At 41.7% G+C, this 72,089-nt stretch overlaps 3 protein-coding genes across 6 annotated transcripts in view; all 3 read right to left on the bottom strand.

The window, feature by feature from the left end:
- The window catches only part of baiap2b (BAR/IMD domain containing adaptor protein 2b), a 179,448-nt gene extending 174,648 nt beyond the window's left edge, over nucleotides 1–4,800 (bottom strand). For all 4 annotated transcript variants that reach the window (XM_024008222.2, XM_070448729.1, XM_070448728.1 and 1 more), the window contains exon 1: nucleotides 4,523–4,800. In XM_024008222.2, the coding sequence (XP_023863990.1) occupies nucleotides 4,523–4,597 (75 nt within the window). In that variant the 5' untranslated portion in view covers nucleotides 4,598–4,800. The remainder of the gene's footprint in view (nucleotides 1–4,522) is intronic.
- Nucleotides 4,801–12,100: 7,300 nt separating this feature from the next.
- Nucleotides 12,101–23,448, bottom strand: chmp6b (charged multivesicular body protein 6b). The gene is made up of 8 exons (XM_024008355.2): nucleotides 23,177–23,448; nucleotides 21,705–21,814; nucleotides 17,284–17,371; nucleotides 16,934–17,020; nucleotides 16,137–16,202; nucleotides 15,958–16,038; nucleotides 13,834–13,918; nucleotides 12,101–13,662 (listed from the first exon to the last, which is right to left on the bottom strand). The coding sequence occupies exons 1-8, from the start codon at nucleotides 23,237–23,239 to the stop codon at nucleotides 13,619–13,621; spliced, it is 624 nt and encodes a 207-aa protein (XP_023864123.1). The 5' UTR covers nucleotides 23,240–23,448; the 3' UTR covers nucleotides 12,101–13,618.
- Nucleotides 23,449–26,266: 2,818 nt separating this feature from the next.
- Nucleotides 26,267–51,275, bottom strand: LOC111977637 (ectonucleotide pyrophosphatase/phosphodiesterase family member 7). The gene is made up of 6 exons (XM_024007179.2): nucleotides 50,752–51,275; nucleotides 35,355–35,500; nucleotides 34,548–35,180; nucleotides 34,088–34,331; nucleotides 29,138–29,255; nucleotides 26,267–28,992 (listed from the first exon to the last, which is right to left on the bottom strand). Exons 1-6 carry the CDS (start codon nucleotides 51,023–51,025, stop codon nucleotides 28,932–28,934), a joined length of 1,476 nt encoding a protein of 491 aa, XP_023862947.1. The 5' UTR covers nucleotides 51,026–51,275; the 3' UTR covers nucleotides 26,267–28,931.
- Nucleotides 51,276–72,089: the final 20,814 nt, after the last annotated feature.

Here is a 72,089-nt window from a genome sequence, read left to right as displayed (position 1 = left end):
AATACTGAATAAATAAATAAATGCTTAAACATTTATCATCTCCTTCACATTCACCCTCAGTAACAGACCTGGTTGTATGGTATGTAATAGAAGCTGTCACTCATCTGGTCAGGTGTTTAATGAACAAATCAAGGCCTCTAAGTGTTTCTTTAGAGAGGCCCTTAGAGAGATTAACCCATGCTGAAACACACACCACTCTACCAGCCCAAGAGTTGTATGCATGCATGCACACACACACTTACAGCCCCCGTCAGGTAGCATCCGTCTCCCAAAAATAGGCCCCCAGCCGTGGGTCAAATTACCAGTGCAGCTACTAATCTCCTATCCTCTGCGTTTCTCCACCACTCCATCTCTCCCTCTCCTGCTGGGCTCTTTAATGATGCAGCCTGCTGATCAGGAAAATATCCCCCCACTGACTGATTAACTGACTGACTGACTGACTGTCCCTCTCATTCCAAAACACAGGATGTTGTTAGACTTCAGTGCAGCTTTTGACATTATTGATCACAGTCTGCTGCTCAAAAGAATGATGTGTTATGGCTTTACACCCCCTGCTATAATGTAGATAAAGAGTTACTTGTCTAACAGAACACAGAGGGTTCTTTAATGGAAGCCTATCAAATATAATCCAGTTAGAATCAGGAATTCCCCAGGGTAGCTGTTTAGGCCCCTTGCTTTTTAACATTTTTACTAACGACATGCCACTGACTTTGAGTAAAGCCAGAGTTTCTATATATGCGGATGACTCAACAGTATACACGTCAGCTACTACAGCGACTGAAATGACTGCAACCCTCAACAAAGAGCTGCAGTTAGTTTCAGAGTGGGTGGCAAGGAATAAGTTAGCCCTAAATATTTCTAAAACTAAAAGCATTGTATTTGGAACAAAACACTCACTAAACCCTAAACCTTAACTAAATCTTGTAATGAATAATGTGGAAATTGAGCAAGTTGAGATGACTAAACTGCTTGGAGTAACACTGGATTGCAAACTGTCATGGTCAAAACATATTGATGCAGTAGTAGCTAAGATGGGGAGAAGTCTGTCCATAATAAAGCAATGCTCTGCCTTGTTAACAGCACTATCAACAAGGCAGAACAGCACTATCAACAAGGCAGGTCCTACAGGCCCTAGTTTTGTCGCACCTTAACTACTGTTCAGTCGTGTGGTCAGGTGCCACAAAAAAGGACTTAGGAAAATTGCAATTGGTTTAGAACACGGCAGGACGGCTGGCCCTTGGATGTACCCAGAGAGCTAATATTAATAATATGCATGTCAATCTCTCTCGGCTTATTTAGCCATCTGTCTAAACTACTGGCACACAGCTTGGACACCCATGCATACCCCACAAGACATGCCACAAGAGGTCTCTTCACAGCCCCCAAGTTCAGAACAGACAATGGGAGGCACACAGTACAACATAGAGCCATGACTACATGGAACTCTATTCCACATCAAGTAACTGACGCAAGCAGTAAAATAAAAAAAAAACAGATAAAACAAACACCTTATGGAACAGCGGAGACTGTGAAGCAACACAAACATTGGCACAGACACATGAATACACACACACACACAATAACATACGCACTATACATACACATGGATTTAGTACTGTACATATGTGGTGGAGTAGGGGCCTGAGGGTACACAGTGTGTTGTGAAATCTGTGAATGTATTGTAATGTTTTAAAATTGTATAAACTGCCTCAATTTTGCTCGACCCCAGGAAGAGTAGCTAATGGGGATCCATAACAAATACAAATACAGGATCGCCTTATGGCCTTGCCATCTTCTCCATCATCAAGGCCATCTCTCTCATTAGACTACTCCATCATCAAGGCTTTCTCTCTCATTAGACTACTCCATCATCAAGGCACTCTTTCTCATTAGACTACTCCATCATCAAGGCACTCTCTCTCATTAGACTACTCCATCATCAAGGCACTCTCTCTCATTAGACTACTCCATCATCAAGGNCTCTCTCTCATTAGACTACTCCATCATCAAGGCACTCTCTCTCATTAGACTACTCCATCATCAAGGCACTCTCTCTCATTAGACTACTCCATCATAAAGGCTCTCTCTCTCATTAGACTACCACCTCTCCTCGTATTCCTCTCCATGGCCCCACCCTGGCCATTCATTAACAACCCCAACACATCTCCTACTGGTCTCAGCATCAGGCTGCTGCTCCACCACCACCGATCATTAAAGTCTACCTACAGGGGTATGTGGAGGGTCAGGTCTAGGTGTTAGAAATTAAACTCAAAAGGAGAGTACGTATATGAGTGTACAGCTCAGTGCTGTCTGTGTTGCATGGTAGCGGCTGGCCATGACAGATCAACTAGAGAGAACTTACATCCTAGCAGCCACTAGGCTCTGGTTACCATCTGACTATGTCATAAGAGGGAGAACTGAGAACAGTGACCAGTTTTCACAGGTTGTGCAACCTCTTGTCCCTTTGCACTTCTCCCTCGCTCTCTTCCCTTCCTGAAATCTAGCCTGCTTGGACAAAACACGTGACTCCCAAATGGCATCTTTCTCCCAATGGGTCCTGGTCCAAAGGGAATAGGGTGCCATTTGGAATGCAAGAACATCTTACAGTGCAGTGAGTCTCAAAAGTAGCACCTCCACCCTTGGCTCTGCTAAAGGAGAGCTTTGTTGTGGAAATGGCAGGAGGGGAGTTTTAGACTACAGGGGAGTCTCAACAAGCGTGGGACGGTCCTTTATTCCCTCTATCAACTCCTCTAGCTTGGTGAAAAGGGTGATGAAAATATGTAGAGAAAAAAACATCAAATACTGCCATAGTTCAGAATCTCTAACAAGCAGTGCTTGACTTGAATTAAAATAGGTGCCGATACTAATTTGGAGTGTCGCTACTGTTTATATTTAGGTGCAGTAACTTTTGAGCTAATATTCTAGAAGAGGTGCAGGAACTCAAACAGTAGAAAATATGAGTTGCCGGTACTCAGTTCAGTTGAGCTCCTGCCCAAGTCAAGCACTGCTAATAAGCCACCTTGCTAAGATAACAGAGGGAGAACATGAGTAACATGACACTACTATTCTGAATTGTATTATATTTGCTCACATGTTTATTTTGCCAAGTTCTTCTCCTCTGAGACACAGAACAACACCCTCACATGGTAATTACAGAAAGAGTGCCACCCATCCCTCCTCACTGATCGCTGCAACACACTCATCCCTCCTCAACACAGGAGACTCCTATAACTCCCCTAACAGATGTCTCCCAGCAGCTAGGCTTTATTGGGTGAACCCCACCTACTGTGAGAGCTGGTCGTTTTTTATTTTAATATAAACTTTACCTGATTTTTAAATACTACCCAGCCTAGAAACATTTTAGTCATTTAGCAGACGCTCTGATACAGAAACAATTAGGGTTAAGTGCCTTGCTCAAGTGCACATTTTATTTAACTAGGCAAGTCAGTTAACCTCTTCCTGTGGGCTGACAGAACTGCTGGTACGCAATATCTCATACCATGCAATTTGAGCTGTCCCTATCTGCCCAGCCTGGTTTCATAGACTAGACGTAACATAGTAAATGTAAATCTGGAACACTGAAATTAGTATGATATGTTAAGTTTTGTATGGTTACATAAGACAGATGGTTACTTAACCCTTTTAGCAAACCCTTCCCTAATGGCCTAACCCTTTAACCTAACTCCTAAACGTAATCCTAACCTTAACCCTAACCCCATAGCCTAGTTAACTTTAGCCAGCCAGCTAGCTTATGTTAGGTGCCTAGCCACCTCGCTAGTATTTGTAACATTTCATAAGTTTTGCTCATTTTGTAACATATTGTACATTTAGCCAATTCTTAACATATTTTCATTGCAAATTCGTACCATACACAAATTGTAATTCAAAACATATCACACGAAATGAGTGCACAAATTAACACATGCCATACAAAACGAACCATATTATAGTAAATGGAGTGTGTCGGATTTCCGTACAGAATAATACGAAATGCTCTGAGACCAGGTTGGTCTGCCTCGAGGCAAACTGTCACTTTGTTACACATCCTTAAGTAAAATGATGTATTCAAATTAAACTTGGACTGGGGAACTTGTTTTTTTGTCCCCTGTGAGCCTATGGCTGTTGGCGTCACTGCGAGCAATGTGTCACTCACTGCTGAGAAAAAGAGCATCATTTTGGAGTCGTGATAAGACCATCTATGGACGGATGGGGTGAAATTGGACATTTCCCCGGGACACCATAAATGCCAAAGTCGTTATCATTATTAATGGTTTCGACTATTGTAATATATATATAACATAAATAGGAAGTTTGATTTGTTATATTCGAATATAGAGGGTAACCTATACTTATCTTGACCTGTGCCTAAAACAAAGTTCAAAACGTATCCAACAGCAACCACAATCTTATCAGGTTTCATCAGCTGACGAGACTCTACTCATCAACCCACTTTAGGAAAACAATAATCGAGGGAGGAATTATTGAAGCGGGAATGAATGGACAGCTGCATGTGTGTTCTTACCTTATAGACATTCTCCGTTATACGGTGCACCTCGTCAGTCCGAGACATCGTGGGATCTTCTTCAGCCAAAACCATAGAACAGATTTCTTTAGTGACGGTAGCTTTCCTAAGAAATACTACTGAAGAAAAACACGAAGTAGGTGGAAGGAGTCGTAGTAATACAAACAACTACAGAGGGAGGCGGACGCGCGTAATATGAGACTCCGGGAATCAGGGTTTTTATACGAAACTCGTCTACTGCACCCACACTAGCCCACGCAGTCTGGAGGCTATACCACGCGTGGAGCGCAGAGGGAAACATGTCATAGGGATAGCGCTGCTTGCCATTTTAAAGGGCTCTGCCTCCTCTCTCTCTCGAACACTGCCCACACCACTGCCTCCGCGTGGCCTCTTCTGCATAAAGATAATTCATAACATCTGCATGCCTGAATGACTTCAGTACACACTACAAGCACATACACACATCTCTATACACAACAATAATGATTTCAACAGATTGTGCTCTTGCGGTCAAGGTAAATTGACAAATTCTACGTTATACGTAGAATTATATTATACGGCATAACATATACCGTATAATGGCGTAGAACCAAGTGTAATTATCGAACATTGTACAAAATACAACTGAATAGCTCTGTTTATTTATTTTTATTTAACTGTTACAGTTGTGCCTATAGCTATTCATGTAGGAATAGGCTTAGTGAGTGGGATGTATAGTGGGTGTGTGTGTAGGACGGAGTCACTTTTCTCGTATTGGCTACAGTATGTAGGGGAATACTCCACACCTTATTCAGAAAGTCACGATCTGCACTACAAGAGCCTGTTGTAAAATATCTCTAAATGTCAAGGCCTATTCTACAAGCGGGCCTTGGATAGAATACCAAACCTATTTTCAGTCACCTTTCATTGAGTAGGCTCGTGATGGGGCAATTTACATTCTGGTGGGGGTGAAAAATAAAGTTTTTCTATTCTATTTTATTTTGTAATGGAGGGAAAACAGTGCTGCTGCTGTCCGTCTCCAATATTCCAGAAACATATCATTATAAACATGCAGATGGGGAAAAAGTACAGTACCTTATACACTGTTGAGATATACAGGGCACTCAACCCCTGGGTTTAGGTACCTCTTTTGACAACCCTCCGAACACATAACCCAACAGTAAAAATCCTGAATTAAGTTTTGTTGAAAAGCATTTTTTTATTTTTCCATTGCTTGTGTGATGAACAATCAATACTGAACAAAAATATAAACACAACATGTAAAGAGTTGGTCCCATGTTTCATGAGATGAAATAAAATATCACAGAAATGTTCCATATGCACAAAAAGTTTCTTTCTCTCAAATTGTGTGCAGAAATGTGTTTTTACATCCATGTTAGTGAGCATTTCTCCTTTGCCAAGATAATCCTGACAGGTGTGGCATATCAATCATCTGATGAAACAGCATGGTCATTACACAAGTGCACCTTTTCTGGGGATAATAAAATGCAACTCTAAAATGTGCAGTTTTGTCACACAATACCTCAAGTTGAGAGAGCGTGCAATTTATTGAACTAGGCAAGTCAATTAAGAAAAAATTCTTATTTACAATGACGGCCTACCAAAAGGCAAAATGCCTTGGACAAAACACACATCACGACAAGAGAGACAACACAACACTACATAGAGACCTAAGACAACAACATGCATGGCAGCAACACATGACAACACAGCATGGTAGCAACACAACATGACAACAACATGGTAGCAACACAACATGACAACATGGCAGCAGCACAAAACAGGGTACAAACACTATTGGGCACAGACAACAGCACAAAGGGCAAGAAGGTAGTGACAACAATACATCCCGCAAAGCAGCCACAACTATCAGTAAGTGTCCATGATTGAGTCTTTGAATGAAGAGATTGAGATAAAACTGTCCAGTTTGAGTGTTTGTTGGAGCTCGTTCCAGTCTCTAGCTTCAGCGAACTGAAAAGAGGAGCAACCCAGGTATGTGTGTGCTTTGGGGACCTTTAACAGAATGTGACTGGCAGAACGTGCGTTGTATGTGGAGGATGAGGGCTGCAGTAGATATCATTCCTGACTGCAGGAATGTCCACCAGAGCTGTTTCCAGACAATTGAATGTTAATTTCTCTACCATAAGACACCTCAAACATAATTTTAGAGAATTTGGCAGTACGTCCAAACAGCCTCACAACCGCAGACCACGTGTAACCAAGCCAGCACAGGACCTCCACATCCGGCTTCTTCACCTGCAGGATCGTCTACGATCAGCCACCCGGACAGCTGAGGAAACTGTGGATTTACACAACCAAATAAATTCTGCACAAACTGTCAGAAACCATTTCAGAGAAGCTCATCTGTGTGCTCGTTCTCCTCACCAGGATCTTGACCTGACTGCAGTTCAGCGTTGTAACAGACTTCAATGGGCAAATGCTCATCTTCGATGTCCACTGGCACACTGGAGAAGTGTGCTCTTCACGGATGAATCCCGGTTTCAATTGTACCGGGCAGTTCACAGACAGTATGTATGTCGTTGTGTCGACGAGCGGTTTGCTAATGTCAACATTGTGATCAGAGTGCCCCATGGTGGAGGTGGAGTTATGGTATGGGCAAGCATAAGCTAAGGACAACGAAAACAATATCATTTTATCAATGACAATTTGAACGCACATAAATACCATAACTTGATCCTGAGGCCCATTGTTGTGCCATTCATCTGCCGCCATTACCTCATGTTTCAGCATGATAATGCATGGCCCCACGTTGCAAGGATCTGTACACAATTCCTGGAAGCAGAAAATGTCCCAGTTCTTCCATGGCCTGCATACTCACCAGACATGCCACCTATTGAGCATGTTTGGGATGCTCTGGATCAACAGCGCGTTCCAGTTCCCGCCAATATCCAGCAACTTCGCACAGCCATTGAAGAGGAGTGGGACAATATTCCACAGCCCACACAGCCTGATCCACTCTATGTGAAGGAGATGTGTCGCGCAGCAAGGGGCAAATGTTCGTCACACCAGACACGGACTGGTTTTCTGACCCACGCCTCTATCTTTTTTTTAAAGGTATCTGTATTCTCAGTCATGTGAAATTCATAGATTGGTGTCTAGTAATTGTATTTCAATTGACATTTCTTTATATGAACTGTAACTCAGTAAATTCTTTGAAATTCCTGCATGTTTCGTTTATATTTTTGTTCAGTGTAGTTGGCCCACAAGTGGTTTCCAAAATTAAATAAGATCACATGTTATTTGTCACATGCTTCTTAAACAACAAGTGTAGACTAACAATGCAGAGTTAAAGATAACGTTAAATAAAAAATAAAAAATAGTGACATGAGGAATAAATACAGTGAATAACAACATGGCTATACACAGGGAGTAGGCAAATAAATGGCTATACACAGGGAGTAGGAAATAACATGGCTATACACAGGGAGTAGGAAATAACATGGCTATACACAGGGAGTAGGAAATAACATGGCTATATACAAGGAGTAGGAAATAACATGGCTATATACAAGGAGTACCGAGTCGATGTGCAAGGGTACGAGGTAATTGAGGTAGCTATGAACAGTACATACATAGGGATAAAGTTACTAGGCAACAGGATGATAATAGACAGTAGCAGCAGCGTTTTGTGGTGAGTGTGAAAATGGGTCAGTATGCATGTTATGTGTGTCAGTGTACTGTAAGAATATGTGAGTGTGTAGGTACAGTCCAGTGTGTGAGAGCATAGTGTCAGTGCAAGAGAGCTAGTACAAAAAAGGGGCAGTGCAGGTAGTAGTCCGGTTAGCCATTTAGTGATCTGTTTTGCAGTCTTATGCCTTGGAGCTAGAAGCTGTTCAGGGTCCTGTTGGTTCTAGACTTGGTGCACTGGTCCCACTTGCCATGTTGCGGCAGAGAGAACAGTCTGTGACTTGGGTAACTGGAGTCTTAATTTTTGTGGGGCCTTCTCTGACACCTCGTATAGAGGTCCTGGATGGCAAGGAGCTCTACCCCAGTGATGTACTGGGCCGTACTCACCCTCTGTAGCGGATTGTGGTTGGGTGCCTTGCGGTTGCCATACCAAGCAGTGATGCAGCTAGTGAAGATGCTCCCAATTGTGCAGCTATAGCACTTTCTAAGGATCTGAGGGCCCATGTCAAATCTTTTCAGCCTCCTGAGGGGGAAGAGGCCGTGTTGTGCCCTCTTCACAACAGTGTGGGTGTGTGGACCATGTTCATTCCTTAGTGATGTGGACGCCAAGGAACTTGAAGCTCCCAACCCGCTCCACTACAGCCCCGTCGATGTGGATGGGAGAGTGCTCGCCCCTCCTTTTCCTGTAGTCCACAATCAGCTCCTTCGTCTTGCTGACGTTGAGGGAGAGGTTGTTGTCCTGGCACCACACTGCCAGGCCTCTAACCTACTCCCTATATGCTGTCTCATCGTGGCCGGTGATCAGTCCTACCACAGTTGTCAGCAGCAAACCTGATGGTATTGGATTTGAGGCCACAGTCATGGGTGAACAGAGAGTACAGGAGGGGACCAAGCACACACCCCAGAGGGGCCCCTGTGTTGATGGCCAGTGTGGCGGATCTAGTTGCAGAGGAAGGTGTTCAGTCCCAGGGTGCTGAGCTTGGTGATGAGCTTTTATTTAACTAGGCAAGTCAGTTAACAAATTCTTATTTAGAATGACAGCCTACCCCGGCCAAACCCTCCCCTAACCTGGACAACCCTGGGCCAAATGTATGCCGCTTTTGGAACTCCCGATCACGGCCGGTTGTGATACAACCCGGGTCTGTAGTGACGCCTCTAGCACTGTGATGCCCTGAATGGGACTATGGTGTTGAATGCTGAGCTATAGTAAACAAACAGCATTCTTACCAGTGGAGGCTGCTTAGGGGAGGACATCACATAATAATGGGTGGAACGGAGCAAATGGAATGGCATCAAACCATGTTTGATGTATTTGATACCGTTCCAGTGATTCCACTCCAGCCATTAGCATGAGCCCGTTATCCCCAATTAAGGTGCCACCAACCTTCTGTGATTCTTACATAGGTATTCCTTTTGTCCAGGTGGACAGAATTAAACATCTCAACAATGAGACAGCTTCCTATTCAATTGAGACAGCAGGTGAGAATAAATATCAATCAACATTGGTCCCTAATGACATGCAACATAGCAGGAACTGTAGGTAACTACAACCAATTGAACACAGGGTGGGGGGTGGTGTGTGGCATTCTGCCTGATGGATTGGTAGCAAGGGGACAGACACACACTCCCTGCCTCCCATATCCCCCAGATCATTACGTCGCCTTCCTCTGCAGACCTGGCTTTTTCAGGAGAACTTGAAAACAGCCTCCTCAACTCCTACACACCCCACTCACTCAATTTTCCCTGCCTGTAATCGTCTCGCAGGTTCAAATCTCCCTTTTGTGAATCATAGAGAACAGCTATTTGCTGTTATTCAGGTTCCCTTACTGCCGGTTGGAACATTATTGAAGATTTATGTTAAAAACATTCTAAAGATTGATTCAATACATCGTTTGACATGTTTCTACTGACTGTTACAGAACTTTTTGACATTGTCTGCTTTTAGTGAACGCGCTTCTTGGATTTGTTTACCAAACACGCTAACAAAAATAGCTATTTGGACATAAATGATGGACATTACCAAACAAAACAAACATTTCTTTTAAAGCTTTTTGAAATCTGACACAGCGGTTGTATTAAGAACAAGTGTATCTTTAATTCTATATAAAACATATATCCTTCATCAAAGTTTATGATGAGTATTTATGTTATTTGACATGGCTCTCTGCAATTTCTCCGGATATTTTGGAAGCATTTCTGAACATGGCGCCAATGTAAACTGTGGTTTTTGGATACATTAACTTTATCGAACAAAACATATGTATTATGTAACGTGAAGTCCTATGAGTGTCATCTGATGAAGATCATCAAAGGTTAGTGATTCATTTTATCTCTATTTCTGCTTTTTGTGACTCCTGTCTTTGGCTGGAAAAATGGCTGTGTTTTTCTGTGATTTTGCAGTGACCTAACATAATCGTTTGTGGTGCTTTCGCTGTAAACCCGACTTGAAATCGGACACTTGTGGGATTAACAACAAGATTACCTTTAAAATGGTATAAGATACATGTATGTTTGAGGAATTTTAATTATGAGATTTCTGTTTTTTGAATTTGGCGCCCTGCACTTTCACTGGCTGTTGTCATATCATCCCATTAACGGGATTGCAGCCATAAGAAGTTAATGAACATGCACCTGTGGAACGGTCATTAAGACACTAACAGCTTCCAGACGGTAGGCAATTAACGTCACAGTTATGGAAGCTAAGGACACTAAAAAGAGGCATTTCTACTGACTGAGAAATACCAAAAGAAAGATGCCCAGTGTCCCTGCTCATCTGCGTGAACGTGCCTTAGGCATGCTGCAAGGAGGCATGAGGACTGCAGATGTGGCCAAGGCAATAAATTGCAATGTCCGTACTGTGAGACGCCTAAGACAGCGCTAGAGGGAGACAGGACGGACAGCCGATCGTCCTCGCAGTGGCAGACCACGTGTAACAACATCTGCACAGGATCGGAACATCCGAACATCACACCTGCGGGACAGGTACAGGATGGCAACAACAACTGCCCGAGTTACACCAGGAATGCACAATCCCTCCATCAATGCTCAGACTGTCTGCAATAGGCTGAGAGAGGCTGGACTGAGGACTTGTAGGTCTGTCGTAAGGCAGGTCCTCTCCAGACATCACCGGCAACAACGTCGCCTATGGGCACAAACCCACCATCGCTGGACCAGACAGGACTGGCAAAAAGTGGTCTTCACTGATGAGTCGCGGTTGTCTCACCAGGGGTGATGGTCAGATTCGCATTTATCGTCCAAGGAATGCGCGTTACACTGAGGCCTGTACTCTGGAGCGGGATGGATTTGGAGGTGGAGCTTCCATCATGGTCTGGGGCGGTGTGTCACAGCATCATCGGACTGAGCTTGTCATTGCAGGCAATCTCAACGCTGTGCGTTACATGGAAGACATCCTCCTCCCTCATGTGGTACCCTTCCTGCAGGCTCATCCTGACATGACCCTCCAGCATGACGATGCCAGCAGCCGTACTGCTTGTTCTGTTCATGATTTCCTGCAAAACAGTAATGTCAGTGTTCTGCCATGGCCAGCGAAGAGCCCAGATCTCAATCCCATTGAGTACGTCTGGGACCTGTTGGATCGGAGGGTGAGGGCTAGGGCCATTCCCCACAGAAATGTCCAGGAACTTGCAGGTGCCTTGGTGGAAGAGTGGGGCAACATCTCACAGCAAGAACTGGCAAATCTGGTGCAGTCCATGAGGAGGAGATGCACTGCAGTACTTAATGCAGCTGGTGGCCACACCAGATACTGACTGTTACGTTTGACCCCCCTTTGTTCAGGGACACATTATTCCATTTCTGTTAGTAACATGTCTGTGTAACTTGTTCAGTTTCTTTCAGTTGTTGAATCTGATGTTCATACAAATATTTACACATGTTAAGTTTGCTGAAAATAAACTCAGTTCACAGTGAGAGGACATTTCTTTTTTGCTGAGTTTAGTTACTGTCCCATATACATGCACAGCACACATAATAAAAACATGAGACAGCACCCCATTCCACACAATACATTCACTAACCAAGGTACCGCTTATGAACAAGAAAAATACTGCTATTTGCTGCCCTCTAGTGGTTGTTTATATAACATACCGAGTAAAACCAGACTGGCCAAACACTACCTTTAAAAATGCTTGTATTGTTACAGAATAAGAGATTTCGTATAGACACGCCACAGGTTTGTCAATATGATATAACTGCCAAATGGTCTCCAGTTATTATCAAGAGTGTCTCAGAGAGACACTACAGATTAGAGAACAGTAATATATTTTATACAATACATATCTGGTCTGATAGTCCACATACATATTACATCAAATATGTTGGTAATGCTTATCTTTTATATGTAGGCCCTCCATTTCAGATAAAGAAATAATTAGCTCTAAGATAATCATTATATGATATGCCAGTAAAATATTACAGACCCAGGCAGTTAGCAACCCAATATCACACTTCATTGTAAGACAGACCTAATATCATAATACTCACTGGATAGATAGCTAGGATGTCAGGCTCTGCGAGGATGTCTTTGACTGAAATCATAGTCAAATCTAGGCATCCAATAATAACACCAGTGTTGTCTGGTGTTGTCTGTGGGGTACAGAGGTAAGTAAGCCCACTGACAATATACGATTAGCCCTTCCTTTCACCAATGACACTAAACTCATTCCCAAGCCAAAAGGAACTGTAGCTTTAGATTAGTTAAACAGTTTGACAGCGAGGAAGAACGATAATAAACATGAAATGGCTGCTTTAGCAAATAGGTCAGTGCTGTTATAAGGATTCTGTCCCCAAATCAACAAGTTGAAATCAAAGCCAAAGTCAAATGCATTCCTGACAGTTTGGCAGGAATCAAGGCATTTTTAACTAAGATTTCGCATCTAAACAGGTCAGGTTTCTGAAAATAGTCCCAATAGTTATGACTTTGAAAGATGAATGTAGGCTATTCCTCCCAAAGATAATATGTTCTGTGGTCAGATAATAAGCCTAAGTCACAAAAGGTTGAAGGGAAATAAATAAAGTGACATGCATTCATTTGTCCGTTAATCACAATTTTGTTCACAGAAGATAAAAAACACACCTGTCAAGGGACTTAAGCAATAGGCACAATCAAAATAGGCCCTAAACATAAAAAAGAATAGGAAAGAACCTGCAAGCAATGATCTGAAAAATAAGGTCCATGTCCATGGTTGGAGTGATAGGGCTCCTCTGGACTCAACAACCCTATAGAGCCATAGTGGGACTCACAAGGCCAAGGATTATCAGGGCACCAGGAGCATCAGTCTTGACGGTGAGGGACCGGAAGAGATGCTTCTGCTTCCAGTGAGTGAAGATAATCTTTCTGTGGCTGTGTGTTTCTGGTGGCTGGGGCATGAGACCCCTACTAGGGGGATATAGTGGCCGGCGTACCAAGTCCCCTGGCAAACAAACATGTTTCTAGACAGCCAACATCTCCCGTTCTTGCTTCTTCCTCGGTCTCTCTGAAATAAAGACAACCAGACAGACTCAAAATGACTCTTAGTTATCACGTAGTCTATTACAACTGGTGGAGTATTCAACCTAAATCTGAATCCAAATCTGCTGAACACATTTTCAACGTGAAATTAACCCTCATTGTAATTCAGCATGTTGACATATCTGAGGAGTCTAACCTTGACCCGGCTCTGGTTCTTCCTCAGCTGCCTCTGGGACTTCAGGCAGGGACTCATCAGGTACCTCTGGTAGGTCAAGGTCTCCCTAAACATACAAAAACAAATCAAGGTTTTAGAGAAAGGAATAATAAGAGCAAGATGGAGAAATGTGGGAGGGACTTTAGAATGTATATTTCTCTGCTCGTCTACAAAATAGAACCTTCCATTTGTATTAGAGGTCGACCGATTAATCGGAATGACCGATTAATTAGGGCCGATTTCAAGTTCATATAACAATCGGAAATCGGTAATTTTGGACGCCGATTTTGCCGATAAAAAAAAAAAAATATATATATATATATATATATTCTTTTACACCTTTATTTAACTAGGCAAGTCAGTTAAGAACACATTCTTATTTTCAATGACGGCTTAGGAACGGTGGGTTAACTGCCTTTTTCAGGGGCAGAACGACAGATTTTTACCTTGTCAGCTCAGGGATTTAATCTTGCAACCTTACGGTTAACTAGTCCAACGCTCTAACCACCTGCCTCACGAGGAGCCCGCCTGTTACGCGAATGCAGTAAGAAGCCAAGGTAAGTTGCTAGCTAGCATTAAACTTATCTTATAAAAAACAATCAATCATAATCACTAGTTATAACTACACATGGTTGATGATATTACTAGTTTATCTAGCGTGTCCTGTGTTGCATATAATCGATGCAGTGCGCATTTGCGAAAAAGGACTGTCGTTGCACCAACGTGTACCTAACCATAAACATCAATGCCTTTCTTAAAACCAATACACAGAAGTATACATTTTTAAACATGCATATTTAGCTAAAAGAAATCCAGGTTAGCAGGCAATATTAACTAGGGAAATTGTGTCACTTCTCTTGCGTTCATTGCACGCAGAGTCAGGGTATATGCAACAGTTTGGGCCGCCTGGCTCATTGCGAACTAATTTGCCAGAATTTTACGTAAATATGACATAACATTGAAGGTTGTGCAATGTAACAGGAATATTTAGACTTATGGATGCCACCCGTTAGATAAAATACGGAACGGTTTCGTATTTCACTGAAAGAATAAACGTTTTGTTTTCGAGATGATAGTTTCCGGATTCGACCATATTAATAACCTAGGGCTCGTATTTCTGTGTGTTATTATGTTATAATTAAGTCTATGATTTGATAGAGCAGTCTGACTGAGCGATGGTAGGCACCAGCAGGCTCGTAAGCATTCATTCAAACAGCACTTTCGTGCGTTCTGCCAGCAGCTCTTCGCAATGCTTGAAGCATTGCGCTGTTTATGACTTCAAGCCTATCAACTCCCGAGATGAGGCTGGTGTAACCGATGTAAAATGGCTAGCTAGTTAGCGGGGTGCACGCTAATAGCGTTTCAAATGTCACTCGCTCTGAGACTTGGAGTAGTTGTTCCCCTTGCTCTGCATGGGTAACGCTGCTTCGAGGGTGGCTGTTGTCGATGTGTTCCTGGTTCGAGCCCAGGTAGCGGCGAGGAGAGGGATGGAAGCTATACTGTTACACTGGCAATACTAAAGTGCCTATAAGAACATCCAATAGTCAAAGGTATATGAAATACAAATCGTATAGAGAAAAAGTCCTATAATTCCTATAATAACTACAACCTAAAACTTCTTACCTGGGAATATTGAAGACTCATGTTAAAAGGAACCACCAGCTTTCATATGTTTCATGTTCTGAGCAAGGAACTTAAACGTTAGCTTTCTTACATGGCACATATTGCACTTTTACTTTCTTCTCCAACACTTAGTTTTTTGGCATTATTTAAACCAAATTGAACATGTTTCATTATTTATTTGAGGCTAAATTGATTTTATTGATGTATTATATTAAGTTAAAATAAGTGTTCATTCAGTATTGTTGTAATTGTCATTATTACCAAAAATAATAATAATTTAAAAAAAATAACCGGCCGATTAATCGGTATCGGCTTTTTTGGTCCTCCAATAAATCGGTGTTGAAAAATCATAATCGGTCGACCTCTAATTTGTATGAAATAGAACATTCTATTGATAGAGAGATACTGTCCAGGTTGACAGTCTCACGATGAGATGGTTTCTGCCTTGCCAGCCAGTGTTGTTGTTGAGTAATTCAGACTGACCTGAGTGATGGCCTCCAGTTCAGCCAGTATAGCATCTTCATCCTCCTGTGTCAGGGAACCTGCCAGCATCTCATCTATTTCCTGAAGATAGATCAAAAGGTACAAATAAATATCAACAAAATACAGTAATTTCAGTAAGATAGTAACGCCTCTGTAAAAAGAAACAGTGGGGACCTTACCCTCTGGTATTCAATGGCTTCTTGGGTCTCATCCATAATTCTCTCCACATCCTCGATGGACATCACCTAATACGAAAGAACAAAACAGTAAGTACAGGGAAGCCAATGTTTTATCCATGGATTATTCAGGTGGAATGCTATTTGGACTGCAGATGCAATGAAGGTAACTAAGGGCGCTTTCACATATCCCCTGTATGATGCGGATTCTGGAGCATTTAGTAGCCTGATCCATACTTTACTGCTAACAAACCCTGGCTGAAACTAACCCTGGCTGAAACTAACCCTGGCTGAAACTAACCCTGGCTGAAACTAACCCTGGCTGAAACTAACCCTGGCTGAAACTAACCCTGGCTGAAACTAACCCTGGCTGAAACTAACCCTGGCTGAAACTAACCCTGGCTGAAACTAACCCTGGCTGAAACTAACAATGCACGAGTAGCAGGTCCAACATCCAGGACAGGAGTACCAGGTATTAAGAGTCGGTAGCGCAATTCAAGTGAAACTTTGTGCCCGTTACAAGCAAGCTAGCTCGCTAACATCATGTAGAAGGTGTGTCTGACAAGTCGCATCCTGAAACGGTTATTTTCAGGTGTTGTGAAAGCTAAACTTATTCTGTAGAACTCACACAAACGCTCCAAGAAACCGAACGGGGGTACCGAAATCTATATGTGAAACTCCCTAAGCAACCTATTTTTCTTACTGATGGCTTATGGAAAAACACATACAGTATGCTACCCATCTATGTCATAGGGAAGTTGCATAGAGAACATACTGAGATCTCCGAAACCTTCACATACCTCATGCAATGACTTCAGGCAATCGTTTCCAACTTTAAGGCCTTCAATGACTTTCATCTCAATCTGGGCAAACTCAATGTCTTGACACTAAAGAAAACAAGATTAGAAAGCATTAGTTGAGTACAGGTGGGTATACACTAGGAACCAAATGGAAGCAAACAGAACGAAACAGAGGGACGTATCTAAAAAAACGTTTGGTTTTGTTGCAAAGCGGTTTCTGTTGCAAAACGTTTTTTTTTTTTGTTGCTACGATGCAATACATCCCGTATTACAGTAATGAATAAATTACCATGTTATACTATTCCTGGTGGTGTGAGAGTGAATGTTTGAAAAATGTTTAAACTATTTACCATGCGCTCCAGGTTGCTAATCTGGTTTTCCGTCTTGTCTAGGAGCTGGTCCTGGTATCTCTTCTTTTTGAGCAAGAGGAGGGCCTTCCTGTTTGAAAACAAAATACAGAAAGGTTAGAAAATGCAATACAATATCCTAAATTGTAAATAACATACATACACAGTACACCAGTCAAAAGTTGACACGCTTCTCATTCAAGGGTTTTTCTTTATTTTTACTATTTTCTAAATTGTAGAATAATAGCGAAGATATCAAAACTATGAAATAACACATATGGAATCACGTAGTAACCAACAAAAAAAAAGTGTTTAATGAAAATATATTGTATATTTGAGATTCTTCAAAGTAGCCACCCTTTACCTTGACAGCTTTGCACAAAACATTAGTCTCAACATCAACAGTAAAGAGGTGACTCCGGGATGCTGGCCTTCTAGGCAGTTGCAAAGAAAAAGTTGCAAAGAAAAAGCCATATCTCAGACTGGCCAATAAAAAGAAAAGATTAAGATGGGCAAAAGAACACAGATACTGGACAGAGGAACTCTGCCTAGAAGGCCAGCATACCCGAGTCCCCTCTTCACTGTTGACGTTGAAACTAGAGGTCGACTGATTAATCGGCCGATTTCAAGTTTTCATAAACCTGATTATTGCATTCCACAAGGAAACTGTGAGGCATGCTGACCACCTGTTACACTAGTGCAGCAAGGAGCCAAGGTAAGTGGCTATCTAGCATTAAACTTATCTTATAAAAAAATATTTTAAAAAATATTCAAATATTCACTAGTTAACTACACATGGTTGATGATATTACTAGGTTAACTACCTTGTTCAACTTTGCATATAATCAATGCGGTGCCTGTTAATTTATCATCGAATCACAGCCTACTTCGCCAAACGGGGGAAGATTTAACGAAAGCGCATTCGCAAAAAATTATAATATTTTTTGCATTTTTGCACGAATGTACCTAACCATTAACATCAATGCCCTTCTTAAAATCAATACACAGAAGTATATATTTTTTAAACCTGCATATTAAGTTCAAATAAATATGTCAGCAGGCAATATTAACTAGGGAAATTGTGTCACTTCTCTTGCATTCATTGCACGCAGAGTCAGGGTATATGCAACAGTTTGGGCCACCTGGCTCTTTGCAAACTAATTTGCCAGAATTGTACATAATTATGACATAACATTGAAGGTTGTGCAATGTAACAGCAATATTTAGACTTAGGGTTGCCACCCGTTCGATAAAATATGGAACGGTTCCGTATTTCACTGAAAGAATAAACGTTTTCTTTCCATAATGATCGTTTCCGGATTTGACCATATTAATAACCTAGGGCTCGTATTTCTGTGTGTTATTATGTTATAATTAAGTCTATAATTTGATAGAGCAGTCTGACTGAGCGATGGTAGGCAGCAGCAGGCTCGTAAGCATTCATTCAAACGTTACTGCGTTTGCCAGCAGCTCTTAGCAATGCTTAGCATAGCGCTGTTTATGACTTCAAGCCTATCAACTCCCGAGATTAGGCTGGCAATACTAAAGTACCTATTACATCATCCAATAGTCAAAGGTATATGAAATACAAATGGTATAGAGAAATAGTCGACGCGTCATAATTCCTATATTAACTACAACCTAAAACGTCATAACTGGGAATATTGAAAAACTGGGAATATTGAACCACCAACTTTCAAATGTTAGCTTTTTTATTTTTTTTATTTTTTTTACATGGCACACATTGCACTTTTACTTTCTTCTCCAACACTGTTTTTGCATTATTTAAACCAAATTGAGCATGTTTCAATACTTATGAGACTAAATAGATTTTATGTATTATATTAAGTTAAAATAAGTGTTCATTGTTCATTCAGTATTGTTGTAATTTATTACAAATATATATTAAAAGAAAAAAAAAGAAAAAAGAAAGTCGCCGATTAATCGGTATCGGCTTTTTTTGGGTCCTCCAATAATAATCGGTATCGGCGTTGAAAAATCATAGTCGGTCAACCTCTAGTTAAGACTGGTGTTTTACGGGTACTAGTTACGGGTACAAGCTGCCAGTTGAGGACTTGTGAGGCGTCTGTTTCTCAAACTAGACACTAATGTACTTGTCCTCTTGCTCAGTTGTGCACTGGGGCCTCCCACTCTTTCATATCTGGTTAGACACAGTTTGCGCTGTTCTATGAAGGGAGTATTACAGTGTTGTACGTTAATTTCCGTTTCTTGGCAATTCCTCGCATGGAAAAGCCTTCATTTCTCAGAACAAGAATAGACTGACGAGTTTTGAGCCTGTAATCGAACCCACAAATTCTGATGTTCCAGATACTCAACTAGTCTAAAGAAGGCCAGGTTTATTGCTTCTTTAAATCAGTACAACAATTTCCAGCTGTGCTAAAATAATTGCAAAAGGGTTTTCTAATGATCAATAATTCATTTAAAATGATACACTTGGATTAGCTAACACAACATGCCATTGGAACACAGGAGTGATGGTTGCTAATAATGGGCCTCTGTACGCCTATGTAGATATGTTCCCAGCTACAATAGTCATTTAAAACATTAACAATGTCTACACTGTATTTCTGATCAATTTGATGTTAATGGACTTTTTTGCTTTTCTTTCAAAAAACAAGGACATTTCCAAGTGACCCCAAACTTTTGAATGGTTATGTAGGTACAGTTGAAGTCGGAAGTTTACATACACTTAGGTTGGAGTCATTAAAACTCGTTTTTCAACCACTTCACAAATTTCTTGTTAAGAAACTATAGTTTTGGCAAGTCGGTTAGGACATCTACTTTGTGCATGGCACAAGTACTTTTTCCCAAAATTGTTTACAGACAAATTATTTCACTATCACAATTCCAGTGTGTCAGAAGTTCACATACCCTAAGTTGACTGTGCTTTTAAACAGCATGGAACATTTCAGAAATTATGTCATGGCTTTAGAAGCTTCTGATAGGCTAATTGACATTATTTGAGTCAATTGGAGGTGTACCTGTAGATGTATTTCAAGGCCTACCTTCAAACTCAGTGCCTCTTTGCTTGACATTATGGGAAAATCAAAAGAAATCAGCCATGACCCCAGGAAAAAAATTGTAGACCTCCACAAGTCTGGTTCATCCTTGGGAGCAATTTCCAAATGCCTGAAGGTACCACGTTCATCTGTACAAACAATAGTACGCAAGTATAAACACCATGGGTCCACGCAGCCGTCATACCGCTCAGGAAGGAGACGCGTTCTGTCTCCTAGAGATGAACGTACTTAGGTGCGAAAAGTGAACATCAATCCCAGAACAGCAAAGGATCTTGTGAAGATGCTGGAGGAAACAGGTACAAAAGTATCTATATCCACAGTAAAACGAGTCCTATATCGACATAACCTGAAAGGTTGCTCAGCAAGGAAGAAGCCACTGCTCCAAACCGGCCATAAAAAAAGCCAGACTACAGTTTGCAACTGCACATGGGGACAACGATCGTAATTTTGGGAGAAATGTCCTCTGGTCTGATGAAACAAAAATAGAACTGTTTGGTCATAATGACCATCGTTATGTTCAAAGCAAAAAGGGGAGGCTTGCAAGCCGAAGAAAACCATCCCAACTGTGAAGCACGGGGGTGGCAGCATCATGTTGTGGGGTGCTTTGCTGCAGGAGGGACTGGTGCACTTCACAAAATAGATGGCTTCATGAGGGAGGAAAATTCTGTGGATATATTGAAGCAATATCTCAAGACATCAGTCAGAAAGTTAAAGCTTGGTCGCAAATGGGTCTTCCAAATGGACAATGACCCCAAGCATACTTCCAAAGTTGTGGCAAAATGGCTCAAGGATAACAAAGTTAAGGTATTGGAGTGGCCACCACAAAGCCCTGACCTCAATCCTATAGAAAAGTTATGGGCAAAAGTGAAAAAGCGTGTGCCAGCTGGTCTACAAACCTGACTCAGTTACACCAGCTGTCAGGAGGAATGGGCCAATATTCACCCAACTTATTGTGGGAAGCTTGTGGAAGGCTACCCGAAACGTTTGACCCAAGTTATTAAACAATTTAAGGGCAATGCTACCAAATACTAATTGAGGGTATGTAAACTTCTGACCCACTGCAAATGTGATGAAAGAAATAAAAGCTGAAATAAATCATTCACTCTACTATTATTGTGACATTTCACATTCTTAAAATAAAGTGGTGATCCTAACTGACCTAAGACAGGGAATTTTTACTAGGATTACAAGTCAGGAATTGTGAGGAATTTAAACTGAGTTTAAATGTATTTGGCTAAGGTGTATGTAAACTTCCGACTTCAACTGTATGCATGTATGTATCTATGTATGCATGTATGATCATGACAGCTTTCAATCTCAAGCGTTTTAAAGTGACATTTACTTTAGGCATATGTCTTATTTATGGTGAGAGAAGGTCCTTACTCTTTCTTGCCATCTTTCAGCAGCTGCTTGGCCAGATTCCTCTCTTTTTCCAGCTGCAGAGTGATTCTCTTTTGGTACTGCTTCAACTTATCTCTCTGCTGTTTCAGTTGCTGGAATGGAGAAGACAGAAATTTTAATGTGATTGAAATGAGTGGTATTCCAACAACGCTAAATCGCTTCAGTTTGCTGTCTAGCTTGCCAGTATTCAATTGAATTGTGTTAGCCCTGGTTAGTATGAGTTGTCAGACTGCCCCTAACCTACCAGTGTGTCTTAAACAACAGTGTGAGTAACAATAGTGTTATCAGTGGTTTACCTTCAAAATAAGTCACATTGAATATGATGCAAATGCATACAATTAGTGAAATGCTATATCTGGATGAAATACCACTGAAGGTTGGGATGTTTTAAAAATTCAACAAAAGACAAAGTTAAATTCACATTTTTTACATCAGTTGAAATTGCACTGTGGATGTATTAAACTTCATCATTGCATTGGGGGCATACTTCTAGTTCACTGTACAGCCTTACCTATGGATTGTGGATCAATGAAAATGGGGTAACAGTCTACAGTAATGTTCTGTGGATGTCAATAAGTATAGAGTTTAAACAAATATTAGCATCGTAGCTCTTATTGCAGGACTTTGACTGTGGGAAATGACCGCACTATCCAGCCTATTGTGCATATTGACATGTGGGTGTCATTTGAGTAGCATGATACACCATTTCATTGAGTGTTAAGTATGCTCGATATGTAATTCTACAGTCTAATACAGGAGAACGCTACTTGCCTGAATGCATAGGCCAACTGTAAAGTTTGGAGGAGGGGCTGTTTTTCATGGTTGTCCTTAGGTCCAGTGAAGGGACTTTTTAACACTACAGCATACAATGACATTCTAGATGATTCGGTAGTTTGGGGAAGGCCCTTTCTTTTTTCAGCATGACAATGCCCCCGTGCACAAAGCGAGGTCCATACAAAAATGGTTTGTCGAGATAGGTGTGGAAGAACTTGACTGGCCTGGACAGAGCCCTGACCTCAACCCCATCGAACACCTTTGGGATTAATTGAAATGCTGACGCCGAGCCAGGCCTAATAAACCAACATCAGTGCCCGACCTCACTAATACTCTTGTGGCTGAATGGAACCAAGTCCCTGCAGCAATGTTCCAACATCTAATGGAACACCTTCCCAGAAAAGTGGAGGCTTTTATAGCAGCAAAGGGGGGGACAAACGCCATATTAATGCCCATGATTTTTGAGTGAGATGTTTGAGGAGCAGGTGTCCACATACTTTTTGTCATGTAGTGTACTTTGCAGATCTAACATTCTAAAACGATTCCCTATCTAACTGGGTAGTGTGGGTAGAGAGCCAACTGGAACATATTTGTAGTTAATTATAGTAACTATGATAGCAGGCTGACTTGCTAAATAGTTGGCTAAGGCTAGCTAGCTACAGTAACGTTAGGCTACTCACCAAAACGGCTCTGTCCTGCTCTGTGACTCGCGTGCGTCTCTTTCTGCCGAAAACGTTTCCCATTTTGATTCCGCATCCCCGCCACTCTGTGCAACTAAAGAGTCGACTTGTAAACAAGTCTATTTATCAGAAGAACATTGCGTAAGCCTACAATTAGTTTGTAGATCGGTCGACTGCCTAGATATCTTATTACTTTTCTAGCTTATTTCAGCGAAGCTAATTCTAAAAACCACACCCCTAAAGTCAGGAAGTACGGCATTCAGGTATGGACAATTGAAATAGTAGGATTTTCTCGTTTGGGCAAGTCTGTCCTGCGCCTCCTTGTTCTTCTTTTGTGATTGGGATGGCGGATCGCATCCAACTTTTATGGTGCTTACACCGCCACCTACTGTACTGGAGTGTGAGGCCAGTCACAGCCTACCTACTGTGGCAAGAAAAAGTATGTGAACCCTTTGGAAATACCTGGATCTCTGCATAAATTGGTCATAAAATTTGATCTGATCTTCATCTAGGTCACAACAATAGACACAGTCTGCTTAAACTAATAACACACAAACAAGTCTACATGCTCATGTCTTTATTGAACACACCGTGTAAACATTCACAGTGCAGGGTGGGAAAAGTATGTGAACCCTTGGATTTAATAACTGGTTGACCCTCCATTGGCAACAATAACCTCAACCAAACATTTTCTGTCGTTGCGGATCAGACCTGCACAACGATCAGGAGGAATTTTGGACCATTCCTCTTTACAAAACTGTTTCAGTTCAGCAATATTCTTTGGATGTCTGGTGTGAACTGCTCTCGAGGTCATGCCACAGCATCTCAATCGGGTTGAAGTCAGGACTCTGACTGGGCCACTCCAGAAGGCATATTTTCTTCTGTTGTTGATTTACTTCTGCGTTTTGGGTTGTTGTCCTGTTGCATCATCCAACTTCTGTTGAGCTTCAACTGGCGGACAGATAGCCTAACGTTCTCCCTCAAAATGTCTTGATAAACTTGGGAATTCATTTTTCCGTCGATGATAGCAAGCTGTCCAGGCACTGAGGCAGCAAAACTCCCCCAAACCATGATGCTTCCTCCACAATCATTTACAGTTGGGAGGAGGTTTTGATGTTGGTGTGCTGTGCCTTTTTTTCCTCCACACAGTGTTGTTCCAAACAACTCAACTGTAGCTTCATCTGTCCACAGAATATTTTGCCAGTAGCGCTGTGGAACATCAAGGGGCACTTTTGCAAACTTCAGACATGCAAAAATTGTTTTTTTTGGACAGCAATGGCTTCTTCCGTGGTGTCCCCACATGAACAACATTCTTGTTTAGTATTTTACATATCGTAGACTCATCAACAGAGATGTTAGCATGTTCCAGAGATTTCTGTAAGTCTTTAGCTGACATTCTATGATTCTTCTGCGCTGTGCTCTTGCAGTCATCTTTGCAGGATGACCACTCCTAGGCAGAGTAGCAACAGTGCAAAACTGTCGCCATTTATCGACAATTTGTCTTACCGTGAACTGATGAACATTAAGGCTTTTAGAGATACTTTCGTAACGCTTTCCAGCTTCATGCAAGTCAACAATTCTTAAATCGGCAGTCTTCTGAGCTCTCTTTTGTTTGAGGCATGATTCACATCAGGTAATGCTTCTTATGAATAGCAAACTCAAATTTTATGAGTGTTTTTTATAGGGCAAGGCAGTTCTAACCAACATCTCCAATCTCATCTCATTAATTGGACTCCAGGTTAGCTTTTGGAGAAGTGATTAGCGTAGGGGTTCACATACTTTTTCCAACCTACAGAGTAAATGTTTAAATTATGTATTCAATATAGACAAGAAAAATACAATAATCTGTGTGTTATTAGTTTAAGCACACTATGTGTGTCTATTGTTGTGACTTAGATGAAGATCAGCTCAAATTTGATAAGCAATTTATGCAGAAATCCAGATAATTCCAAAGGGTTCACATAATTTAATGTACAGTGGCAAGAAAAAGTATCTTCATTGGTCCTGCTCCTTTAAGAAAGTGAAATAGAGCCCAAGACACCACTTCCCTTCCCCCCACTATACCACCCAAAACCCAACCCTATCCAGTCACTCTGACCCTTTCACACAATCTCTCAGCATCTCAAATAAAATTGTATTTGTCACATGCACCAAATACGACCTTACCATGAAATGCTTACTTACAAGCCAATAACCAACAATGCAGTTTTAAGAAAATAGTGTGAAGAAAATGGTCATTGGATGAATTGTTCAGCAGTCTTATGGCTTGGGGGTAGAAGCTGTTAAGGAGCCTTTTGGACCTAGACTTGGCGCTCCGGTACCACTTGCCATGCGGTAGTAGAGAACACTCTATAACCTGGTGACTCTAGTCTGGCAATTTTTTATATATCTACGTCATACAGTTCACAAAATATCAACACATGCTCCACCGTTTCCTCCACTAAACACTCATCACACAGACCTGTTTCATGTCTCCCCATTATCCACAAAGTGGCATTCAAACCTGTGTGGCCAAACTGTAGTCTACTCCACACAACTTCCTCTCTCTCTTACATCCCATACTCCCCACCTCTTCCTTTACTGACCGATGCGCACAATAAAATTGCCTCCCCTTACTACTAGCATCCCACTCCCTTTGCCAAAGCTCGAGCCCTTTTGCCCGGATCAAGGACTTGATGTCCCTGAGGCCCAGAGGGACCTGAATATCTACCCTCTCTCATCACAGCACACTCAGCCACCACGTCGGCCTTCTCATTACCCTCCACACCCACATGGGTGGGAACCCAGCAAAAGTTTACCACCACTCCAATTCCATGAACAGCACCATCATCCCCACAAACAAGTCTCCCCTTTCCAACCTTCCCGTCTTCACACTAATAAACACTGCAGCCGAATCCGAGCAGATCACCACTCAGTGGTTTCACCTCCTCCACTCATCTCAAACCTATAATCATGGCCATCAACTCGGCCGCATAGACTGACACATAATCAGTTAAACACTTACTGAAATCTTGTTTACAGTGCATTCAGAAAGTATGTAGACCCCTTTACTTTTTCCACATTTTGTTACGTTACAGCCTTATTCTAAAATGGATTCAACCTTTTTATTTTATCAATCTACACACAATACCCCATAAAGAAAAATTAAAAAATGTTTTTTAGGAATGTTTGCACATCTCTTAAAATTAAAAAACAGAAATACCTTATTTACATAAGTATTCAGACCCTTTGCTATGAGGCTCGAAATTGAGCTTGATCATCCCTTAAGATGTTTCTACAACTTGATCGGAGTTCACCTGTGGTAAATTCAATTGATTGGACATGATTTGGAAAGGCACACACCTGTCTTTATAAGGTTGCACAGTTGACAATGCATGTCAGACCAAAAACCAAGGCACGAGGTCAAAGGAATTGTCCGTAGAGCTCCGAGACAGGATTGTGTCAAGGCACAGATCTGGGAAAGGGTACCAAAACATTTCTGCAGCATTGAAGGTCCCCAAAACACAGTGGCCTCCATCATTCTTCAATGGAAGAAGTTTGGAACCACCAAGACTCCTCCTAGACCTGGTCAAACTGAGTAATTGGGGGAGAAGGGCCTTAGAGCTCCAGAGTTCCTCTGTGGAGATGGGAGAACCTTCCAGATGGACAACCATCTCTGCAGCACTCCACCAATCAGACCTTTATGGTTGAGTGGCCAGACGGAAGCCACTCCTCAGTAATAAGGCACATGACTGCCCGCTTGGAGTTTGCCAAAAGGCACCTAAAGGACTCTCAGGCCATGAGAAACAAGATTCTCTGGTCTGATGAAACCAAGATTTAACTATTTGGCCTGAATGCCAAGCGTCACTTCTGGACGAAACCTGGCACCATCCCTACGGTAAAGCATGGTGGTGGAAGCAACATGCTGTGGGGATGTTTTTCAGCCACAGGGACTGGTAGATTAGTCAGGATCGAGGCAAAGATGAACGGAGCAAAATACTGAGAGATTCTTGATGAAAACCTGCTCCAGAGTGAAGGTTCACCTTCCAACAGGACAATGACCCTAAGCACACAGCCAATACAATGCAGGAGTGGCTTCGGGACATGTCTCTGAATGTCCTTGAGTGGCCCAGCCAGAGCTCGGACATGACCTATAAATAGCTGTGCAGCAACGCTCCCCATCCAACCTGACAGAGTTTGAGAGGACATGCGAAGAAGAATGGGAGAATCTCCACAAATACAGGTGTGCAAAGTTTGTAGCGCCATACCCAAGATGACTTGAGGCTGTAATTGCTGCCAAAGGTGCTTCAACAAAGTACTGAGTAAAGGATCTGAATACTTATGTAAATCACATGGAATAGCCTTAATTTCTCATAACAAGTATAGACTGACGAGTTTCAGAAGAAAGGTCTTTGTTTCTGGCCATTTTGAGCCTGTAATCGAACCCACAAATGCTGATGCTCCAGATACTCAACTAGTCTAAAGGCGGACAGTTTATGGCTTCTTCAATCAGAACAACAGTTTTCAGCTGTGCCAACATATTTGGAAAAGGGTTTTCTAATGATCAATTAGCCTTTTAAAATTATAAACTTGGATTAGCTAACACAACGTGCCATTGGAACACAGAAGTGATGGTTGCTGATAATGGGCCTCTGTACGCCTATGTAGATATTCCCTAAAAAAACAATAGACAATAGTCATTTACAACATTAGCAATGTCTATTCTGTAATTTAGAAGAAAAAAAAAGAAGCTTTTCTTTCAAAAACAAGGACATTTCTAAGTGACCCCAAACTTTTGAACGGTAGTGTAGTTACTGCAGTCAAAACATGCTGGAACTAAGCCAAAGTGCAGTAACTTTAGTTACTGCTGTTTGCCTTGGTTTCTACTTTTGTAGTTACTGCAAATTTCACATTCCATTTTCTCTGACTGAACAAAATTGAACCAGGACACATTGTCACAAGAATAAAATACAGATGCTACAGAGCCTGATTTCAGTCTTAACTCAATTTTGACCAAAAGGGTAGTTACTGCATTTTGCCTTTGTAGGGGAGATTAGTGTGTAAGCTTGTAGACTTGGGAGGATGCAGGTTTTTTTCTTGGTGGCAATGTGGCCTTTGGTTTATTTTTGTATATACAGTACTGTATGTATTTTGGTCACCATTTAGAAATAACAATAATCTGATTGGGCAGCTGCACAGTAAAATCAATGGTGTACCTTTAACTCTGACAGTGTAAAACATACACTATTTTCAGTGAACATATAAGTCCACTGTACTGGTGTTAAAATAACACTTTTGAAAGTGTTAAATATTGAACTACGCTGCAGTGTTCCCCATTTAACTCAGTGTTCAAAGGAACTCGATTGTGGTGTTTGCATAGCTCCACTGTATAACTCCAAGTTAAGGTTGCTATCTTCTGGGTACATGCATCCGACACCTGGTCAGAAACACATACGTCTCACATTTATGCACACATAAAATCAGGTTACAGACCATGTAGGCCTAAGACCCATAGACATAACGAGTGCAGCATAATCAATAAGCTTGTTATTGGTTTTGAAACATATTGTAGGGTTGAACCGTGTGTGGACATGAAGCCAGGGTTAGAGCTAGGGTTAGAGTTAGGGTGTTGGCCTTCCTGATACACTGATACAGATTTATATTGCATTGGTATAAAAACGACATTCTGTTTGGTTAACCTAGGATATTAGCACTCAAATCACACAGAAGCTCAATAACTTGTTAAACAAATGACTTCCCACAAAGGTAATGGTTTTCAAAAGGAGGTTTGTTTATCGGACTCTTTTTCATTGAGATCCTCGTGGGTGACTTCAGATCTGTAACAGAAAGTGAGGGTAAGGTAGTAGTCAGTACTACAGACGTGTGGTAGTCATGTGAAGATGTTGCTGAGACAGATTACAATAGAATAGAATACAATAAAAAAGTATTGTCCTCTGAGAAGGACATTCAAATGTAGCCTACCTCCGGTCCATTTTAGTCCTTTTCAACATGGCATGAGCTGTGGTGACAACAAACACCAGCGCTAATATACCAGCGACCGATGACAGGCCGATGAATAGATCCCACTGGATGTCCCTGTCTGGAAAACATTTGCAAATAAGTTAGACTATCATAGTGCAGTGTACTGCCAGGAGAAGCAGGACTGAATGCAGTGGGTGTATTCTGAGTGTGTACCACTGGACACACGTGCGCACGCGCGCCTGCCCACATGCACACAAACACAAACTTTAACCTTTTGTAATTTCAGAGTCTTTATGACAAGTTGTGCTACAATCTGTTTGTTGATACACAGCAAATTCTCAGTGTTAAATGAACACTGAAATTGTGAACCCGTATAGACACTGAAAAGTGAACACACTCCTTGGTGTAAAGCTTTATTTCCCAGAGTGCCTTGCCTTTTGAGAGAATTTTTAGAGTTACCACCCATGATTATATTTGTTAGTGACAGAGACATGGTTCTTGCATTCAACCATTTTCAATCCTGTGGACTTCACCAAGTGAGATCCCAAGAGAATGTTATCATTCAAATTGTATTATTAAACACAATACATATTTCATAAGGCCTCATTTTGAGGGCCTATGCTCTAAAACATAACAATTACTTCTGTAAATGTTGAACTAACACTCTTTGGTGTAAAATAACCCCAGTGTTGGTGTTAATAACCAAAGCTAAACCAAAACCAAGCCCATCATTATCAGACTTCACAAAATGCTCTATCGCAGGTTGTTTTTATGAATTATCTGTTTCAATGTCTACGTTTTTTCATTTACATGAATTAATCAATCAATCAATCTTATGCTTCTCAAATATAAATTACATAAATTTTCTTAACTAATCCAATATGTTACTTTTATTTAATTCACCCTTTACTGAAACGGTTGTTCAGGTATATATGCTTTAGGTACTCTCAAATTTCAGTTTTCCCAACCCTGGCGGTCATTCTGAATGCGGTGGGTAATAAAACATTCTGAAGGTTGGATATCCCCAATATGGCTTGATTTCAATAGGAATTACACATCACTTTGCAAGCCAGCATAATGTGACAGGTTGTGTGAATAACCCAACATGTTGGGTTGTTCAGATTACCAAAACATGGGGTAATTTAATAATTTAACCATTAACTGGGTTTTTAATTGGTTTTCTTCTGGGTTCACCAAGCAGCAGGGTCTTTTTAAAGGTCATGAACGGTCAAAATCATGTTTTTCATAAAATTGGATATTCGGATGAAACTAGATCAAAGTATGATGACCAAAGTTAGAAAAATTACTGTTGCTTCTACATTGATAAAGTTATTTTTTTGTTTGTTTTACCTGTATTTAACTAGGCAAGTCAGTTAATAAGAACAAATTCTTATTGATGAAGTTTGATCATAGTTACTGGACTCCTCCCCCATGTCAATCAGTTGGATTATTAAGGGGATAGGGTGACATCACCCTAATTCTAATTGTATTACACCAAAAGCAACATATTTTCTTACCTAGTGTAAATAAGTATTGCCTTGTAACCAACATTGGAGAAGGTGCGTTTGCGGAGGGGCGTGGTTTATATAGCTAAATAGCTACTCTACTGGTGCCAAAACTTGACTGTGGGGTGTCAACAAATATAACTAAAAGTTTATACTATTCATCTATGGCACTATTCATTTGTGCCTGGTATTAGCTAGTTAGTGGCTAGCTAGGTCTTCAGCCAGCATGGAACAAAAGGGAGGGGGGAGGGTCATTGAAATGTTGTCATTGTCATGTTAACACATCCCAGAGATAACATGTAGTGTCGTTTTGTTAGATAAAATCCTTTTTTATATCCCAAAAAGTCTGTATAGTTGGCACCATTGATTTGAGTAATCCAGTCATTCAACTTGCAGAGAAAGGAATCCAAAAATCTACCCCTAAACTTTGTTTCAACAAGTCAAAATAAGTTTGTATTTACTCCTCAGATACCCTAAAATGTCATTAAACTAAAATATATATTTCGGAAAGAAGTACGTTCAATAGGAAACCAATTTTAGCAGCTGCGCAACTTCATCATGACACGCGAAGACACGGATTTGACTGTGTCCTCATACAAAAACTCTTATTTCTTATTCGTTGTTTAAATTCTCATGTACCGAATAAATCGCATGTTGTATTTTATAGCAAGTGTTCCCATGGTATTGCTATGTGCACTCTAGCCAACAGAGCACAGGTGGTGGAGATACATATAAAAAAAAGGAAGTTAAATGTGTTTGCATACCATTTTCAACTCCACTGATGGTTTTCTCAACCAAAAAATTGCATTATATAGCAAGTGTGTACACTTCTGCATTGGCACATGCGCTCTAGATACAGATGCATCTGCATGCTGTTGGCTAGAGCGCACATATAGCCTACGTGATAAGATTATTGTGGACAAAAGAGCAAGATCATTTTTTTCATTTGTCAAACAGCAGCCAAGCATCAATGATCATGTCACCTGAATATGACCCTCGATATTTATTAGAAAGGAGCATCAAGATCACCGTGCACTTTCACCACCCTGTGAAGTTCATTATCATGTATTTCATATGTAGCCTAATAAAGTGCATGCTTCCCCGACGAGTTGTAGTGGGAGGACCACACAACATGTCATCGGGTGACTCCAAGTTCACTTTGATATGAGGGTTATTATATCAATATTTGCTCATAAAAGGGTTTCTTACATAGTTTCTAGCATATTTAATTTTCCAGACACAAAATGTTCCCACCTTGTCTAGCGTGTTTTATTTTGTTGTCATTTGGAAATTTTTCCCGAAAAATGTGCTGTTTCCATCAAGTTTATCATATATGCATAGTCACTTTAACTATACATTCATGTACATACTACCTCAATTGGCCCGACCAACCAGTGCTCCCGCACATTGGCTAACCGGGATATCGGCATTGTGTCCCGCCACCCACCACCCACCAACCCCTGTTTACACTACTGCTACTCTCTGTTCATCATATATGCATAGTCACTTTAACCATATCTACATGTACATACTACCTCAATCAGCCTGAGTAACCGGTGTCTGTATGTAGCCTCGCTACTTTTATAGCCTCGCTACTGTATAGCCTCACTACTGTTTTTCACTGTCTTTTTACTGTTGTTTTTATTTCTTTACTTACCTATTGTTCACCTAATACCTTTTTTGCACTATTGCTTAGTAAGCATTTCACTGTAAGGTCTACACCTGTTGTATTAGGCGCACGTGACAAATAAACTTTGATTTGATTTGATGCCTGTCATGACATTTTATATTTAACATGTACTTTACTTGCATAAAAAGGTTGCATGGAGGGCCTGCGGAGTGGCGCAGTGGTCAAAGGCACTGCATTGCAGTGCTAGAGGTGTCACTACAGACCCAGGTTTGATCCCAGGCTGTGTCGCACCTGGGTGTGACCAGGAGACCCATGAGGCAGCGCACAATTGACCCAGTGTCGTCTGGGTTAGGGGAGGATTTGGCAGGCCGGGATGTTCTTGTTCCATCGCCCTCTGCGACTCCTTGTTGTGGGCCGGGTGCATGTACGCTGACTACGGGCACCAGTTGTACGGTGTTTCCTCTGACACATTGGTGCGGCTGGCTTCTGCGTTAAGCAAGCAGTGCGGCTTGGCAGGATTGTGTTTTAGAGGACACATGGCTCTCGACCTTCGCCTCTCCTAAGTCCGTACGGGAGTTGCAGCGATGGGACAAGACTAACTACCAATCGGTGAGAAAAAGGTAGGATGGAAACCTGGTTAGTGATGCAATTTCAATGTTGTTTGAGTTGCTCTGTGTATCACCAAATTAGCTTGAGATGATTTTAGTACAACACTGCTCACTGCATCCAAGTTTGTTGAGCTATCAGTCAAAGCGCTGTCAGTCAAGGTGAGCTCATGAATATAAGTTCCCCGCCCACTCAGTCTGTCTTTTCAAACTTCCTGGTAGTTAGAAGGAAAGCCATGAGAGAAACATTTTTTTTACTTAACTTTGAGCATTTCTATCCCCCAAAAATATTATGATATTTTAGCCACTCAAAAGCCTATTTTAGATGGGAATCAGAATGTCTGTTCGGGACCTTAAATGATAACATATTCACTCAGAATCTCACTTGGTAAAGTACATAGGACTAAATTGGATGTATGCAACAAGGATGTCTCTGTCACTAACAAATTCAGTCATGTGGTAACTCAATAATTCTCATGAAAACCAAAGCACTCTGGGAAATATGCAAAAAAGCTTTACACAAAGCAGTGTGTAAAGTGTCAATAGTGTCTATATGGGTCCACACTTTAGTGTTCATTTAACACTGGGGAATTTGCTGTGTAGGACACAACCACATGGCGATCATCCTGTTAGATTACGTTCTCATATCAAGGCATAAAACAAGATATGGATCTGCAACATTTACTATCAGAATATGTTATATAGTTTATCAGATACATCTGCACGGGTTCAAGGTTTATAACTAGTAAGGGAAATATTGTTATCATGGGATAGGCATTTTGGTAGATCTTACTGATGTATTCAAAAGATGTTTCTCTATAAAGGCAAAGGTTCAACAATGTGAGATAAGGGTCATATAATTCCCTGGGTAAACTTGAGCAATGGAGTGTAAGAAAAAGACAGCTTATGATTCTGTCCTTGGTCAAGCTAAATTAATTTCCTCAACATTTAAGCTTTTTGTTGTTGAATATTGATTAACTAACCTGTTAACAGTTGATGACAAATAAAAGCTCACTTTCATGTGATCAAAATATGTTTCTTTATTATGAAGCCAAAAGTACAAAAGACTAATGTAATTCCATTGGTAAACCCACTTAATGGGGAATAGGAAAAGTTTATAATTCTGTCCAAGCAGCATTCACATTTTGAATATCCTATGTTGTTCTGCACATAAATGTTCTGTCAATAAATTATAAACTAAAAGGCTTACTCTCATAAGATCCCTGGTCCTTCTTGGGAACCAGCATCTGGCGGGTGACCTCCAGGGACCCATCGTTGACCTCCGGTTTGATGCCCAGGAGGTGGCACATCAGCGGGTACACGTTGACCGTCTCAAAGGGTCCCACAGCCAGGTTCTTCTGGAAGTCAGGCCCTGCAGCTCTGAAGAACGGCTTCATGTCCATCATCTGGTTATCATAGCCGTGCTCTCCCTTGTTGAACTGGACTGGGAAAAACTGTACAGATGATAATGAAAGAGTGCTTATAGGGTTTTAGTGCAGAGATTGCAATGGCTTTTGGTAACAGAACTTCAATGCATGCCATCAAGACAGTATGAAGAGAGTTTGTTCTGACCACATGACCTGATCAGGAAAAATGACGCCCGTCTCCTGAGTAGCGTGTATAAAGAACAACAATATAGTACTGTTAGGACACTGTTTCGGCACACTCACGCCATTGATGACATATCCTTGATCAGCGAAGAGAATCAGGGGCAGGAGGCGAGGGTGGTTACTATAGTGAAGCCTACCAGGCATGTCCTCCTTCTTATACACATGCAGGTGAGGGTGGCCCCCTTTCAGGGCCTGGTACACCTTCTCCAGCATTCCCTCTCTGGGGAGAAGCATTCCTGTTGGTCCATAATCCACAAGTTGGAACTTGATATCCCGGAAGTCAAATCCCGGAATCTCGGACAGGATGATCTCGTCGACCAGGCCATTCCGGAGCACAGTGGTCATTCCGTGATCAGCAGTGATAATGATGTTGAGCCGATCAGAGAGGCCATGATTCCGGGTGGTATCACGGATGTATCCCACGGTCCGGTCCACTTGTTGGACCATCTCCCGGCGCTCCGGGGAATCTGGTCCATACTTGTGTCCCGTTGCATCTGGTTCACCGAAGTACAAAGACACAAAGTCTAGGTCCTCCTTGGAGAACCACTGACCAATCACCTTGTCGATATTGATCCTCCAGTCTGTCTCATTGTTGTGCTCATAGAAACGAGGTTCCACCTGGCTGACCTTTACTCTCTCACCTTTGTAGGTGGCGGCCGTGCCGGGGAAGTGGAGGGAGCCTGCCTTCAGACCCTGCATGGCAGAAAAAAGGGTGAAAATGATTCTAACTTTATTTATAACGGAGCTGTAATACATTACAATTATACAGTAGCTTCAGACCCACCAAGGGATGTGGAAGGAATTAAGAAAGGTGTGAGAGAGAAGAGAGAGTGAGATTATTTGTGTGTTTGTGTGTGTTGCACCCACTTGTCTCTGCGCTGTTATCCAGATGGGCAGACTCCCGTTGTCCCAGTAGGAATCCACAAACTGGGTCATGTAGTACTGTTTCTTCTCCTGGGTCGTAGTGTTGAACCAAATATTGTGGATCACTCCATGGTTCTCTATGTACCGACCTGAGGAACAGAGACAAGCAACAAGCAACAAGCAGTTCCATGGTTAGCGACCTTATAAGTGGGGCTGTGAATGCGGTGTTGATAGACCTCCATTGTCTTGTTGGCTTATAATAGGCCAATAGGACCATGGACACTCATTCATCTCTTCTGGAGCCGGATGGGTTGCAGAATGGTGTCTGTCACAAAGTAAATTATAGCCTAATAGTAATCAGACTCTGGCGTTTGTTATACCATAATGTCTTAAAAACAGAACGTTAACTGCTTTAGCGATATTTTACACTGGGTATACCAAACATTAGGAACATCTTCCTAATATTGAGCTCCACCCCTTTTGCCCTCAGAACAGCCTACATTCGTTGGTGCATGGACTCTACAAGATGTCGAAAACGTTCCACAGGGACGCTGGCCAATATTCCCCCAAAAAATTTGGGCACAAAGAACATTTCAGAGTATGCTGAGCGCAAACTTGAAAATTAATACAATTTTCTGCAACTTCCGGCCCTTTTTACTGTGAACACTGAGGCTACCCCCTTTAAGTTACAAGTAGGCTACTGTGGCTATTTGATCATAATGTAGGCCTACCAGAGTGGCCTACCATCAAAAACAATGATGGAGAAAAATGCATCACATAACATTTTAACATGGAAATATCTGTTCTATCATTCAGCCTACAGTAGTAGCCAATGTGTGGTGTTCAACACTAACATTCCATGAGACTTTTGAAAAAAAACCTGCAGGGATTGAAATGAACCTGTTTATCCACTTGTCCGTCGGTCAAGGAGGTGACTGAAAATGTTGTGTCTGATGCAAGAAACCACTGTACAAAATAAAACTCATTGTTATTCCCATACCATTATTACAGAAAATCAGACAAATTATGTTCTGCCTATTGGCTACTTAGCTTATTCAAGGCTGTCTTAAAATAAAACAAATTCCCCTTTAATTTAGACATAAAAAAGCTCTTTATCTGACTCGCTTTTCAAAGACGGTCCACATTTTGTGCTCTTGTTTGAAGCAACCACTCCCCAATTGTTGACTAGAAATGATCTATAACTGAGCTAATAACTCACTAACTAGCAAAGAATATGAACAAATGTGCACACATGGTAACATGGAGCTCTCACTTTGATCTCAAAACAAGCGCATCTACTTGTGACAGCTCATACTGTAGCCTAAACACAGTCCAGTTCAAAGTGAATGGCACAGATCCATATATGGCAATGACTATCTGCAAATAGGCCGACTGCAGCTCCGATTGGTTATGGCGCACTGGTCTGTGTAGAGTACTGGTTTGTGTAGAATAGTAGCCTGAGTCGTGCTTGTCAATGCAATAGAATCCTATTCCAATTTAGAGTACAAGCATGAATCAAGCCTTTCAATGCAATAGAATCCTACTCCATTGCACTCTGCCTACAAGAAAATCTCTTGCACAGTCAGTTTTTGCATACAAAATCTTGCATAGTTTGTTTTGTTTCGGTATATTACATTGAAAGTGGCTAATATTGCATTGATTTGATCACAATTCCAACAGTAGAGCGAAACGTTGACAGTGTTGACTAAAGGGGAAAACTGTAGAAGGTTGAGTGAATTTCAATCTCGTGCTTCTCTGCACAGGCTCATATTTCTTCTGCACAGCAGTCAGAGGGGAGCTGCGTGTCCATTCGCAGCTTAGAGGGAACATTGATGCTGGCCTATGTTGACTCCAATGCGTCCGAGAGTTGTGTCAAGTTGGCTGGATGTCCTTTGGGTGGTGGGCCATTCTTGATACACACGGGAAAGTTGCAGTTTCTGACACAAACCGGTGCGTCTGGCACCTACTACCATACCTCGTTCAAAGGCACTGTTGTCTTGCCCATTCATCCTCAATGGCACACCTACACAATCCATGTCTCAATTGTCTCAACGTTTAAAAATCCTTCTTTAACCCGTCTCCTCCCCTTTAGCTACACTGATTGAAGTGGATTTAACAGGTGACATCAATAAGGGATCATAACTTTCACCTGGATTCACCTGGTCAGTCTATGTCATGGAAAGAGCAGGTGTTCTTAATGTTTTGTATGCTCAGTATAGATAGCAAACAATTTGTTTGTGGGTAGAGACGGAAGAAAACAGTTCACAGGCACATCGCCACAAGGCCTATTTGACCCGAATAAGAAGCCATTCAGCAATTGGTTTTGCCTTAGAAAATAATTGTGTGTTTATGTTAAGGTGATTTGGGTAGACTTTGCTCTAGGCCTATCAGGCTACTGGCTTAATTGGGCTATAGACAATGCTTCCCTGTGTTTTTTTTCAGGGCTGTCACTTGTAGTAGAACAATCCATGAGTCAAACATCTGTTAAGACTTGTTGCTAGACTATTTTAGACCAAAACATTTTTATCAGGGAGTTACTTTTGGACTTCTATGTTGATAAAATGTTGCAGACAGTGGTTACAAGCAATTGTAAACGCCCATGTTTTAATATGCTTTTTGTGGTGATTTCAATCAAACGATTCTGTTACAAAACGTTTCTTAAAACCTGTTTGGGATAGGGGGAAGCATTTTCACTTTTGGATGAAAAGCGTGCCCAGAGTAAACTGCCTCCTACTCAGTCCCAGATGCTAATATATGCATATTATTAGTAGTATTGGATAGAAAACACTCTGAAGTTTCTAAAACTGTTTGAATGATGTCTGTGAGTATAACAGAACTCATATGGCAGGCGAAAACCTGAGAAAAATCCAACCAGGAAGTGGGAAATCTGAGGTTTGTAGTTTTTGAAAGTTTGGCCTATCGAATACACAGTGTCTATGGGGTCATTATGCACTTCCTAAGGCTTCCACTAGATGTCAACCGTCTTTAGAAACTTGTTTGAGACTTCTACTGTAAAGGAGGGGCTCATAAGTGCTCTTTGAGTGAGTGGTCTGGCAGAGTGCCACAAACTCTGACGCTCGTTCACGTGAGTGGTAGCTCTCGTTCCATGGCTTTTCTACAGACAAAGGATTTCTACGGTTGTAACATTATTGAAGATTTATGTTAAAATCATCCTAAAGATCGATTCTATACATCGTTTGAAATGTTTCTACGGTCTGTAACGGAACTTTTGGACTTTGTCTGGACGTAGTGCTCGCGCCTCATGAAGATGGATTACTGGGCTGAACGCGCTAACAACAAGGAGGAATTTGGACATAAATTATGAACTTTATCGAACAAATCAAACATTTATTGTGGAACTGGGATTCCTGGGAGTGCATTCTGATGAAGATCATCAAAGGTAAGTGAATATTTATAATGCTATTTCTGACTAATGTTGACTCCAACATGGCGGATATTTCTTTGGCTAATTTTGTCGTCTGAGCTCTGTACTCAGATTATTGCATGGTGTGCTTTTTCCGTAAAGTCTTTTTGAAATCTGAATCAGCGGTTGCATTAAGGAGAAGTCTATCTTTAATTCTGTGAATAACACTTGTATCTTTTATCAATGTTTATTATGAGTATTTCTGTGAAATGATGGCTCTCTGGTGGCTCTCTGCAAAATCACCGGATGTTTTGGAAGCAAAACATTACTGAACGTAACACACCAATGTAAACTGAGATTGTTGGATATAAATATGCACTTTATCAAACAAAACATACAGTACATGTATTGTGTAACATGATGTCCTATGAGTGTCATCTGATGAAGATCATCAAAGGTAAGTGATTCATTTTATCTATATTTCTGCTTTTTGTGACTCCTATCTTTGGCTGGAAAAATGGCTGTGTGTGTTTTTGTGACTTGGCTCTGACCTAACATAATCATATGTTGTGCTTTCGCTGTAAAGCCTTTTTGAAATCGGACACGATGGGTAGATTAACAAGAAGTTTATCTTTCATTTGGTGTATTGCACTTGTTAATGTGTGTAAGTTACATATTTAAAAAAATAATAATTGAATTTCCCGCGCTGCCTTTTCAGCGGAATGTTGTCGGAATGTTGTCGATGATGTTGTCGATACCTATGATGAAAATTACAGGCCTCTCTCATCTTTTTAAGTGGGAGAACTTGCACAATTGGTGGCTGACTAAATACTTTTTTGCCCCACTGTATGTTGTGAGGAAAATAGAATGAGTGGTCAAAGAGTTTTTGTGTTTGTTAAAAGCAGAGACAACTTCATGCAATGTGGTTTGAAAATGTGTGGTAGGTGGCGATTATATCTAATTGTAGGCTATTCATAAAGTTAGCTTTTGCGTGCGGCACTGGAAACAGGATACACTCTTTACAAGCAATACGGGACAGCATGTCAATATGTGTTGTTCTGTGATTAGGGTGAAGTTGGTTATGTATATTAGCGGTGTTTGTGTAATAGTATGTATCCTACCGGTATGTGTACATTGTACATGTGTGCAGCAATAGCCAGGATTGGGTAGGTTACTTTCTAAATGTTATCCGTTAGATACTAGTTACCTGTCCAAAATTGTAATCAGTAATGTAACTTTTGGATTATTCATATTTTTTATTTTACCTTTATTTAACTAGGCAAGTCACTTAAGAACAAATTCTTATTAACAATGACGGCCTGTCAGAAGGCAAAGGCCTCCTGCGGGGACGGGGGCTAGGATTAAAAATAAAATTAAAATATAGGACAAAACACACATCATGACAAGAGAGACACCACAACACTACATAAAGAGAGACCTGAGATGACAACATAGCATGACAGCAACACATGAAAACACAGCATGGTAGCAACACAATATGACAACAACATGGTAGCAACACAACATGGCAGCAGTACAACATGGTAGCAGCACAAAACATGGCACAATAATTATTGGGTAATCTAGAAGAAAAAGAAACGCACACCTATTTAGGCGAGGTGCTGGCTAGCGGAGTAGAAAACTTAAAAATAAAGGAGATGCAAAAATATTTAATTGTTGGTCAATTAAATATTTTTGCATCTGAGCTCCTAGAGTGTGCGGCTCTCCTTTATTTTTAAACAATCATTATTGGGCACAGACAACAGCACAAAGGGCAAGAAGGTAGAGACAACAATACATCAGTCGAAGCAGCTAAAACTGTCAGTAAGAGTGTCCATGATTGAGTCTGAATGAAGAGATGGAGATAAAACGGTCCAGTTTGGGTGTTTTTTGTAGCTCGTTCCAGTCGCTAGTTGCAGCGAACTGAAAAGAGGAGTGACCCAGGGATGGTGTGCTATGGGGATCTTTAACAGAATGTGACTGTTAAAGAATGAGTGTTGTATGTGGAGGATGAGGGCTGCAGTAGGTATGTCAGATAGGGGGGAATGAGTACTAAAAGGGTTTTATAAATAAGCATCAACCTCTCGAGAGCACCCTTACCTGCCTTTCTATAAATGACTTCTCCGTAATCTAGCATGGGTAGTGTCGTGTATTTGGCATCATTAAAGGTGAAGACTGTTATTTTATCAAATCAATTCTCTGTAATTATTATTACGTGATTAAACTAATTATGTACATTTAATTAACTAGGAAGTCGGGGCACCACGATGCCCTCAATCTCAAACAAAATATCAAGGAAACCACCAGGTACAACCCAAAATCCGTAAACATGGGCACCCTCAAAGATATTATCCTGACCAACTTGCACTCCAAATACATCTCTGCTGTTTTCAATCAGGATCTCAGCGATCACTGCCTCATTGCCTGCATCCGCTATGGGTCCGCGGTCAAACGACCACCACTCATCACTGTCAAACGCTCCCTAAAACACTTCTGCGAGCAGGCCTTTCTAATCGACCTGGCCCGGGTATCCTGGAAGGATATTGACCTCATCCCGTCAGTAGAGGATGCCTGGTCGTTCTTTAAAAGTAATTTCCTCACCATCTTAAATAAGCATGCCCCTTTCAAAAAATGTAGAACTAAGAACAGATATAGCCCTTGGTTCACTCCAGACCTGACTGCCCTRGACCAGCACAAAAACATCCTGTGGCGGACTGCAATAGCATCGAATAGTCCCCGCGATAAGCAACTGTTCAGGGAAGTCAGGAACCAATACACGCAGTCCGTCAGGAAAGCAAGGCTAGCTTTCTCAAACAGAAATTTGCATCCTGTAGCTCTAACTCCAAAAAGTTTTGGGACACTGTAAAGTCCATGGAGAACAAGAGCACCTCCTCCCAGCTGCCCACTGCACTGAGGCTAGGTAACACGGTCACCATCGATAAATCCATGATAATCGAACATTTCAATAAGCATTTCTCTACGGCTGGCCATGCTTTCCTCCTGGCTACCCCAACCCCGGCCAACAGCTCCGCACCCCCGCAGCTACTTGCCCGAGCCTCCCCAGCTTCTCCTTCACTCAAATCCAGATAGCAGATGTTCTGAAAGAGCTGCTAAACCTGGACCCGTACAAATCAGCTGGGCTAAACAATCTGGACCCTCTCTTTCTAGAATTATCCGCTGCAATTGTTGCAACCCCTATTACTAGCCTGTTCAACCTCTCTTTCGTATCATCCAAGATCCCTAAAGGTTGGAAAGCTGCCGCGGACATCCCCCTCTTCAAAGGGGGTGACACTCTAGACCCAAACTGTTATAGACCTATATCCATCCTGCCCTACCTTTCTAAAGTCTTCGAAAGCCAAGTCAATAATCACTGACCATTTCGAATCCCACTGTACCTTCTCCGCTGTGCAATCCGGTTTCCGATCTGGTCATGGGTGCACCTCAGCCACGCTCAAGGTACTAAACGATATCATAACCGCCATCGATAAAAGACAGTACTGTGCAGCCGTCTTCATCGACCCGGCCAAGGCTTTCGACTCTGTCAATCACCATGTTCTTATCGGCAGACTCAATAGCCTTGGTTTCTCAAGTGACTGCCTCGCCTGGTTCACCAACTACTTCGCAGACAGAGTTCAGTGTGTCAAATCGGAGGGCCTGTTGTCCGGACCTCTGGCAGTCTCTATGGGGGTACCACAGGGTTCAATTCTCGGGCCGACTCTTTTCTCTGTATATATCAACAATGTCGCTCTTGCTGCAGGTGATTCCCTGATCCACCTCTACGCAGACGACACCATTCTGTATACATCTGGCCCTTCTTTGGACACTGTGTTAACAAACCTCCAAACGAGCTTCAATGCCATACAACACTCCTTCCATGGCCTCCAACTGCTCTTAAACTCTAGTAAAACCAAATGCATGCTTTTCAACCGTTTGCTGCCCGCACCCGCCCGCCCGACCAGCATCACTACTCTGGACGGTTCTGACCCAGAATATGTGGACAACTACAAATACCTAGTTGTCTGGCTAGACTGTAAACTCTCCTTCCAGACTCAAATCAAACATCTCCAATCCAAAATGAAATCTAGAATTGGCTTTCTATTTTGCAACAAAGCCTCCTTCACTCACCCTAGTAAAACTGACTATCCTACCGATCCTCGACTTCAGCGATGTCATCTACAAAATAGCTTCCAATACTCTACTCAGCAAACTGGATGCAGTCTATCACAGTTCCATCCGTTTTGTCATCAAAGCCACTTATACCACCCACCACTGCGACCTGTATGCTCTAGTCGGCTGGCCATCGCTACATATTCGTCGCCAGACCCACTGGCTCCAGGTCATCTATAAGTCTATGCTAGGTAAAGCTCCGCCTTATCTCAGCTCCCTGGTCACGATAACAACACCCACCCGTAGCACGCGCTCCAGCAGGTATATCTCACTGTTCATCCACAAAGCCAGCATGTCCTTTGGCCGCCTTTCCTTCCAGTTCTCTGCTGCCAGTGACTGGAACGAATTGCAAAAATCGCTGAAGCTGGAGACTTACATTTCCCTCACTAACTTTAAACATCAGCTATCTGAGCAGCTAACCGATCGCTGCAGCTGTACATAGTCCATCTGTAAATAGCCCACCCAATCTACCTACCTCATCCCCATATTGTTTTTATTTACTTTTCTTCTCTTTTGCACACCAGTATCACTACTTGCACATCATCATCTGCTCATCTATCACTCCAGTGTTAATCTTCTAAATTGTAATTACTTCGCTACTATGGACTGTTTATTGCCTTACCTCCTCACACCATTTGTACACACTGTATATAGACTTTATTTTTTTCTATTGTGTTATCGACTGTACGCTTTTTTATTCCATGTGTAACTGTGTTGTTGTTTGTCGCACTGCTTTGCTTTATCTTGACCAGGTCGCAGTTCTAAATGAGAACTTGTTCTCAACTGGCCTACCTGGTTAAATAAAGGTCAATTTAAAAAAATAAAAGGGCAGAACATGAGACGGGAGTAGAAATTAACGTCGGCATTGTTTAATGCGTTTCACTGGAAGAAAATTCCAAGCATTTCAACGTAGGTAAGCATGGGGGGTTACAGGTGCCCTAAAGGGACTAAACTAGAATATCAATACACAACATATTACTCCCCCTTTACTTTTGATGACTCATTAGGAAAAAGTAAATATTCACTGTTTTGCCTATTGTTTTCATTTTAACAGTTCTCTTAAAACTTCTTCTTAATAGGGGGGCGCTGTTTTCACTTTGGAAAAAATCGTGCCCAAATTAAACGGCCTCGTACTCTGTTCTAGATCATACAATATGCATATTATTATTACTATTGGATAGAAAACACTCTGAAGTTTCTAAAACTGTTTGAATTATATCTGTGAGTAAAACAGAACTCATTTGGCAGCAAACTTCCAGACAGGAAGTGAAAATTCTGAAAAAGGGGCTCTGTGTCAGGGCCTGCCTATTCAACTGGCTTATATTTATGGATCTGTATGCACTTCATACGCCTTCCACTAGATGTCAACAGGCAGTAGAAGTTTGAATGGGGTGTCTAGCTTGATGTGAGGCCGAATAAGAAGCTTTGTGGAGTGACAGGGTCCGCTCTTTGTAGTTTTCACACTGCGCGCCGGGGACCTCACATTGTCTTCTGAAAAAGCGTTCGTATAACACGACGAATTTGCTCCGGCTCGATTTTATTGGAATACATATGAGAAGAAAATCATAAAGTAGGATTTTTCAACGAGTTTGACGCAGTTATTCGACGTTTATTGGGAATTTTTGGAGTTTTTCGTTCCAGGCGCAAGAGTTGAATGGGGCATGTTCGCGACACAATGCTAGCCAAAGTTTAATTCGCCAGAAGAATGGACATTCTAAAGCCAAACAACGATTATTCTGGACTAGGACTCCTTGATCAAACATTCTGATGGAAGATCACAAAGGTAAGAGAATATTATGATGTTATTCGTATTTTTTGTGGTAATGTTGGCCCAAACAAGGCGGAGAATATGGAGCCGTATGCACAATACTGCATGCTGTATGTTGTACTAAAGTTATTTTTAACAAATCTAACACAGGCGGTTGCCATTAAGAACCAGTGTAATCTTTTTATTTGCCATACAACAAGTATTTTTTGTAAAGTTTATGATGAGTTCGTTGGGTTAGATTAGGTGACTGGTCAAATAATCTCCGGACATTTTGGCGTATTGTGCTACGTATTCACAATGTAAAACCAGGATTTGTACCTGCTAAAATATGCACATTTATCAACAAAACATAAATGTATTGTATAACAATGATGTTATAAACTGTCATTATGATGAAGTTGCCAAGGTTAGTGATTAATTTTAATCTCTATTTCTGGGTTTTGTGAAAGCTATTTTGGCGGTGAATAAATGGCGTGTTGTGTGTTTGGCTAATTGTGGTGACTAATAGAATATATATTGTGTTTTTCCCGCTGTAAAACACTTAAAATCTGAAATATTGGCTGATTCACAAGATGTTTTTTTTCATTTGCTGTACACCATGTATTTTTCATAAATGTTTTATGATGAGTATTTAGGTATTTCACGTTGCCTCTGTAATTATTGGCTGCTTTGGTGCTATTTGTGATGGTGGCTGCAATGTAAAACTACGATTTATACCTCCAAATATGCACATTTTCGCGAACAAAACATAAAATGTATTGTATAACATGATGTTATAAGACTGTCATCTGATGAAGTTGTTCAAGGTTAGTGATTAATTTAATCTCTATTTGTGGGTTTTGTGAAAGCTACGTATGCGGTGGAACATGGTGAAAACATGGCGTTGTGTGTTTGGCTATGTGTGGTGAGCTAATATAAATACATATTGTGTTTCTGGTAAAACATTTTAAAAATCGGAAAATGATGGCTGAATTCACAAAGATGTTTATCTTTTCATTTGCTGTATTGGACTTGTGATTTCATGAAATTATATTATATGATATCCCTGTCCCGTTAGGCTAGGCCTATGCTAGTCAGCTTTTTTTTTGATGAGGGAGGATCCCGGATCCGGGGAGGGAGAACTCGTTGGAGGTTAATTATAAATGAACTGTTCAGAATAGCCTTTTCTAAACTAGGGAAAGAGGGTTCCCAGACTTAAACCCTGGGGTGTATTCTGCCCCAATGTCAGAGGTTAGTCTGAACTAAATAGTCAACCTGTCAGGGGGTTGTCTTTCTCTTGCAGGGTATGAGACGTACAGGTGAGTCTACAGTCACAGTTGTCTCTGAGTCTGAGTGGTGATGGTGTATGCCGAGACTGGGGTGCAACAGTACCCTGATTATGCACTCTGGCTGGTTCAGGTGAGTCTGGAGCACTTTCCACATTTGTAGGTTGCCTGCAGTGGATGTTCAGGTGATGGTTCATAGTCATGGTAGGTCTCAGTAGCTGATCTTGGTTTGTCACTTGACAGGAGTCATCTCTGAGTTGGTTCCTGGCAACAGTTGATCCACATGTCTCCTCCAGATGATGTGTTACCAGATGTGTGAACTATGTAAGGACCAGGCCCTGTTTGTGCAACCACTGTGGCTGGTATCCACTTTGGACCTTTGCAGTAGTTCCGAGCAAGAACTCTCTCTCCAGCTATGAAGCTTCTGTCTTTTGCTTTACTCTATCTCTCCACCTGTGCTCTCTGTTGTGTCTGTACAACCTGTTTAGTCTTTGGAGGTCTCAGGAGGTCGAGTCACGTGCGAAGCTGTCTTTTCATCATGGCTGACGCGGGTGCCACTTTGGTTGTAGCGTGGGGAGTGTTTCTGTAGGTTAACAGGAATGTGTTTACATGTCTATTGAGGGAGCCTTGTGATGATTTTAAAGCTTGCTTCATCGTTTGGACAAACCTTTCAGCGAGGCCGTTCATTGCAGGGTGAATCGGCGCTGACTTGATTCAGTGCCCTGAATGGAGTTCTTCAAGCACTTGTCTTCTCAGTGGTGGCGGTATGATGACTCGAAAACCCCATAGCAAGCATCCAAACTGAACTGTGAGCTCGTTTCTCCTCACTAGGTAAGGTTGTAGGCTGTCCGACAGCTTCTTTTCCATGAGTAACAATGTCCACGACCTCAGACATCACTGGATCAGTGTGGGTGAACTTTTTAACTTGGACAGATGTAACTGGGGCATTCGTCACTTCCTTGAAGTAGAAGATTTCAGCCTGGGAGTGCTCAGTGTGTGTGACAGGTAAGGAAAGCCTTGAGAGGCTGTCTGCATTGCAGTGCTGTTCAGACCTTCTGTACTTGATATCGTACTGGGGAGCAGATAACAATAATGCCGATCGCTGCATGCGGCTGGCTGCAAGCGACGGAATGCCGCTGTGGGGACTAAAGATGGAGGTAAGGGGTCTATGGTCCGTCAGCAGTGTGAATCGTCGGCCAAACAGAAACTGATGAAATGTCTTAACTACAAACAAAATGGCGAGTGCTTCACGCTCTATCTGTGCATAATTGCTCTCGGCTTTACTTAAGGTCCATGATGCGAAAGCAATTGGCCTGTCTTCACCCGATGGCGTGATTTGTGAGACAACCGCACCAACGCCATAAGGTGATGCATCACATGCCAACTGTAATGGAAAGTTGGGGTTGAAGTGGGTTAGGGCCTCTGACTGAGCTGTTATCACTTGAAGGCCTCCTCGCATCTGTCTGTCCACTTCCACTGTTTGGTTTTGTTCAAAAGTTAATGCAGTGGCTTTAACATGTTAGCTAGGTTTGGCACAAACTTTGTGTAGTATGTCAGTAGTCCTAAGAATGATCTCAGCTGACTCACGTTCTGTGGGGATGGAGTTTCCGCATCGGCCTTCACCTTCGATGGCACCTTGTGGAGCCCCAAACTGTCGATGATGTGGCCCAGGTACTCAACAAAGGGCCGGAAAAACTCGCATTTGTCCTTCCGGACCCTCAGACCGTACTCTTCCAATCTCTGTAGTGTAGCGTTCAGGTTTCTCATGTGCTCCTACCTGTCTTTGCCGGTGATGAGTAGATCATCGAGGTAACATTGGACCCCAGTAAGCCCGCTCAGTATCTGGTCCATAGCTCTCTGAAACAAGGCCGGAGCTGAGGTGATTCCTAAAGGAAGCCTCCGGTACCTGTACAGTCCTTTGTGAGTCACCATGATCAACAGTTCTTGTGACTCTTGGTCCACATGCATCTGTAGATAGACTTATGTCAGGCCTATCTTACTGAATTTTTGTCCTCCAGCTAAACCAGAAAAGAGGTTGTCAATGTCGGGTAGTGGATATTTTTCAGCAGCCAAGACTGGGTTATTGGTGACTTTGAAATCACCATAGAGTCTAAGTGATCCATCTTTTTTTATGACTGGAACAGCGGGTGTAGCCCATTCACTAACATTCACTGGATCCAATACTCCACTCTCGACTAGTCAGTTTAGCTCAATTTCAACTTTTGGTTTTATGGCGTATGGGACAGGTCTAGCTTTGAAGCATTTTGGCTTGCTGTCTGGTTTCAGGGTCAGTTTAACTGTTATGTCCTTCACACTGCCAAGTTCTCCTTTGAACACATCCGTGTGTTTCCTCAATATTCCTTGTAGGTTTGTGTCCTCTTTTGCAATCATGTGAATTTCCTGCCAGTTTAGTTTGATATTTTCCAGCCATGTGCGTCCTAGCAATGCTGGATGATTGCCTTTCACAATATAGAGTGGTAGCTTTACCTTCTGTTTGTTGAGCTCCACTGTAACAATCACGCTTCCTCTCACTGGAACAATCTCACCGGTGTATGTTTTCAGCGTCATCTTTGTGGGCTGTGGTGTGAGGTGATGTAGTTTCTCCTTGTATACAGCCTCAGACAGCAAAGATATGGCTGCTCCAGTGTCCACTTGCATCCGTACTGCGTTTCCATCCAATATCCGTGTTTATTGTCTGAAATGGACAAAACATACCCCTTCAGACAGGGTATCACTTTGTTCATCCTCTGTGTGCTCCATTTTATGCACTTTCTTTTTGTACTCCCTGAAGTCGCTTTTCCTTTGTTCAGTACTTTTGTTTGATTGTCTCTTTTTGTTTTTACATGCACGTTCGATTTGACCCTTTTTTCCACAACTTCTGCAGTCTAAGTCTTTGCACCAACACTCTTCTGCTTGGTGACCTGGTTTCCCACAGCGATAGCATGCCTTGTTTTTTAACTCCGTAGACACCGTGTGCACTTGGGTCGATGCAGTTAGCTGTTGTGTGTCTCTGCAATGTTAAGTTACTCTCAGTCAAAAGGCGTTTCTGAATTGCCTCGCTGCTCATGCCACACACTAACCTATCTTGTATAGTGTCACTTATTGTTCGCCCAAATTCACAGTGTTCAGATAACTGTTTGAATACAGCCACAAACTGAGAGATTGATTACCCCTCCTCTTGATTTCTCTTATGAAACCTGAATCTCTCTGCAATTATCAGTGGTTTGGAGAATAATGTCCTTTTAAGGTAGCCATTTCATCATATGATTTATCACCAGGTTTATCAGGCGTTACTAGGCTGCGCAGTAGATTGATGTTTTTCCTCCCATAACAGTCAAAAATGTTGGCACAACGACTTCTGCTTTAATTCCATTTGCCAACACAAAGTACTCAAAACGTTCTGTGCAAGAACTCCATTGTTCCACAGATTCATCAAATGTTCCTATATTTCCAACCAATACAGACATTTTCGGTTTATTTTTCTTATTTTTCTTTCTTACACTTTTCAGACGGTCCCTTACTCCCAGACCCTTTTTTTAGTATTTTAACTCACGATGACTTCACTTTCTCCCTCAGCTAAACTCTTCATATCCCTCACATCAAAAGTTAGCTAGCTTCACTTGACTGGCTAGCTCCACGTTTTGTTTGCGTCTTTCTACAGCGGAAGAAATTACGAATTTAACTCAGACTTTCTGCCGAAGATAATGAGCACAAATGTGAGAACGTTTCTTCCTCGTCGCCAGTTTTGTTGTATAGCACACTGTATTACTTTTACAACTAAAATAAGGACAGGACATGAGACGGGAGTAGAAATTAACGTCGGCATTGTTTAATGCGTTTCACATGAAGAACATTCCAAGCATTTCAACGTAGGTAAGCAAGGGGGGTTACAGGTGCCCTAAAGGGACACTACTACATATAATGATATGATACAATTATCTCTTTACATCTTTATAATTTTGAAGTCCAAAAGATTATGAGTGGCAACTACAGATAGCCCCTTTAACTCTATCAAAAGTGTGCAAGTTTGAGCATGTGTCCCATTAGGCCTATGGATTTTTTTTATCAGCATGAATTGGATTGAGCAATAAAAGCCAGATTTTTATTCCATAGGCTGGGAACCGCACTATGCAGCTGTTGCAAGAGCACATTTTTCACTCGCTGTCCACTGGTTTCAAAAACAATGATTAATAGGCAGCTTAAACTTCTTGATTTCAACGATTATTGGGTTCAAATACACATTTAGATTTTTGAACAGCCATCCACAACAACCACAATCCGTATGGCACAAATAGCTAAATGAGAGCGCAGCAGTGTGACTCACGTCAATGTTCTATGTATAAACAATAAGTGATATCCGTATCGCTGTAAACTACACCATTGCTTTCATCCTTACCTGCAAGCGTTTATTGAAATTGGATAATATTTAGATGACGACAGCAGTCGCACCATTGGAAGACATAGTTTGGACTGTACAGCAGCCTACAAAAGCCTATTCCTGCTCTTTTCCCGCAATCCATCAAACACATTTTGTGTGTCATCATAGCGGTCTCTGACTTGTGGTCAGACATGCTCAGGTGGAACAAACTTAAATTTGCGCCATTTTTCAATGCTGATTTGAATGTTATTGACAAAACAGAGAAGTGTCAAAGAATTTTTTTCGTGACATCCTTTCTGAATTTAAAAGTAATCCTTGATGTTATCATCTAGTTAACAAATATATATCTGTAATTTGATTACAATATTTTTGCTGGTAATGTAACGGATTACAGTTACCGTTTTTTTTGTAATCCCTTACATGTAATTCGTTACTCCCCAACCCTGGTAATAGTTTACCTGTGAGCAGGGTGAAGTGTGTGGGGCTGGTGATGGTGAGGTAGGGGGGTGTGACGTAGGCAGCCCTGACGCCGCCCAGGCCCATCGTGTCCAAGTGAGGGGTGTCCACATCCCTGTCATAGTCCCAGCGGAACCCATCGAATGAGATGAGCAGCAGCTTGTTGTTTCTGGAGCTCCTGTGGGGAGAATCCACTCCAGGGAGGGAGCCTTGGTGTGGGGCAGCCAGAGAGGGAGAGAGGGCCAGTAGGCTGAGGAGACCTAGCCTTAGCAGCATGCCTTGTGCTTCACGGTCACCTCAGGATCACAGTCAATGGTGATATGTCCCACAATAACCCACAATATGTCCAAAACACTTTGTAGTCGCACCAGAGTCCAAGCAAAACTTCAACTCTAAGCCGTCTGACTAACCTCTAGCTCACTACTCTGAGCACCAGCACTACTGACTGACAGACTCTGTCCTGTAGCTTCCTACACTTCAACTGACTATGTGCAATCACACTCTGATACACTTCATACCTACCGAGATAAAGAGCAAACACACTCACTGCATGCTGCAAGAGATAAGATATTATTTTATCTCTCTCACCCTATCGCTATCAGAGCATAAATCCACCTTTTGAGGTTTATTATACAGGCCCTGTTCTACTACCTTTCTCATCACCACTATTACAGTTATATGGTTCATCTAAATTGATCTGAGGTTGTGTGTGTGTGCTTATTTTCTTTGAATAGTTGTGTTTTAGTTTAGTCATTATAGCGTTCTCTTATGTATGAATTATTTTTATGACCAAAAGTAGGATACCCTTTTTTCTAATAACCTCTATTACCCACCAGGTGGGGACAGTACTTCATTGATGATACATGGGATGCTGTTGAACTCTGCAGTCTGTCAGCTGGAACTGGAACTCACTGCTGGAGTTTCTGGGGTGCATTTAGTTGTCGCATTTAGTCGTTGCAGACCGCAGAAAAACATTTTGCAACGGAAGCCGTTAACTCCAAATGGAAAACATTTTGCAACGAAAACTAGAGTTTTTATTGGACCAATTCAGCTAGGTTTCTCCCTGTTTTGTTATGTTTGCTTCCATTTGTTTATGTTTGGCTCCTAGTGAATACACCCCAGGTAATCCCCACCTCCTCCCAGATATCCTCAACTCCTTTCATCCCTCTATTCTATATCTCCCCCTCTCTCTTCCTCTCATTCCCTCTCTTTCTGGTCATGCTTGACTTGGCAAATGTATGACATTATCATATATTACTATATAGAAATGTAATGTATGTATTACATTTTATGTAATGGAATGTAATGTATGTACCCCTGGAGAGAGAAAGAGAATAAGTTAAGTATGATTTCAATGATAATTTTATGACTTAAATCGGTTATAACCGGCGTATAAGTGGAAACCAGTATGAGATAAAGTTAATTTCAGGATTTAAAAGTTGAGTTTGACATTTATGGGTTTGCTGTGTCAACTGTGTATTTAATGGCCTTTTTATGGAGTTTGTGTGTGTGTGTACGTACGTGTGATACAGGTTGGAAGGGATTGGCTAAATCCTTTTGGTAAGCTATCTTTATTAAATTGTAAAATGGGAGAAAGTTGATACAAGTTATTTTCCTAAAATTAAGGTAGGTTGTTTAATGTGTTTTATTCATCATCAACTAACTGTAACCTGGTTACTTTAGAGCTATGCTGGAAAACAAATATACGTATTCTGTGTTTCCATATCTGTGAAAGAGAGGAGACAAATGAAAGAGAAGAGACGTGAAAATGTTTTTTGGCACACACATACAACAGTAGCTGTGAAGGGTCTATTACTTCAAACAATGTGTATTCAGGTTGTTTAGGATTCAAACCTCAAACAGCCTAATTCCTACTCTTAGAGGAGGTGCTTCCACAATAATGTGATTTGTACCGCATACAAGTTAAAGTATTGGATTCTTCACACACCAGTGCTCCAGTAATGGTAATGCTAATGCACCTTAACGTTGGATGCCAACCGCCGATAAACTCCACAGAAGAAGAGGTGGGGGCGACAATACCGGTAGCTAGCTAGCTAGAGACAAATGTAGACATTGTCCTTTGCCCCTGCCTGTTGGGCACTGGAGGGAAGGATACTGTGTGCTAGCTAGCTAGAAGGATGCTGGTACACAACAGGCGGGAGGTGGGGTTGACACTGGTAGCTACCTAGCTAGCTAGTTAGGACACTAGTAGACAGTATCCTTCCCCCATGAAAACTCAGATAATACTTGTCTTTCCCTTTGACCCACATTTTAATCACATAGACAATCATTTGAAATCCAGAATATCAAGTGTGTTACAGAGGGTGGGAGGTATTCCTGCAGATGAATTCCTACATGCAGGAACGCCCCTAATTGCGGGCCACTATCACACACTATTGGCAATACGCATGCAGTAGTACACACACCAAAGTCCCTGTCCATTGCTTCTTAACTATGCTCTTTTAAGATCCACCCAAAAATGTAAAATAAGCACACTGTGTGTGTGTGTGTGTGTGTGTGTGTGTGTGTGTGTGTGTGTGTGTGTGTGTCGGGTCTGGGAGGGGGTGTCAAAACTATACACAAAAGAGAATGGTCAGAATGTCTCAGAGGCGACCACCTCCCAATCCCGATTAAAATGTGGGTCAAAGGAAAAGGGAAATACAAGTATTATCTGAGTATTGATAGGAGTAGGCATGATGAGGAAAAGAAAAGAAACATGAAAAGGAAACCTTGTAAAACATTTGAAATTCAGCCATAAAATGTATTATGGTAGTCATTAAAGAGTATTGCAATGCAGATGCATTATTATTAAGAACAGAAAACTACGTTTTAAGTGAGACGTATCCATTGGTCTGAAGCTGAAAAAGAAAGAAAATTCACGATTACCACAATGCCTACTCCACCCATGCTCTACAAAGGTTTTCCAGCACACACCTACTACAGTAGCTGTGAAGGGTCTATTACTTCAAACAATGTGTATTCAGGTTGTTTAGGATTCAAACCTCAAACAGCCTAATTCCTACTCTTAGAGGAGGTGCTTCCACAATAATGTGATTTGTACCGCATACAAGTTAAATTATTGGATTCTTCACACACCAGTGCTCCGGTAATGCTAATGCACCATAACGTTGGATACCAACCGCTGATAAACCCCACAGAAGAAGAGGTGGGGGCGACAATACCGGTAGCTAGCTAGCGACAATGGTAGACAGTGTCCATTGTCCCCCGCCTGTTGGGCACTGGAGGGAAGGACACTGTGTGCTAGCTAGTTAGCTAATTAGCTAGCTAGCTAGGAGGATGCTGGTACACAGCAGGCGGGAGGTGAGGTTGACACTGGTAGCTAGCTAGCTAGTTAGGACACTAGTAGACACTATTCTTACCCCATGAAAACTCAGATAATACTTGTCTTTTCCTTTGACCCACATTTTAATCACATAGACAATCATTTGAAATCCAGAATATCAAGTGTGTTACAGGGTGGGGGTGGGAAAAGTATTCCTGCAGTGGAATGACTAGATGCGGGAACGCCCCTAATTGCGGGCCAAAATCACACACTATTGGCAAGACGCATGCAGTAGTACACACACCAATGTCCCTGTCCATTGCTTCTCAACTATGCTCTTTTAAGACCCACCTAATAATTGAAAATAAGCACATGTTATGCCCCTGAAAAAGGGGAGAAATGATCACGAGAGTGGTACGGTATTGTTTACTCATTGAAACTTTTAGTGCAATCATTTTACAAAAGTAACACATTACAGAACAACAGATCTACAGGAAATAGATAGGTTTGTAGGGTACAAGGCTTATTCAAGTCACAACAGTATACACTGTAATTCACTGAAACAGATACTAATTTCAATATAACTGTCAAGCACAAAGCTTTAACTCAGTAAACCATAACTCAATTTATCAACAGGCAATAAAGTGTTTGAAAAACCATTATACAKATAACACCGCAAAATATCTTATTAACAACGCACATGTTCATTCACAATCGACATAAAATGGCAGCTACTCTCAGTACGAAGCTATTCTTCGCTGCAACCGAGCAGGGCTCATATTACTCTCTGAAAATTTAACTAACTTCCTCAATATGTTACTAAGACACACCTTAAACACTCTTGACATGTTAGCGAGTTATTACATTTAAATTACTCTTTTTTATCATCAATAACGTGATCACGAGAGTGGTACGGTATTGTTTACTCATTGAAACTTTTAGTGCAATGAGAAAAGACCGCGATTTCTCCGGGACCTTGAGTGAAGACCAGAGCAATCGATCTCAGGCTCATAGATTAAGAGCATTTAGTAGATCACAGATTAACACTTTTACCCACGACAAAATAAAGTAATCAACATAACGTTTACACGTTTATATCAATCTCTATCAACTAATACTGAATGCATGATCTTCTTAACCTTAGATGTTTTAAGATCCTCACATACTATGAACTTACTAATACTTTTTAATGCATAACAGGCTATTAGTATTTCCTTTAACCTGTCACACACACACCGTGCGTGCTTATGCTACGAACCCTGTCATGAACGCATTATGTTCACACTCTTTAAATGGACAATCTTGTGATGACAGGAGGCGTGTGTTGTTGTTAATTCACTCAGTACTGATTGAATGTTTATTTCTCTTAAAATAAATAAAGTTGATGTGTTTAAAACAGTCACATTGCTAACCAAGTTAGCGAGCATGCCGTTTTCTTTTGACTGCGCAAGCAATGATGTTGGTGTTGTTTAGCCTGGGTGCACCCGCACACCCTTGGCAACTTTTAACTTGGATGGTGACTTTAGATTTTCGTGAATAAATTGAAAAGTAACTTGATACTGTGTTAATCAGTCAGAATAAATGTGGATTATGATGATGAAAAGAAAAATGTATAAGGTAAGAGCTGTAACGTTAGCCAGCTACATTACTAAGCAAGCCAGGTTGACTATTGTATGACGTTATGTTAGCTAACGTTAAATTAGAAATGCCCGCTGCATGTGTTACACATTATCAGTGTGGCAGTTTCCCAAAGTTTGGTGTTGATTATGAACTTTACTTAGCTAGCTGTGCTTTGTTGAAGAATTTGGGAGATATTGTCAACATTGAGTGCCGGTGCAATGGGATCTGTCCAAACAGCTAATGTTACAGCCTTGTTGTCTGGTAGCTAGCTAGCTAACATTACTGGCAACGTTAGTTGGCTAGCTAACTGGCCAACAAGGCATAGCATAACTAGCTAACTGGCAATAGCAGCCAAGGACGATCTCTATCTTATTTATGCTTATTTGTTTGTGTTCTGACTACATGTAAGTGTCAAGGCCAACAGTTTACACAGATTACTTCAGCCAAGTGACAAACCTTCCGTAGTAAAATATAGCTAGCTTTGTTTGTGGCTTGCCTCTCCCCGACTGGTGTTAGCTACAAGCTCTGTTGATCTGCAATCCAAGTGATTTGGTCTGGTTTTAGAACTCTGAGATTTAGCTGAAAAAATGTTTTCGTTGTCAGAAATGCTACAAAAAGGTAGCACATCGTTGGTTCTTAACTGACAGAAATAAGCATGTGAGAGTGATAAGTGATAGAAATTGAAATTGTATTTTTTCCCTAATGCTAACCACCCTGTTAAGAATACAGTATGTGGTTCTCGGTATTGGCCGGACAGCTCATAACGAGAGGCGGGTACCTCTAATCAATTTGATTTGCAAATTTTCATTGACATTGGTTTCATATTGGCTTAGATATGATAGTAGAGATATTTTAATTTAACATTGAGCTTCAACCAATGCATATACTATTGTGGGGCGATTCTAGAAGCCAACTAAGAAGATCAAAATGCAGCCATAGTATTTATGATGCCTCTGTTAAAAGTATTGAGATGCAGCCATAGTATTTATGTTAACTGTTAACTAGTTAACTGTCCATCATAGTGTTTGAAAGCGGTCCAATTGATTTGTTGTCTGCCCCTCAAGGCCTTGGTCTACAGTACAAGTTCAGGTAGAGGCTCTAATCTAGGAGCAGATAAGATACAGCAGAGTTCACTACTCCTCCAAATCACTCAGTTATCTTAGAGTTTTACAGCTTTTCTTCTGTTTCAGTTATATTTATTCACATACAAACAAAAAAAGTGAAAGACAAACAGAGCAGATAAAAACAAGGTAAAAAGGTGGGCAGGTGAGGTTGTAAACCATATCTCCCAAAAAATAACTATATATACACTGAAAAAAATCTATAAACGCAACATGCAACAATTTCAAACATTTTACTGAGTCACAGTTCATATAAGGAAATCAGTCAATTGAAATAAATTCATTATGCCCTAATTTATGGATTTCACATGACTGGGAATACAGATATGCATCTGTTGGTCACAGATAAAAAGGTAGGGATCAGAAAACCAGTTATTATCTGGTGTAACCACTATTTGCGCAAGTAGCGCAACACATCTTCTTCCCATAGAGTTGATCGGGCTGTTGATTGTGGCCTGTGGAATGTTGTCCCACTCCTCTTCAAAGGCTATGCAAAGTTGCTGGATATTTGCTGGAACTGGAACACACTGTCGTACACATCGATCCAGAGCATCCCAAACTTGCTCAATGGGTGACATGTCTGGTGAGTATGCAGGCCATGGAAGAACTGGGACATTTTCAGCTTCCAGGAATTGTGAACAGATCTTTGCAACATGGGCCGTGCATTATCATGCTGAAATATGAGGTGATGGCGGCAGATGAATGGCACGACAATGGGCCTCAGGAACTCGTCACGGTATCTCTGTGCATTCAAATTGCCCAAAAATGCAATTTTGTCCGTAGCTTATGCCTGCGCATACCATAACCCCACCGCCACCATCGGGCACTCTGTTCACAATGTTGACATCAGAAACCCTACGCTGTCTGCCATCTATCCGGTACAGTTGAAACCGGGATTCATCCGTGAAGAGAACACTTAAAATACATTTTATTTTTTATTGAATATCTGAAACATACATTATACTTGCAGTGAAGCCGCTCAACAACTACATCATACCAGTCATCACACAGACTCCCATTCTGAGCGACACACAGAAGCATCCAGGGTCAATGCCCTGCTCAAGGGCACGTTGACAGATCTCCCACCAGGCCAAAAAACGTGAACCCGAACCCTCCAAGATCCCCCACAGTTGCCCAATAGCTGTCCCTCAACCATTTGAGACCCCTCCCACAGTCCCCACCACCCCAAGAAGAAGAAAAAAATACAATTAATTCCATTGCCCACCCCCAAGAACCCCCCAATGCACCAACAACCAAGAGACTGAACTAAAGAGAAAAAAGAAAAAGACAGAAGAAAACAGCAAACAACAATGCAAAAATAATAATAACATCAAGGAAAACTAAAATCATAACAGCAATGCCAACTGTATATGTTTGTGTGCATGTCTGGCACTATTACATGTATGTGTGTGTTCTTGTATGTGTTTATTTGAATGAGAGTGTGTGTTTATGCATGTGTACAAACACCTGCACGGCATCAGCCTCAGACAAACCGGCATTAGTTGTAAAAACACTGCCCTCAGTGTCATTCCAACATACTTTTTATAATGTTTTATTTTTACTTAAAAAAAAAACTTTTATCCTTGACCATCATTCTATCTCCTGCACAGAAACTCCCCTCCCACTTGTCTCCAATTCCACATCCCAACCCTCAGCTTCCCTCAGCCCATCCCATCTATATCTGCTGGCCACCCTTCGGGTTTCTACGCAACACATATCTTTCAACTATGCTGTGATGTTTAACGTACAATTTCTATCTAATCGAATATAATCCACAGATTGCGAGTTGAAGATAAATACTTTTACTAAGAGTATTAGTAATTGACTGACCTGGTCTCTCCAGATCTCCTAACAGTACTATTTCTAGGGTCAATTTTAGATCAATGCTATGCATTTTCAGCCATTCCTGAACCTGAGACCAGAAACAGGCTACCTGTTATTTAACATTTTGTTTGTGGCAAGAATTCTATATAATATTTTTAGGTGAAAAGCACGAAGTCTTAAATCCTGCTTTGTTCAATATATCAACTCTGAAGAGCACACTTCTCCAACGTGCCAAGGGCCATCGAAGGTGAGCATTTGCCTACTGAAGTCGGTACAACCCTGAACTGCAGTCAGGTCATAACCCTGGTGAGGACGACGAGCACACAAATGAGCTTCCCTGAGACGGTTTCTGACAATTCCTCTGTTGTGCAAACCTACAGTTTCATCAGCTGTCCGGGTGGCTGGTCTCAGACCATCCCGCTGGTGAAGAAGCCGGATGTGGAGTTCCTGGGCTGGCGTGGTTACTTGTGGTCTGCGGTTGTGAGGCCGGTTGAACGTTGGAGGCGGTTTATGGTAGAGAAATTAACATTAAATTATCTGACAACAGCTCTGGTGGACATTCCTGCAGTCAGCATTCAATGCACACCCCCTCAACTTGAGACATCTGTGGAATTGTGTGAAAAAACTGCACATTTTAAAGTGGCCTTTTATTGTCCCCAGCACAAGGTGCACCTGTGTAATTATCATGCAGTTTAATCAACTTCTTGATATGCCACATCTGTCAGGTGGATGGATTATCTTGGCAAAGGAAAAATGCTCCCAAACAGGGATGTAAACAAATTTATGCACGACATTTCAGAGAAATAAGCCTTTTGTGCATATGAAACATTTCTGGGATCTTCTATTTCAGCTCATAAAACATGGGACCAGAACTTTACATGTTGTGTTTATATTCTTTATATAATCACTATGTAAAAACATTAGAAACACCTGTTCTTTCCATGACATTGACTGACCAGGTGAAAGCTATGATCCCTTATTGATGTCACTTGTTAAATCCACTTCAATCAGTGTAGATGAAGGGGAGGAGGCAGGTTAAAGAAGGGTTTCTAAGCCTTGAGAAAATTGAGACATTGAGAAAAGTGAGACATGGAGATATGTGTGCCATTCAGAGGGTGAATGGGCAAGGCAAAATATTTAAGTGCCAGTTTAAGTGTGTCAAGAACTGCTACGCTACTGGGTTTTCCACACTCAACAGTTTCCCGTGTGTATCAGGAATGGTCCACCACGCAAAGGATATCCAGCCAACTTGACACAACTGTGGGAAGCCTTGGAGTCAACATGGACCAGCATCCATGTGGAACACTTTTGACACCTTGTAGAGTCCATGCCCTGACAAACTGAGGCTGTTCTGAGGGTAAAAGGGGTACAACTCAATATTAGGAAGTTGTTCCTAATGTTTTGTATACCCAGTGTACACAAAACAGATTGCCTTAAATAGAGAGAGGCCTAGAGAGATGAGGAGAGAGGCGGTTGAAAGGGGGATGAGGAGAGAGGGAGGGAGGGAAGAGAGAGGCGGGGGATTGAGAGTGAGAGGTTTTAGGTCTTTTCAAATATAGACACACACACACAAGCACACGAACCGAGTCAGAGTAATCAACATATTAGCTAGAGCTATCTCACTACACTGGCCTGGGAAGTGCAAAACTGAGTCTCCAACTTTAGAGGCCTGTGGCGCCCTCTGCTGTTTTATATTCGGTAATATCAACACAGAAACACCTAACTGTCTATCCTATACAGTGATAATTGTATCTCTCATTTACACCACTAATTGGAAGAAACGTGTCTATGTGTGTGCCCTCTCACCCCAGACTCTGTCATGGCAGGATGTTAATCCCTGATAAGTGCTGTGTGTGTGTGGTTGTGTGTGTGTGTAAGCATATGAGGGAATATATATATGCTTACACCCACCCGCAACGCCTAACCCCACATATGGCTCTGTATTTTATGGCTAACTGTATGTTCCTCTCACTTATTCTCCTGCTTTCAATTAAGAGCCACCTCATTAGAGAAGCTACATCCCAAATGGCCCCCTATTCCCTATATAGCACAGGAGGTTGGTGGCATCTTAATTGGGGAGAATGGGCTCGTGGTAATGGCAGGAGCAGAATAGGTAGAATGGTATGAAATACATCAAACATAGTTTTCATGTGTTTGATGAATTCCATTCGCTCCGTTCCAGCCATTATTATGAGCCGTCCTCCCCTCAGCAGCCTCCACTGCTATATAGTGCACTACTTTTGACTGGGTTTAGGGAATAGGGTGACATTTGGGATGCAGCCAGAGAGAAAGCTATAGGCAGGCAGGCAGCAACACATAACAGCGCACCATGTTGTGTTATAGAAAATGCTGTGGGAATGTTGGCTGAGCGTTATGGCTGAGGTGCAGCTATGTTGCTTATGTAAATCTATGAGAAATTGATTTGTGTGTGTGTGTGTGTGTAGTGGCTGGTATGAGATTTATGTGCATATGTTGTGGTCTGTATGTGTGAAGTATGTGTTCTTGTGGAAGGGTGTGGTTATTTATGTACCCATTATTTTGTGTGTGTGTGTGTGTGTGTGTGTGTGTGTGTGTGTCAGTATTGGGCTTGATTCAGAATTTTGGAATTGACTACAATTGAACTCATGAGCTGAAATTCAAATTGAATTGGCCACACCCTACAGGATGTAGATCTGAATTTTAGTTTGTGACAGGAATTTAATTCAGTACCAAGAAATTCCACTCATTCATAGAACATGAGTTTCATTGAATCTGACAGGTCACACTTCCAGATACCAAAGAATATGTCACATTTCTCTGGAAAACTTACTGCTTAGAATAGCCAATTATATTTCCACCAAACATTTAATTTGTTTGGTGTCTTTTTGAAGGGTTAAACTAATGCATTCTAATGCCTGTAGTATTTTCCCCATTTTCAAACATATTTAAGTGATTAATGAAATACAGTATAATAACTATTCACATACAGGTTTTGTTTTCTTTGGTCAATCATTTTAAGAGTTTGTCCTGAAAATCAATTGTTTCAACAATATTTTGTATGCGTGTAAATAACAACATGTTTGATGTTTTATGTACAATATGTATATTTGTATAAACTACACCTACTATAGAATAGAAGAGGCATTTGAATTGAACTGAATTCAATTCTATTTAATTTCTTTCAAATTCGAATTGCAATTCTGAAACCTGTTTACTACTAAATTTCAAGAATTGAATTAGAATGGAAGAGTCATTGTCAATTCAATTCTGAATTGATCCCAACCCTGGTGTGGGTATGTAAGCTTGGTGTGTGTGTGTGTGTGTGTGTGTGTGTTTGTGTACGGGTGAGGTTCTGTAGCGCTGCTCTGCTGTGTGCTGTGCGGCTCTGACAGTGATGTATGGGTAATTTAAAAAGTCGTTCTTTTCCGTGGAGCGGTCTGCTGGCAGCCCAGCCAACCGCAGCCCATTCCCCCTACAGCAGAGAAACCTCATCTACATCTAACACACACACATACACACACACACACACACACACAGCTATGTATAGTTTATTTTTACTACAATAATAAGGATAACTTCCTATTTAGACATCTAATATTATGTGTTTGTTTAGGTTGTTAGCAGTATAGAGGTTTTCCCATGTGACCACCAAGATGTCTGCCATTTGATGGGTGGTCAGAGAAGATGTCACCCTGCAAGCCCTAGAAATATTTTACTGGGAGGACTGGCTTATGGTCCTGAGACATTATAGGGTTATAGTAACACAACCACCCTGATTGAGATTTAGTAGACCAGGCAATTACATAAATGGGATGTTACATCAATGTTTTTACTGTACGATTACACGGTTATGGGGACAGGAGGAGGAGGGAGGATTAAACACTGAATGAACAGGATAGAGGGAAAGCTGAGTGAATTATTGTGAAAGAGAGAAAGAGACACATGGAACAGAAGAGAGAGTACAAGGGGGAGATAGTTAACCTGAAGGTAGGAGAGAGGAAAACAGACAGTGTAAAGGGCCATGTCTCAGGGCTCGCTCCTCTCCTCCTCTCCTCTCCTCTCTCATGAGTCTGGGGAGATGAAGATGTCAGAGCAGAGCTAGGGGACACACACACACACACACACACACAAACACAGTCATCTTTAGTCTTTACATGAACGGGCCCTAGGCAGGCCGAGGTAAGGGTGGAGAGGGGCAGTATGTGTACATGTGTGTTTATGCATGTGTTTAGGTGTGTGTGTGTGTGTGTGTTTGTTGAAGTACAGTGTATTTTTATTCAAGTGTGTGTGTGCGGTGTGTGAGTGTGTGTTGACTATCAGTCATTGGTGTCAAGGAGAGAGAGAGCCAGTAAAGGTTGGTCTGCATGAATCAAGAGCAGAACAGGGCACACAGATTGATGAGGGGCCAATGCATGGCTACACAATCTCACCCAGGGAGGGGTGTGTGTGGTCCTGTGTGTGTGCGTGCATGCATGCGTGTGTGCGTCTTCAGGGGGGCATTGTGTGAGTATGAGGGGGTCAAACACCTCTTACCCCTGCCTGTGATTGAATACAATTATAAAATCTGACATAGTTGACATTGATGGATGACATGGTTCATCGGCAGAGTAGGGAGGAAAACCCCCTGAACACCATTTCCCAGCAGCACCTGGGAAAGATCACAACATTTCTCTCACTCTCGCTCGGTCCATCTCTGGCTCTCTCTTTCGATTTCTCTCTCTCTCTCACTCAGCCATAGCCCAACCTTTCCTTATGACAGGCTAGGAGGCGGTTTAACCGTATTGCTTAAATCCATACAGAACTGTGTGATATCGGTATGAAACATGGAAATCGACCACAGTCTACTCTGTGTGAGTTGTCTATTAAATACTGTAGCAGCTGGTTTTCACTTCATTAAATCTGTGAGAGGGAAAACCTGCGGGCTAGCACGGAGAAAGAGAGAGACAGAGAGAGAGGCTTTTATATTAGTAAAATGTGATATTAGTATTTAACCAGCTCAGACTCTCTCAATATAATAGTTTTGAGTGGGAATGTGAGCTCAACTGCAGCCCCCGCAATCTACTCCCATTGATCAGATTCCGTCCAAGACGTTCCCATGAATGCTGTTTTTCATTAAGTGTGTGTGTGTGTGTGTTAAGTTTTGTTTTGTTTTGTTTACTAGAATAGGTATGTGAATGTGAATGTTATAGTGAGTGCACATCAGGTAATGTGAGTGTGTAACATCAATGTTTTTACTGTACGATTACACTGTTATGGGGACAGGAGGAGGAGGAAGGAGGGGATGGAGCCTGGAGAGAGAGACAGAGAGAGAAGGGAAATGGGGAGAATTAAACACCGAATGAACAGGATAGAGTGAGGGAAAAGCTGAGTGAATTATTGTGAAAGAGAGAATGAGACATATGGAACAGAAGAGAGAGTACAAGGGGGAGATAGTTAACCTGAAGGTAGGAGAGAGGAAAACAGATAGTGTAAAGGGCCATGTCTCAGGGCTCGCTCCCTCCCTCCGTCCTCTCCTCCCCTCTCCTTCATAGATCTGTGGGAGGTTGGGGTTTGTGTGGTGTCTGTGTGTGTAAGGGTTGTATTGGAGCCTGTGCAGGCTGCTCTAGTCCATTGGGGAAGGGTGGCACCACTAAACCTGATAGTAGCCTCCAGTATTTATGCTGCAATAGTTTGTGTCAGTCTGTTATATCTGGAGTATTTCTCCTGTCTATCCAGTGTCCTGTGCGAATTTAAGTATGCTCTCTCTAATTCTCTCTCTTTTTCTCTGTCTTTCTCTCTTTCTTTCATTCTTTCTTTCTCTCGGAGGACCTGAGCCCTAGAACCATGTCTCAGGACTACCTGGCCTGATGACTCCTTGCTGTCCCCAGTCCACCTGGTCGTGCTGCTGCTCCAGTTTCAACTGTTCTGCCTGCGGCTATAGAACCCTGACCTGTTCACCGGACATGCTACCTGTCCCAGACCTGCTGTTTTCAACTCTCTAGAGACAGCAGAAGCGGTAGAGATACTCTGAATGATCGCATATGAAAAGCCAACTGACATTTACTCCTGAGGTGCTGGCCTCTTGCACTCTCTACAGATTAGTACCCACTGTGATTACTATTATTTGACCCTGCTGGTCATCTATGAACATTTGAACATCTTGGCCATGTTCTGGTATAATCTCCACCCGGCACAGCCAGAAGAGGACTGGCCACCCCTCATAGCCTGGTTCCTCTCTAGGTTTCTTCCTAGGTTCTGGCCTTTCATGTGAGTTTTTCCTAGCCACCGTGCTTCTACACCTGCATTGCTTGCTGTTTGGGGTTTTAGGCTGGGTTTCTGTACAGCACTTTGTGACATAAGCTGATGTAAGAAGGGCTTTATAAATACATTTGATTTAAATTTGATTGATAGATCAGAGACAGATGTCTCTGTATACTCTCTCTCTCTCTCTCTCTCTCTCTCTCTCTCTCAATTCAATTCAAGGGGCTTTATTGGCATGGGAAACAAAGCAAGTGAAATAGATAATAAACAAATGTGAAATAAACTATAAAAAATGAACAGTAAACTGTACACTCTCTCTCTGAGAGCTTGACAATGAGCCAATGGCCCAAACAGAAACAGTCCACCACATCAACCCAGTTGGAGCTGCTGCCTTCTTGGCTAGGCCAGGACTCGGGTCTCGCCTTGTTCCAATATCCACAATAGCATTCCCATTTATAAGCCTCATTTATACCCTATGCAAGTATGCACCGGAAGAACAACACTGTAAAAAATGATTTGTTGACACAACTTTAAATAGTTTGTTACCCTGCTACCCAAGTCCAATCTACATTTCATGTTGAGTTAACTTCCTCTTAAGTTACTTCAACCTAGTATAGTAAGTAAAACTTCCAAATTTGGATTGAAAGACTTGTTGAGTAAACTTGATACTTTTAGTCAAAATTATTCAACGTGAGAACACTTGGAATTCAACCTCATCTGTGATCTGCTCTCACAACCTCTTAGTTGCCGACAAGTAGAATATCCTGCTACGCTACCAGGTCTGTGGTCATGGCAGAGATTGGCCACAGATTTATTTTCAAGAGTACATTAAGCACATTGCTAAAACACTGTAAAAAAAATTGTTGCGTCACCTTAAAACATTTTGTTTCCCTGCTACCTTAAAATGTAAAGTCAAGTCCAAGTCCGGCTACTGGTTGTAGTGAAAATATGGTAAATACAGTTGAAGTCGGAAGTTTACATACACTTAGGTTAGAGTCATTAAAACTCATTTTTCAACCACTCCACACATCAACAAACTATAGTTTTGACAAGTCGGTTAGGACATCTACTTTGTGCATGAACAAGTCACTTTTCCAACAATTGTTTCCAGACAGATTATTTCACTTATAATTCACTGTTTCACAATTCCAGTGGGTCAGAAGTTTACATACACTAAGTTGATTGTGCCTTTAAACAGCTTGGAAATTTTCAGAAAATTATGTCATGGCTTTAGAAGCTTCTGATAGGCTAACTGACATCATTTGAGTCAATTGGAGGTGTACCTGTGGATGTATTTCAAGGCCTACCTTCAAACTCAGTGCCTCTTTGCTTGACATCATGGGAAAATCGAAAGAAATCAGCCGAGACCTTAGAAAAAAAAGGTCTTCCACAAGTCTGTTTCATCCTTGGGAGCAATTTCCAAACGCCTGAAGGTACCACGTTCCTCTGTACAAACAATAGTACGCAAGTTTAAACACCATGTGACCACGCAGCCATCTTACCGCTCAGGACGGAGACACGTTCTGTCTCCTAGACATGAACATACTTTGGTGCGAAAAGTACAAATCAATCCCAGAACAACAGCAAAGGACATTGTGAAGATGCTGGAGAAAACAGGTACAAAATTATCTATATCCACAGTAAAACGAGTCCTATATCGACATAACCTGAAAGGCCGCTCAGCAAGGAAGAAGCCACTGCTCCAAAACTGCCATAAAAAAGCCAGACTATGGTTTGCAACTGCACATGGGGACAAAGATTGTACTTTTTGGAGAAATGTCCTCTGGTCTGATGAAACAAAAATATAACTATTTGGCCATAATGACCATCGTTATGTTTGGAGGAAAAAGAGGGAGGCTTGCAAGCCGAAGAACACCATCCCAACCGTGAAGCACAGGGGTGGCAGCATCATGTTGTGGGGGTGCTTTGCTGCAGGAGGTACTCGTGCACTTCACAAAATAGATGGCATCATGAGGGAGGAAAATGATGTGGATATATTGAAGCAACATCTCAAGACATCAGTCAGGAAGTTAAAGCTTGGTCGCAAATGGGTTTTCCAAATGGATAATGACACCAAGCATACTTCCAAAGTTGTGGCAAAATGGCTTAAGGACAACCAAGTCAAGGTATTAGAGTGGCCATCACAAAGCCCTGACCTCAATCCTATAGAACATTTGTGGGCAGAACTGAAAAGCGTGTGCGAGCAAGGAGGCCTACAAACCTGACTCAGTTGGACCTGCTCTGTCGGGAGGAATTGGACAAAATTCACCCAACTTATTGTGGGAAGCTTGTGGAAGGCTACCCGAAACGTTTGACCCAAGTTAAATAATTTAAAGGCAATGCTACCAAATACTAATTGAGTGTATGTAAACTTCTGACCCACTGGGAATGTGATGAAAGAAATAAAAGCTGAAGTAAATCATTCTCTCTACTATTATTTGGACATTTCACATTCTTAAAATAAAGTAATGATTCTAACTGACCTAAGACAGGGAATTTTACTCGGATTAAATGTCAGGAATTGTGAAAATCTGAGTTTAAATGTATTTTGTTAAGGTGTATGTAAACTTCTGACTTCAACCGTATATAACAAGTTTTATTTTTATAAGCTAAATATTTTTATATTTTTAAAGCTATATTTCTGTGTTATTGCTGTAAAAGGACAGTTTGGTACTATAGGACTCCACCTCACCTGGGTTTAAACTCACAACCTCTTGGTTGCCAGCTACCTTAATGTCTTTCTACACCACCAGGTCTATGGGTTTGACAGAGACTGGCCATATATGTATTGGCAAGAATACATTTCTGGACTTTTCTAAAAGTTGCCCAGAATTAAGTAAATAATTGTCTTATTATCTGACAACACCAACTTAAATATAGCAAAGGCTCAGGGACACACGTTCAAGTTGTATTATTGGTCGTCTGTACAGGATACATATGGTTTACACCGTCCAATGAAAGGTTTACTTGCAGGTTCCTTCTTGACAAAGCAACAACAATAAGAAATACTAAAATACACAAATACGAACATAAAGTCAATGGTTCAGTAGAAAATAATAAACATTTTAGCATAAATATAAGAGAGGAAGTCATTTATTATACAATATTTACACATGTATCAGAGAAAGGCTGATTGGTCGGCAAGTGTTTAAATTGTGCAATAGTAAATAAGAATCTGGTAGAAGCAATTGCTGTGTGTGTGGCATGAATGTACATGTGTGCTAAGGTCCAGAGAGTCCGTGCAGGTGGTCCAGTAGTGTGATGGTTTGTAGATAGAAACTATCTCTGAGCCTGTTGGTATCAGATCTCATGCTCCGATAACGTCTGCCCGACGGTAAGGATGGAACAGCTGCTGTATGACTTCCTCCAACACCGTTTCAAGTAGATGTGCTGGATGCAACTGGTCAGGACGCTCTCGATGGTATAGCGGTAGAATTTGGAGAGGATCCGGGGTGGCATGCCACATTTCTTCAGCTGCTTTAAGAAGTAGAGGCGCTGTTGAAATATAGCAGTGCTCAGGAACACTTTAAGTTACCTGGGATTTGAACTTGCAACTTCTTGGTTGGGAGTTAATAGATGTTTCTGCCATGCCACCAGGTACATAAAATCGAGCACACTGCCATGTATTCACCATAGACAAACATTGGCATTACATGGCCCGTATGGAAGAGCTCAGTGACTTTTAACATGGCACTGTCATAGGATGCCTCCTTTCCAACAAGACAGTTCGTCAAATTTCTGCATTGATAGACTGCCCCGGTTAACTGTAAGTGCTGTTATTGTGAAGTGGAAACGTCTAGGAGCAACAACGGCTCAGCCGCAAAATGGTAGGCCACACAAGCTCACAGAATGTGACCGCCGAGTGCTGAAGCGCGTAGTGCGTACAAATCGTCTGTCCTCAGTTGCAACACTCACTACCAAGTTCCAAACTGCCTCTGGAAGCAACGTCAGCACAATAACTGTTAGTCGGGAACTTCATGAAATGGGTTTCCATGGCCGAGCAGCCACACACACGCCTAAGAACACCATGCGCAAGGCCAAGCATCGGATGGAGTGTTGTAAAGCTTGCTGTCATTGGACTCTGAAGCAGTAGAAATGTGTTCTCTGGAGTGATGAATCACGCTTCACCATCTAGGTTTGTCGGATGCTTGGAGAATGCTACCTGGAATAATGGTTGGGGGCTGTTTTTCATGGTTCGGGCTAGGCCCCTTTCGTTCCAGTGAAGGGAAATCTTAACGCCACAGCATACAATGACATTCTAGACGATTCTGTGCTTCCAACTTTGTGGCAACAGTTTGGGGAAGGCCCTTTCCTGTTTCAGCATGACAATGCACCCGTGCACAAAGCAAGGACCATACAGTAATTATTTGTTGAGATTGGTTTGGAATAACTTAACTGGCCTGCACAGAGCCCTGACTTTAACCCCATTGAACACCTTCGGGATGAATTGGAACGCCGACTGCGAGCCAGGCTTAATCGCCCAACATCAGTGCACTAATGCTCTTGTGGCTGAATGGAAGGAAGTCCCAGCAGCAATGTTCCAACATCTAGTGGAAAGCGTTCCCAGAAGAGTGGAGGCAGTTATAGCAGCAAAGGCGGGACCAACTCCATATTAATGGCCATGATTTTGGAATGAAATGTTCGACGAGCAGGTGTCCACATACTTTTGGCTAAGTAGTGTATATCCACACACTCTCAAAAACAAGGGTACTGTTAGGGTACTGTGTTGTTCCCTGGAGGTACAAAAAGGTCAAAGGTTCACATAAGGTACAGTCATAGGTACACATCAGACCTGGGATAACTATAGTTTTAAATATGCTTTGTGGAAAGTTAAACATTGTTGGTCTGAACAAATAGTTACTTTGGAGTTGACATTTCTCCAAAACTATTTGAATACAGATCTGAGAAAGCAACTACTTGAAAAAAATGTTTTAAACAAATCTCAGGAAGTGACTACTTTTCAGAAACTACAGGATTTGCTGCCTTCAACTAATGGCAGGGCTGCATCTGGAACTGCATGTTGCAGATAGAAATAGAACGAATAGAGCACACACACTCCACTGTAATATGTCAATCTATCTGACAGTAGATTATATTTGATCTACACCAGAGGTACTGAAGTACTATTTGAGAAGGTCCGGTCACACAAATTTCCTAGGTGGCAAAGGTCCGGATGGATAATGTCATTTATCGGCATAGTAACAAACCCACACCTCGCAACCCTTGCGACCCCAAACTGTTCAGACCATCTTGATGGAGGAAAGAAAATGTTGCAGTTGTAAAGCTAATTTCCTGCAATTCTACGCATTCTTCCATGTGTGTTTATATGATACCAGGGGTCGAAGCCCGACCAAGTAAAATACATTGAAGCCCGACCAGGTTTAACGTAAGAAAGACAGACTCAACATGCTTGACAGAAAATCTCCTCTCTCCATTCACCCGCACTTCCTTTTTTCTCTCTTCTATCCCGCTCTATTTCTCTCCATCCTTCTCTCTCTGTCTCTTTCTCTCTCTCCTCTCTCTGTATGACTCAGAGCAGAGCTCTCAAGGTGGTGAGAGTAAATTAAAGAAAGAAAGAAAGAGAGAGAGAGAAAGATAAGCAGGAAGGGGGGAGGAGGTTCACCCCTCTCTCCCCCTTAAGTTTTTCATATCGAAGGAAAAATGAAGTGATTGATTTTCTGTCTGTTTCTCACTGCTGGAAATTTTAAAACAGACACTGAGATTTCACACACTTTTCTCCTCTCTCATCCCCATATGCTCCCCCTCTCCCTACTCCTCCTTTCACCCCTCTCTCCATTTCTGTCATTCTCTCTACTGCACTCTCCTTTTTCTCCATCTGCCTGCTCCCACTTTTCCACTTTCCTCCTCCCTCTTTCTCACTCTCCCTGCTCCACCCTATCTCCTGCTACCACCTTTCCCCTTCTCCATTCTCCCCTCGCTCCCCCCCCCCTTCCTCCCTCCTCCCTCCCTTGGCTTCCAGGGGGAAAATTTCAAATGGCCGCCCCTTCTCAGGGTCAGCAGGGCTTTGATGGTGGGGTGGATGGAGGGAGGAGAAGAGGAGTGTACAGCGGAGTAGTGGAGAGGGCCTGCTTGTAGCCTCAGGCACAGACCTGTCATGTAGGGTTTTAAAAAGTACTGCTTCATTGTTGGCTCTCAACTTTTGGCTCCGCTTTCCACGAGGTTCTGAAGGTCTGTGCGTGTGTGTGTACGTGTGTGTGTTTTCATAGGTGGAGTGGAGTGGAGATTTAGCAGAAATAATTAAACCAATGCTAAACCTCAACACTTTACTTTAACATGTCACATATTTTGTTGCTAAAAGACCTACCTTTCAGTCTTCTAGCCTTAGTTAATGGTAAACCTTTAAAAAGACTGTAGGACAGATGAAACCCCATCGATTGGCCACAAACCCAGGGGGAGTCGCACCAGGTATGTGTGTGTGTGTGTGTGTGTGTGTGTGTGTGTGTGTGTGTGTGTGTGTGTGGTGTGTGTGGTGGTGTGTGTGTGTGGTGGTGTGTGTGTTGTGTGTGTGTGTTGTGTGTGTGTGTGCTGTGTAAGTGTGCGTCTGTTTGTCATGCTTCCATGTATGATGTTCTGACCTTGGCGGAGTGTCATCTGTCCCATAATTCATCATAGCAACCTCACCTCTGTGTCGTCCTGACGACTGCCACTGACACGTGTAATCGTTGATCTATTCAGTGCCTTCAGAAAGTATTCACACATCTTGATTTTTTTCCACATTTTGTTTTGTTACAAATTTTGTTATAAATTCAAATGGATTTAATTGTCATTTTTTCCAACGATCTACACAAAATACTTTGAAATTTCAAAGTGGAAGTAAAATTCTAACATTTGTATCGAATTAATAAAAATAAAACACAAATTTATTGGATTGAAGAATGGCGCCGGAGGGGATGGCTGCCGTTTTACAGGCTCCTAACCAATTGTGCTATTTTGTGTGTTTTTTCGCATGGTTTGTAACTTACTTTTACATAATGTTGATGCTACTGTCTCTTATGACTGAAAAGAGCTTCTTGATATCAGAACAGCGATTACTCACCTCAAAATGGAAGAAGAATTTTCTTTAATGAGTTGGACGTGAAGGCCCAAATCCTCATCATTCGCATGAAGAAAAGAAGGAAATACATTGGGCGGAGATCAGGGTGCCTTGTGAGAATTCGTCAGTGAGTGGGTAACCCGCCTCTATGAGCCAACGTGCATCACTGGAGAATAAACTGGATGAGCTCCATTTTAGACTATCCTACCAACGGGACAT

This window comes from Salvelinus sp. IW2-2015, linkage group LG18 (genome assembly GCF_002910315.2).
Source record: "Salvelinus sp. IW2-2015 linkage group LG18, ASM291031v2, whole genome shotgun sequence".
Taxonomy (NCBI): domain Eukaryota; kingdom Metazoa; phylum Chordata; class Actinopteri; order Salmoniformes; family Salmonidae; genus Salvelinus; species Salvelinus sp. IW2-2015.
The sequence above is the reverse complement of the archived record's forward strand: the minus strand, read 5'-3'. Positions and strand labels throughout refer to the sequence as shown.

Excerpts from the sequence above, each read along its gene's own strand:
- chmp6b (XM_024008355.2), bottom strand. The coding sequence starts at position 23,239 with ATGGGAAACGTTTTCGGCAGAAAGAGACGCACGCGAGTCACAGAGCAG. Across the intron at positions 16,203-16,933 it reads GCCTGAAGTCATTGCATGAG|GTGATGTCCATCGAGGATGT; the intron begins GTATGTGAAGGT and ends CTTTCGTATTAG. Across the intron at positions 13,663-13,833 it reads AGAACCAGAGCCGGGTCAAG|AGAGACCGAGGAAGAAGCAA; the intron begins GTTAGACTCCTC and ends TCTTTATTTCAG.
- LOC111977637 (XM_024007179.2), bottom strand. The coding sequence starts at position 51,025 with ATGCTGCTAAGGCTAGGTCTCCTCAGCCTACTGGCCCTCTCTCCCTCT. Across the intron at positions 35,501-50,751 it reads ACACTTCACCCTGCTCACAG|GTCGGTACATAGAGAACCAT; the intron begins GTAAACTATTAC and ends TCTGTTCCTCAG. Across the intron at positions 35,181-35,354 it reads GGATAACAGCGCAGAGACAA|GGTCTGAAGGCAGGCTCCCT; the intron begins GTGGGTGCAACA and ends TCTGCCATGCAG.